The sequence below is a fragment of the Phocoena phocoena genome, chromosome 7, assembly GCF_963924675.1.
Source record: "Phocoena phocoena chromosome 7, mPhoPho1.1, whole genome shotgun sequence".
Taxonomy (NCBI): domain Eukaryota; kingdom Metazoa; phylum Chordata; class Mammalia; order Artiodactyla; family Phocoenidae; genus Phocoena; species Phocoena phocoena.
In genome coordinates this window covers 41,136,808-41,208,896 of record NC_089225.1, presented here as the reverse complement: position 1 = coordinate 41,208,896, position 72,089 = coordinate 41,136,808, and the positions used below count along the sequence as shown (strand labels likewise).

The following is a 72,089-nucleotide window of genomic DNA, read 5'->3' as shown; positions in this document are numbered from 1 at the left end:
TTGTTTGTTTATGTAAATCAAAAGGCTGCCATTAATTCTGCAAGTGGGACTGCTGAGCAACAAAGAAGGTGGTGATTGGCCAGATTCTCGCTCATGGGTTGGTGGCAAATCTGACAAATTCTATTACTTTTGTGCTATGCTCTATCTGCACACCTTCAGGAAAAGAAGCTTGTTATTATGCACTAAAGGAAATCATTTGTGTCCTTAGAGTAAGAGCTGGATTTGAAGGCAAGAGAACTTCTCAAGGATCTTCCCCAAAGCTCTCTCCAAGTCGGACTCAACTGTACATCATGACAGACGTTCCAGCGACATTCAGTCAGGTTGAGTGTAATGGGGATACACCCCCTGAAAACGGTCAACAAAAAATCACTAAAATCACGGAAAAAGCCAGTGATATGGATGGCACCCCACCATACTGCAGGGTAGAATCTAGTCTTGGAGATGAACCCACGAAAGGAAGTCAGGAGAAAAGTGAAAAATTACAAGAGAACATACTGCTCCACTCGTCCACGGAGGAGAAGATTCTAAAAGGTAAAGCATTTTGCTTTTCTATAATTTGCTTGATTTGATTTGCAAACTCACTCAGGAATCTTTGGGTGAACTGTTATGACAGGAATAAGATGCACATCCTCCCACCCTTGCCCCTGCCCAAATGCAGTCCCTTATCCTATGGGGGCTGCAGAGCATAAGGACTAAACCTCTGCCCTGCGTCAAATCCAGGCTCATTTATTTGATAGCCCTGTGACCCTAGACAGCTTTCTTGGCTTCCCGAAGCCTTGGTTTTCTCCTTAGAAGAAGGCAGAATAATAGTTCTGATATTTGTACAGTTGTTGTGAAAATTACTGTCGGTTAAATGTTAACTACTGTTATTTATTATTATATGGACAGCACCATTATTATTCAGTCAGAAGGAATTCATAAATTCAACTTTGCTTTCTAAATCTACCTGAAAGTGTCTGAATTCGTGGTACTATAAACTTATATAGACATTAAAGGAGAGGTTATCGTTATGCTTATACATAAAAGGAATCGGTGAAGAAATGAGTTTGAAGAATGAAATAGTTATTTTTAGTGACCACAAAAATCAAAGACCTCTACCTTTTTAAAGTCTTAATTGGTAATTTATTTATCTTAGACTACTTAAATGTTAAAATATTAATCTTGTGGGGGGTTTTCTTCCCAGAAAAACCAGAAGAGAATCTCTATATTGCTCATAAGGCTATCACAGATCTTTCTCTCCAAGAAACAAGTGTTGATGAAATGACATTCAGAGAAGGTAAGAGGAACTTCCATTTTGTACACAGAAATTGTCTGATGGAATGTGGAAGACAGTTTTTGCATGGGATGTTACGTGAGTGTGGTATTGAAAAAGCAATCCAGGTAATGCTTTCAAAAACTCAAAGCTGCTATAGGCAGATAAGGGAGTCTGGATTTATCTGTGGGTTCCACCTGAGAAAGCATTACACACTCTTCAAGACTGAGACTGCATGGATCGGTAAAACTGATTGGCACGCTTTGACCTGATGATATGATATCTGCGTCTTAATAAGTTAGTCTACTAAATAAACCTTTCCTTTTGATTAAATGTCTTCAGATCTATGTCAGGCGCCTTGCAAGATGTAAACATTTCAAAAATGGGTTTATCTTAAAAGTTTACCATTGGCATACTGTTTAAAATAATCTTATAAATTTATTTGATCTATAGGAAAATTCTAGGCCTCTGCTGCAAGCACAAAATGGTTACCTAATTCTTGTCAAAGAAATCTTCCAGGTGATGAAGTTAATTTTACTTGTGTTCTTTCAGGAAAATGGGAGAATAAAAAGAACATTGATTTTTAAATGACTGTATTATTTTTCAAATAAACTCAAGAGTCTAAGAGACACAAAATCTTTTAGATTTCTAAGGAGACACCTACATTCAAACAATTTCAAAATAAAGTGGAAGATAAAAATCTACCAATTAATCATTCATATCCTCTCTTGCAGCCATACACATCTTATCTCAAAATTGAAGTCAGCTTGGTAGACCTAAGTGATTTAGCTTAGTTAGGACCTTAACAAGTAAAACATTGAAGAGATTATCGGTTGAAATATTAGAACATCACACAAAATAGTAGATGCCTAGGAGGATAAGGTTGTTGGCAGTTTCCTGGGTTTGTCCCCTTTGCCTGGACACCTCTCAGACTGTCTGCTGACTACATACGGTGGTCCACTGTGTAGTCACTCAAAGAAGAATGTAGTAAGCAACAGTCACTGTCAAGCTCTTACATTATCACAGATAATTTATAAGACCTAAACCCCATGAAATGGACTAAATAACCTCTCACCCTAACCCTTCTACTGCCAATGAACAAGCGGATTCTGAGAGGCAGGGATCTCAACCTTTCAACCAGAGCCCCTTTCAAATTTCTGATCAGAAAGTCACTGGAGACAATAGTTTTCTACGATCTTTCATTTCCTTCAAATAGAGAATAAAAGCAGTCTGGATTTTTAAAGTGGATGGTCTCAGAGTGAGTTTATCCCTGCATGAATCCTTTTGTGTTCGGTGGAACATGTTCCTCCTGTAGGGTTAGAAGAACACATTTTGGTGTTTTTCATTTTCACAATGGCAAACAGCTATAAAGTCCCCAAAGAGAATACTCCTGAGTTGAAAAAAATAGGAAGATGTTAAAAATACTTAGAAAGAATTATAATTTAAAGTCAAGAAGTAATTTCATGAATGACAACTCCATGCCCAAGTCACGAATATGAGTAAAAAGATCAGTTTCTTTGGTTCTTATGGAAAAGAAGAAAACAAAACAAAGCTTAAAATTATAGCAAACATTCGAATACATATTTAGTTATGATGTAAAAAACACTGACTAGATGTCAGTGGCCTGATAGGAGCTGTGCGCTGCTAACGAGGAGAGATGAACCACCTCCACTTCTATCTCTTTGTGTAAGTTTACAATCTGATTCCTATAGTTGGGAAAACAAAACGAAAAGAGAATGAAAAATCTCTGATGGAAATGGACTTGTCAACATCTTTCAGTGAAAATAGGAAATTGTGGAAGAGAAGGGCAAAGAGGAACAGTGCCTCTCGCTTTATATAAAGACTGTTATGGTGTTGAAAGGGAATAGTGAACACAACCCTGAGTCATGTGCGCTGCAGGCTGAAGCTTCCCACAGAAGTCCTTCAGGGCTGAAAGCTCTGAGAACAACCTCTACTCTCCTATTATTAATTCATTTTTTTCATGCTCAATAAATATTATTGAGGATATGCTGATAGGATGTGTTTGAAAAGTGAAATTTGCAATGAATTAAATGAGCCTCTTAAAAGTCACTGCATGGTATCAAACAACTTAAGTTAATTAGTTATCGGTTAAGGACATATCGAAAATAATAGGCTAACCTAACACTCTGTAGATATGACCTTAACATGATTTTTAAATCTTGACTCACTAGAAATCAGTGGCAGATCTTAGGCTATAGAGTGTGTCCTTTCGTGGACTTGATGTGTCCAGTAGCCCAGCACATGACTCTTGGCCATCTGTACTCCTCCTCCATAGCTGGTACTTTAGGACATGTGAACTCTGAGAAGCATGGTGGTAAACACTGAATTTGCTACTCTGAGTGTGACCAGTCACTGGCAGTCATTATTTCATTATTTTTACTGTTGGAAGAAAGCCTTTTTTCTAACTTTCCTTGAGGAGTGTGTGTGTGTGTGTGTGTGTGTGTGTGTGTGTAGGAGCTAGGTCCAAATATTTTTTAATATATTCACATATCCACTCGTGACAGGCTAGACAGGATTTTTAAAAGTGTGTCTCAGGGAATACCAGTATCACTAGATACAGTAGTCCACAACAAAAATGTTCCATAGTCAAGTGAGGTTGGGTTGCTGGATGCTAATATCCATTAGTATTTTAAAGGCTTGGATAAATTCTGAAGAGGCTTACTTCATTGTGCTTAATGCAGTGTCTTCCAAGCTAATTTGATGGTGTAGCCTGTTTTATTGTGTAAAACATATTAATAACCCACAAAACAATATCCCATAAAATGTTTGGTGGAAAACGATTGTCCAGAAATATAATCTGGAGAATCTGTGGTATTTTGAAATCTCTACACATATCAATTGCCAATTGATTTTGCTACAGGACATCAGTGGGAGAAGATTCCTTTGAGCAGCAGTTACCAAGAACCAAGTAGACGAAAGGAAAGGATTGCTGAACAACCTTTAGGAGAGAGAGAAGATGAGGATCTGAAGAACAAAACTCAACACCAGGCAATGGAAATTGAATGGCTGGGATTTCGGAAACCAAGCCAAGCTGATGTGTTGCATTCTAAGCATGATGAGGAGCAAGCAGTTTGGGATGAAGAAATTAACAATGATGATGATGATTGCAAAGACGATGAAGATGAAGTTCGAGTGATAGAACTTAAGAAAAAAAATGAAGAGGGTTCTCAGTTAAAAGAGGAAGGCGATGCAAGTGAGGACTCCCCACTGAGCAGCCCCAGTTCCCAACCTGTCACACCTGATGAGCAGCCAACCTTCGGGAAGAAGGGTGATATTTCCAGAAATGCTTATTCAAGATACAATACGATATCCTATCGGAAAATCAGAAAGGGGAACACCAAGCAAAGAATCGATGAATTCGAGTCTATGATGCATTTATAAACTAACTGGAACTGAGAAGTTCTCATGCCCACTAAAGCAAAAGCTAATTCTCTTTTCCTGAGATGCATCTTTGTATGCCTTGAGTCATCCCCTATAAAGAAGTGGAAGCTTAATCTCTGTTTCACCGCAGAATAATGTGGAAATAACCCTAGGCAAAACTCAGTCTGGTAACCTCAAATCAAAAAGCTTTAGATTCATTCTTGGATATTTGCTTTTTAAATCCTCACTAATATAGCCTGTGTGCTAAGCGCTAAACAGTTTGACTTTAAAAGTAGCAACGCCGGGAAATGTAGTCATCAGATGAAAGAGGACTACTTGAAATGAAATGTATTTCTTTTGGTGTCTTTCTTCCTGTACACTGAGGGTGATAGAAAGTCTGGTATCAAATCTCTCTTTCTTTAAAACGTGGTTTTATAGACTCTGGCAATAAACTTTCCAAAATACTTTGCCTTTCCTATTATCTTCAGATTTTAAGTTGTTTTTCTTGGCATGTACAGAGTGAAATTCTGTATAGGCTGCCTTCCTAGGTGTTACCATTCACTGACTTTTCTCACTAGAGGGGCTGAGCAATTGTCAGTCAGGAAAATTCTGTTTACTAAATGTTGGCTTTATGTTCTCAAGATGAATTAAATCCATTGTGAGATTGCCACAGGGAGGGGCTGGAAGATTGGTGGGCAATTGACTAAAGAGTTATATCAGATAGATTATTTCTGAGACTGAAAATAAAATCTTGTCTAGCACAGTTAATGTCATTAAACATGAAAATGACAGCTTTAGCACAATTTTAAGAAAATACCCCTCTCTATTACTACACTTTCTCCTATTAAGAGTATCTCAGAATAATTTTCTTTCCTTAGAAACCTGAGACAACTCTAGTCATAACTGTACTAGTTACTATGAAAATGGAAATAATTATCTTAGAATATTTTCAAAGTAGAGTGTGAGCATGTATTTTTAGTGAGAAAGCTCTGATGGTTGTTGGGAATATATAATTTACTGGACCTCAGCCCAAATCAAGATGCTTAAAACTGTGCTTGTGAAGCTTCACTCAAACCAATGTGTCAAATAATGTATTGAATATTTATGAAAAGGGAGAGTCTATATTTATATTCTTAGATAGTTCCATAATTTTTCATTTCATGCTTCTATATATATTATCCTGAGCTTTCTGTCACCACAGATAAAGACATTTCTTCTGGCCCTAGAAATAAAAAGACAATTCCTTATTGTCTGAATGTAATACAGTCTTCATTGTACTATTCAACCCTTTGTTTATTTATTTTTCATTTTGTGAAAAACCCTGGGTTAGCCCTTCTCAGAGTTTTGCTTGTTTATGTGTAACAAATCCCACACATTCTAAAGGCACTTTCTTTAATTCTTTATTATCATGTAATGTGTTTCCATGGTATCGTATACTATTAGTGTTTATGAGACTCAATTTTGAATTTTTTCCTTTTATTCTTTCAAACAGATACTTCACAACCTGACCATATATAAGTCTGTCACGCTTAATCTATAGAATCTATACATTTCATTCTCGACAATGCAAGTTTTCAGAATAAAGACAGGGAAATCAGTTTTTTATTGACAAATTTCGGTAGAAGATTGATGCACTAGGACAATTACCTGTTTACTTAGAGCCTCTAAATCTTTTCACTTGGATAAGCTATTTTCTTTTTGGATTACTGGTGAACCCCTACTATTTTCTACTTAACTTCAAAGCACAGTATTGTGTTATCCATCATGGAACAGGACCATATTCTTAACCTACCATCAACAGAGCCTGTATTTTGAATTATTCCAGCAGAGGCAGCCAATTCCTGTGGAACTTGAGTGAGGTGGGAGGTCTGTGGTCATTTGATGTGGCCAAGCAACTAGCTCTAATTGGGCTCCAAAATACAGTACCCCTGGCCCTTTTAGTTTTGTGCTCTTACCAGATGATTAACCAGCTATGAAAGATTTTATCAACAAGACTATTTCAGGGTGTGTTCAATGAGTAAATGCTTAATGCTCATGAATGAGGCAATGTAGTTGCAGAAGAGCACTGAAACTATTATTTGGCATTAGTGCCCATCGCCCTATTCCGCCATCTTACACTAAGGCCACAGAGCTTAGTGACTGTAAGTACATAACGGTGATGGGTGGCTGTTTGATTCTTGTAGCCTAAGAAAGACAAGGGTCTGGTTCAGATCTCATGGGGGGATACTTAACATATTTGAAAAGCATATGGGACACATTAAGAACACAGATCGGTAGCTACACATGAAGGTTTACTGCTTTTGTGCTTCAAGGTTCAGGAATGGAAGAAGGACTCTGGTACCTGGTAGGAGGGAGAATTGACTTATTGTGAGAATGCTGGTATTTCTTACATGACTTTTTATTTTCCTTAGATGCTGGGTGAACAGGAAGTAATAACAGCTCTATTTCTCTGTCAATATAAAACTTAACCCTTCATATAATGCTACCTTTGAAGACACAGAATATATCAGACTCTATCTATCTACCTATTAACAGTTTAAATAAAGAACTGTGTCTGACTTGCTCTCAATAAAAGTTTGTGTCCTTGTTTTTGGTGCCTAGATTTTATTTTTTTTAATCTGCCTTTTAAAATTTAAAAGAACCCTTGCATATTAGCAGCTATTGAGACCATCAATAAATACCATTTCAGAAATCAAGAGAACACCTCATTTTAATTCATTTGCATTATTTATTTCAAAAAGGTCTTAAAATGCTTGTATATGAAATTGTAAAAAGAATTTCTGATGGATAGATATGTAATGTTCATGAGACATTTCTATTATTTTTACAGGAACTGAACTATTGTTTTAGATACATCTTAATTCCAACAACTTGAAAAAAATATATATCTTTGTAGTCATTAAGGTAGTACATTGCTGTGAACTATGCTGACACTTTTATAGTAATTGTTTCTACATATTTACATGGTGGAGTACTTTTGGCACACTTTCAAATGGAGAACAGACATTTGAGTTTTTCAAAATGATAGGAAAAACATTTAAAATAAGTACTAATAGAGAATTATGGAAAAAGATGAAACACCAGCGTATCATGAAGAAATATGTCTGGCCATATGAGAAAGGCATTATTTCTTTTAAAGCCTAAACTTTCATTTCTCTATAAAAGCAAGAGGGCTATAAAAAGCAATGTCAAAAGTTACAGCAAACATTTGTCCATATTAAAATATCAGACAGTAACATAATAAATATGAATACCAAAACGTGTACACAGCTCATGAAGAACACAAGGTAAGTAGAACATACAATTGATATAAACACAATGACACGGGTAGTAATGAGCAGTGGAAATCACCCAGATACGTGGCAAACTACAAAATCAAAGCATTTTGTAATTAACCGCCTGCTTGGATGAGTTTTGGTTATCAATTTGTAAAGTAATTGAATTTTTACTTAGAAACTTAAAATTACATATTTGATTTATTCTTTATAGTAAACTTGGTTGGTCAGAGGCAGAAAAACTGGGTACCTAAAAATGTTCAAATTTATTCCAAATTCCTTTCTACTCCATAGTTTCAATCTAGTTTTTCCACTAACAAATATTTTTAGGTAATCAATAACAAATTCACAAATTTAACCTTTGCCTTCCCTTGTTTTTATGCCCAGCTCTTATAGCTAATATGTATAAAACTAGCAACATTTGGGCAGTTGTTTGAAGGAGAAGAATTAACACATATGCATAAACCTAAACTGAATAACAAGCATCCTGATAATTTAGAGTTTGGTTACTCCTTTCGGGTCTGGAAAAAAAATACCCAGAGTGAAAGTCTGTGTGAGATACTTTTGTCCAGAAGGCCAGATGCAGATGAAGCTATGCACTTAAGAGAGACTTAAAAAAAATCCCAAAACAGTTCTTAATTTTTCTTTGTTAGTTAAAACTCTTGGTTTTACTTTCTCTCAGTTCAAAGCATAAAATATAGAAACATACCCATAGCCATATATATATGTTTTAGTTTCAACAGCTAATATAAAGACTTTGTATAGATATTTATAACCAATATCCTTGAACTGGGAAAACCTATCAGTCAATAACAAAATAGAAAATCTCAGTTTTCAAAGAAATTATTTGTTACTTATTTGATGGCAACTGTCGTCATTAGAAACTCAGCATATTAGAAGTTGCTCTATTTGCTGGAAAAAGGAGATTTTTGTGTTTTTGCAAAACAAAGATTCACATAAACTTGAAAAGAGACCCTAACTGTAGTGATAACTATTAGTTGACCCATTAGGTTGAAAACAGAGGCATTAAATCTTAGTGCGGTGGTATTTTTTTCCTTTCTTTCAGGCACGGACACCACCAACACCTGAAATTCCACCCATTAAACCTCATCAGGAGTAGATAATACTTTACATGGCTTATTCAAACCTGACCATGGAATGGCTATTTGCCAAAAATAAACATTTTTGTACATTAACTGTGGTTAGTGTTCCTTTTCTCATTTCAAGGCATCTTGGCTTGTAGCAATTGTTGAGTAAACTTATGCAAAGGTTGTTGTAAAAGCATTATGGTGACAATCTACACATTGGAATGAAAGCTACACAACTTGGTTTTTGTTTTAAATTAAAGGACTCCAGTTTTTCACTTTCCACCTCTGTTCAAATTGAGCAATTTGTCAGCTTTGATTAATGGTTGGGGGAACAAAGAGTTGGTAATATCATTCACAGAGAAGCAATCTCTCTATGTCCACTTCTCCCTCTCATACTTGTTCTAGGAAATGGAAAGGAATATGTCCTGCATGAAGTCAAGGAGATAGACCACTGCGAAGTGTATGAGGATAACTATCCTTAAGCCTACACTTCAGTTGTTTAACAGGGAGGGGCGCAGCCTCTATTTCCTGTCTGTACAACATGCAAGAGAGAGACCAAAGAGGTGTGACTCTATACCAAGGGATTTTAACTGAGCCCACCTGAGTTGTCTGTCCTACTTACAGAAGAAATAGAAAGAGGAGAAGAAGGAGGGGGAGGAGAAGAAGAAGAGAAGGAAGAGGAGAAGAATCAAAGAATCACAGCAGCATGGTTTAGTGAAAGAGGCTCATCTTTTTTTTTTTGAGCCCAATAGAATGGAATCTGGGTTTTAACTCTTACTAGTGGGACGACTTTAGACAATCCCTCTCAGCTATCCTCGTCTGCATAATGAGAATGAAACTCCCCTCACTGAGTTGTGCACAATAGTGAGATGGGGCACAAACAGTGCCTAGCACATAGTAGGTACTCAAAGGTACTTAGTCCCACTTCTTTTCTCTTTACTCCTTGTAATTTCCTTGTTTTTATCCAAGCTCTTGGGGCTTTCTTTTGAGACAGAATTTCTTTTCTGTGTTTGAATGTGAAAGTTAAAGATGGTACAACAAATCAAGATGGTACTATCTGGTGCACCTCAACTCCATTCTCTTGCATGAGAGACCCCTGAAAATCATTCTAAGCCATTCATGAAATGAAGGTTGACTGGAAAAATTGAATTCCTATACACCATAACTAGTATCTTTGCTCCTCTACAGTTCCTAAGGCAATTCTAGAGGCAAGGTGTTAATATATAAGAAAGTATTTCCAAATTAGAGTTCAAAGCTAATGATACATTGTGATCATAGCACATGGTGGTTTTTGCCCTTGTGAATGACAGTTGATTAAATGTTGGCAAGAAGAATTGAGCAAATTTGAGGCTGGTGATAAAAAACAGTTGTATCAACAACAGCTGTGTAATCCTTCAAGCGAGTAGGGTAGAATCTCTAGGTAACTGTTGAAAACAAGAAAAGAACTGTGCAAGCTGGAAGGCTCAGAAGAACTCAGATGGTTTGGTAAATTAGTTTTTGATCAAATAAGTCCTGTAAAATATTATCAACTATGTTTGTGTTCAAGGTAACAAGATGCAGAGACATTTTTTAAAGAAAAGGCAATAACTTAAGCTAATCCAGGGAAAACTCTGAAGTCCCCAAGAACAGAGCCCCCTATTGAGGAACTTGGGCTAATTAAGACCCTAATGTGTCCCAGCCAAGGGTTTATCTTTAGAAGTACCAGAAAACCTAGAGGCATTTATACTTTTATAAAGGTCTTCTGAAAACAAAAATTAGAGGGCAATGTTTAAAAGAATGTTGTTAGTAGATTTCACAACTAGTCAATACTCTTACAGTTAGGTCCATAAGATTCCTAACTACTGCTTAGTTCCTTGCTTCTAAGAGTAATTGAGCAAAAACATGGTAAAAGCTGTTTTAAAAATTCTACCCAGGGCTTCCCTGGTGGCGCAGTGGTTGAGAGTCCGCCTGCCGATGCAGGGGACGCGGGTTTGTGCCCTGGTCCGGGAAGATCCCACATGCCGCGGAGCGGCTGGGCCCGTGAGCCATGGCCGCTGGGCCTGCGCGTCCGGAGCCTGTGCTCTGCAGCGGGAGAGGCCACAGCAGTGAGAGGCCTGAGTACCGCAAAAAAAAAAAAAAATTCTACCCACGAACAAATATGTGATGTATGAAAACAGTTCTTTGTTATATTGACAATATGGATCCAAATATAGCTTCACATATTAAGTATGTCAAGGTAAAGCCAGGAAGAGCATACACTGAACAGACCACAGAAGGTTTTTTTGAGCAAAAACATTCAAATTTCTTCAGCTGGTATACCCAAAGGTAAGTGTATCGAAAACATAATTCATCTTTTTGTGAACAGAGTTGACATTTTTGGTGGAAACTCTTTTTGAATAAAAAGAGATTCTTTAGACTGGCAGAAAACCTTTCAACATTTTTCATTTACACAAAGCATTGCATGAGGCATCCAGCATATTTAGTTTGGTCAGCAACTCAATTAGTCCTTTGGCAACTGACTTGTGTTTTATCCCTCACATGGCTCTGTTTTGAAAATAATTATCTCATTTTCTACTCATTTTCTTATCTCATCTTCAATGTCAATTATTTACATAAAACATCTTAAATATGTTGCAAATATGTAAAACTATTTCCCCTTCCAGCTCTTAGTTATTGTTTTGCTTTTCTGTAATTAATTGGGAGTTAAAATTTAAACGGGAAATCAGAACTAAAGACGCCCAGCTTTACCATCAGCTCAACAGCACAGGTTTGTTTCTTTATTTTAATATTAACAAGAATATAGCATGATTGACCTCCAGAGACCCAACCCTAACAAAAAAATGTATGTATATCTTTCTTAAGAATGTTGTGGAGGAGATTTGGTTAGGCTAGTGGCCCTGTCTCTGGAGATCCAAATTCTAATCCTGATTCTCTCACTAACTGGCCTGGGATTTCTGGACAGCCCACCTTCCTTACCAAAATGAATGCAAAGGATATTAGGATTTCTAAGATATCTTCCGGTATGCCTAAGTATTGTCATACCTAAGATTATGTGCTCAATTTGGATCAAAGAAATATTGGAATTTTCCCCAAATTTATCAGTGTTATCTTGAAGCCCACATCTAGGACTTTATTCTTTTCTCCCCCCCAACCCCACCACCCCATAGAGATGCCAGATCCCCTTCCGTTTTTGGACAAGTCTCAGACAATTTTTTCTTAACTGTCTTCCTAACTGTTTTAACTCATTCTCTTCCCCTTTCTTTATGTTTTCCTCACTTTATTTCTACCTTGAAATCTTTTAGAGCCCATTTTTAGCATTCTTCATCCCTGTGAATGCTGCTGAATCTAAAGTAGTATTTTCACATAAAAGAACTTTAATATTTTTCCGTGCTCTATTTCTGCTTTACTCATTTCAACTCCTCTTATTTGGTCCCACATTAGAGTAGGTTCAATGATTAAATGTATTTTTGGTTACTGCGGTGTGCTGTGACCCAGCCTCTATTTCTCTGCATTTTTTTCTTTCTTTTTTAATATCCACATGAGTCTAGAAGTTACTAGTATGGCCATTTTTTAAAGTGCAATTTAAAAGCACAGAATGAATGGAAACAAGATCCATGTCTAGAATTGAATAAGCATGTGACTTCCTCACTTAAAGTTTTTCCACTGACTCAGATTGGGAAAAACATAATACAGTCATCTAGATCAAAACCCTGCCATCAAGGAGTATTGTATCAATACTATTTCGAACTGTTAGGTAAACATGCATGTAGTTGGGAGGGATTTCACCAAGGTGAAAGCTGTGTGTTTCTGAGGTCTTTTAGCCTAGGAACTCAAGTAATTTTCTTTCTTTCTTTTATTTTTTTTTGATGAAAAATAGCAAATAAAGGATCAGCTTCTCACTGATTATAACTACTTGTGGACCAAAAGAGCTGGTTATGATCAAACTCAGCCTTCATGAGTATCATTGTGCTTCTCCAAGTACTTCCATCTTCTTTTCCAGTTACCTGTTAGATGGCATGTGGAAACTTGAAGGCTTTGTTCCAGCACAGGGTGGAAAGTAGGCAATTCAAAAGCCCATCTAGTGCTGAAGAAGGACTCCAATCTAATGTTGGACTGTTTCCCTGAGTTAACTTTTGGTATCTCAAATATTGTGATTTTTAAAAAATCTTCCATTCAAATGTTATTAATTTTGAACTAGCATGGAGAAATAGTCACCAAGTTCATTGTCATAGTCACAGTGTCTAATAGATTTACTAGATAAAGACGTCAGTTCCTCCTCAGTCTTCATAATATGTTTCAAATTTCCACTTTTGATATGGCTTCACTGGGTCACAAGCAGCAACTTTCAGGGTCTTCTGAGAGGAATTTCCTTCTAAGCATAACAACTGGTGATAGTTTCCAAAAACAATGTGATTCACCTGGAGAGAAACATGATCTGAGAATGAGCCACAGACTGAATTTGACAATCGTGTTGTAAGAAAATGAAAACCAATAAAAAATTAGGTAATTACATTTTTGATTTTTCAGGAATTCTCCTGAACAAAATTAATAACATAAACACAGGTTTTAGGCAGTATTAAGTTTGTCTTTATCTCAAACTAAGTTCTCACATTCTCCAAGCTACAAGACTTTTAATTCTTCATGAAGCAAAAGATGAATTTTCTGATGATATGGCTGATAACTATATTATTTAAAGGAAATAATTCCAGATGGCATTTACTATATTTGATCGCTGGCTGCCTCACTGCTGGTAGTAAGAAAAAATACACACCATTATAAAAAGTGTGTTAGTTAATTTCTTAAGTCTGTGACTTCGAATGCAAATTTGGAATAAGAAGTGCTAGAAATGATGTATTTTATTTAAGAGTTTCCTATCATGATCTCTGAGAGTACATAATGCCTGATGTCCAGAAAGTCCAGACGTGATTAGAGAAAGTCATAGGTATTTCAGAGGTTCTATTATTGCTTAATATTTATTGAATGCCCTAGAAATGGTCGATAACCTACTTAGAACTTGCTCATGGGTTTATAATTTTTTCACTTACCAATCCTCTCAATTACCCATGACTGTGACAAAGGTCATTCTAATTTTATATATATATATATATTTAATTATATATATAATATATATATATATGTTGTTTTGAAATGCTTAAAAAATTTATCAAACAGGGGTGACTTCATAATAATTTATTTTAGAGATGGTCTTACAAAAACAATGTCATCCTTATAGGATTTTGGGAATATGATGCTTGAGTATGCTCAAGATTTTGTAAAAGAGATAAAATTGAGAAGATCATTCTGGATTTTCTACAATGTTCTGCTCGTGTGTTATAAAGAGGTAACTAAATAACTTGTCCCCAACAAAAAACACAATGTGGAAACCGGTATTGGAGGGGCATTCTATATCCAAATCCTAGACGCCACCTGTGAGACTTTTCCTTTTTGGTGTCCACAGTTCACAGCATTTGAGGAGGGCTGACCTAGAGGACACCTTTTAAATGCAGATTCAGAAATGTATAATTTTAATAGCTCACTAGTATCCGGGGTCAAACTCACTATCACCCTTCCGCCTTCCATGAAGCTCTCAATGCCTAATGCTTTCTAAAAGAAGAGACATGTTCCTGTTATTCATAGTCTTATTCTCCATTTCTTTTGTTTTTTAAGACTTATACATCTTGGGGGACCTAGGAGGTTTAGTATGAAAACTACCAAAATACTGAAAAGAGAAGAAAGATAATTGTCAAGATATTCATCTCCATGACATCTAGCATCATGAAAAGGGGAACCCAAGGCAGAAGGCAGCTATGTAACATGTTACAAAGTCATAGGCACAAACGAGGTAGGGGAACAGCTTTCTAATTTTTGCCAGCTTAATTAAATTACCTTATTTACAAATTGGCTTACCATTAAGGAGACCAGTGTTGGGCCTATATAAAAATCAGCGAATAAAGGCCTAAGTTCTAAGTGGGCCCAATCCAGTTTATAAGTAAGCCCTATGTAATTTAAGGACTGTCAGCTCCTAAATATTTTCTCACCAGCCTAATATCTTTTCTGATAACAGATTCACTTCTGAAGATGAGGAATGTATTCTTTTTCTCATCCGCAATCTCAATATTTCCCCCTTTCTCTCTCCCTCCCTCCCTCCCTCCCTCCCTCCTTATCTATCTATCTAATCTATCTATCTATCTATCCATCTACCTATCTCTCTCTCTCTCCCTCTCTCTCTATCGCTCCTCTTTGCCACAGGGTTAAGAAAGCAGAAGGTAAGATGTCATTTATTCAATATGTGTTTACAGATTTTCTTAACACTATGCAACGTGAAATTAGCAGCTCACACACTGGTAATTCCTAATTTTTCTGAATAACTCGATAATAACCATCATCACTAAAAAGAAAAAAATATTGTCCAGAAGGAACTGAAATATAACAGGGATGATCTATAGAAAGAAAGATTGGAGGAGGTGTTGCTTAGGTCCTAATTTTGATCCTGAGCAGGAAGAAAAATGTCATGAAGAGAACAGTCACTGGCTGTGACATCAAAAAGAATGGAGGCGCTCCAAAGAAAAAAGTGTGCTTACTTCGGGGTTCATCCCTGAGCAAAATGATGGTCTCGCATACTCAATGCATTCAGTGGATTTGGTGGCTACCTGCTAGTGAGATAGCAGAAAATTTGAGAAGGCAGGCTTGAAATTATTCCTGCTACTCCAAGATCCTACACCAAAGCTTATGACTTTGTGTCCTATTAAAATATAATTGGGGAAAACAGAAGACTTTGAGAGTGAATAGGATAGAGCACAGATGTTCTGGTAAATATTCACAACTGGACCTCTGGTAAAACACCCCCGATTTGTAGTGTGAAATAAAATTCATATTTATGGCAAGACAAGAAAAATTTAAACATAAAAATTCTTCTCTGCCCTTTGGTCTCTCCTCTCCCCCATCTATGCATTGTGTCTCCGCATTATGCATTGACCGAACCTCCCCCATCAGCAGGAATACCTGCTCAACCATAAACAACACATTCTAGCATCAACAACTCCTTAAAAGAGAACGGTCCTTCCTGATCTTGTGAAGGGTCACATGACCCACCACGATGGCACTTAAATCTGGATTGTGTAAATTGTCAATAATTCGTTATTTAATGTGCAGCCCTGTGTCTCAAAAAATTTATATGAACTGTGTCTTGACTTCTAACAGGCAGAACAGTTCTCAGAGCTTTCTGAGATGCTCTTTCCGGGTTATAATCCTCAAATTTGGCTCAAATCAAATTTTCCAATTCTTTCTTAGATCGACTGGTTAATTTTTTGTCCACAGTAGCATGGGTATAAATACTTGCATCACGGCTGGTTTCAAGTTACCAATGTGACATTGCTGAATGTGAAGTTGCCAAGAGCTGTGCACAGCCAGCTCCCCCAGGCTGGTTGGAGCTGGCTCCAGCACCCGCTCAGAGCCTAGGCCTCTGGGAACCAGAGGGCATGAGAAAGTCTCTCTACGTGGAAAGGAGGCAGGATGCGGAACCAGGTTCACACTAAGTGCAGGGCTTGTAGGAAGCACACTGTGTCTCACTTTTACCATATACTGTCCCTGTAAACTTTCCTGGTAACCAGTGAGAACCAATTCTAGTCTATACACCTTTCTTCTGGCATTATTAGTTGACTGAAGCAAATGACTTTTAGAAACAAAGATGACAATAGCAATTTAACCAAAAGAACCTGGTGACTGTTCTATTTAAAATAACTGATTTGAAAAAAATTTTGTGAAAAGAATAAAAAAAGACTCGACAATTTATCGAAAATATCTGTTTATCTCTCTGTATGAACTTTCACACTGTCTCTATTGTCCCAAACACATTTAAGGCTTCTGATTGAGAAAGCTGACAATGAGGGTTTTATGTCCCATTTAATTGAAAGCTGGATTTGTGGTAAGCAACAGGTGCAAATATTCTCTTACCAGCTCTGGATGAAAGACGGATGTTGATTTATGCAGCCATTTTAGCCCTTTGTTTCTGTTATCACAAGGGTGCAGCCTCAGGGCTCCGTTATCAGGGAAGGGAGCTAAGCACCATTCTCCTTGTTTAATAAGTCTTAACCAGGTGTAATTAAATTGTTGAAGCTGTAGGTGAAATGAATAAGAAGGTGACTTCCAATGGCACACACAAGTAGCAGCTTTGTCAAACGTTTTTGTTAGCAATGCTTAAGAATATAGGCACTCTAGTCAGATGTTCTGTGTTCCAATCCTGGTGTTGCCACTTTCAATTCTGATCATGTGGGCATATTATTTACCCTGTCTAATCTCATTTTTATCAGTTTTAAGTTGGATAGCTATAGTGTCTATCTCAAAACCTTGGGGTAATGACTCTCAAGTGTTGAGCACACAGTAAGGCCTCAATAAGTGTTAGTTGCAATAATAAAGAGTATTTAGTACAATTAGTATGTATCTGCGAATGGATGTCATTTTAGGTGTTCTGAATGCCAGACTACCTTGGTGCTTGAAGTATTGGAACAGTCAAACCACCACATAATTTAGGCCCCTGGCCATTGGGGCTACAGGGAGATCCAAGTCACAGTCCTAAATTACTTTGATGGGAATTATTATGTTTCTTTTTTTTAAGACTAGACATTTGGACTCCTAGAGGCTTTGTTCTATTATAGGAAAGGTTGAAAATCTTTCTTTGCTGGTAGCATAAGGAATCACCAGTTTGCTACTGTGTCAGCATCCCCCAGTTCACAGGAACGGCTCTTGGAGATGTCCAGTTTTGGGGAGTCGCCAACTGTATGTCTAAAATAAATACTGTTTTAGGTAATGGAACGATGTTTTTAATTTTTATAAATATTTCTCTCCAGTTTTCTTACAACCTAGTACTGTCTGCCTGGTCATTATACTCTAAATGTCTAGGTGTGTGGGAAATTTGTTGTTTTGCACCAATGTAAACATATTTTAAGAAAATAGACTGCTGGTAAAATCTACCTAAATACTTTTATCTAATGAATCATTTGTAATGTAACTGAGATTTAACTTAGATTATCAAGTATGTTATTGTGTTAGAACTCTCCATTCAAAGGGTAGTACCTGGACCAAAATTAGCATCTCCTGGGAGCTACTTAGAAACGCTGAATCTCACTCCCCACTATGGACCTATTGAATCAGAATCTGCATTGTAACAAACTCCCCAGGTGATCCGAGTACACATTAAATTTGAGAAGCACGAACATGTCATAGTACAAGGATTTATGTGGCTACTAGGGGACGCTAACTCTTACCTTGAAAAGGGACATTTAACTGGTAGAAAAGTTAATAACTAAGGAGACATTTTAAGTAAGGTGACGGATAGGGCTTGATGGTTCAATCCTAGGGTTTTATTCCTTTTGAGCTTTTTTGGATGAATGCTACAGTCACTGGCTTAATATTAAGCCTCATTAATTCTGCTAAAAATAAGTTAACTTCCTCCATGTTCCTTTACTTTTTATTACTCAAACCAACCAAAAGAAGCAGAAGCTAAAAATGAGTAACAAGACAAAAAGGAAGATGGGCGTTTGTGAAAAGCAGGGGCTCCATGATTCATACTTTTTGTCTCCTAGCATCCCTTCGAGACTTAGTGGTTATTGAGAACTTGGGTTTTCAGATAAAATACTGGTTAATCAGACACAGAAAGTCACTATAATGATGAGTCTTGAAGGATTGCATTAGTTAATATTTTACTTTCATATAATTTGGACTGCTTATGGTTTTGTTTTACAATTTACTACTTTATTTCCTCTTTGAGTTGTTAATACATGAAAATTACTTCTTTCAATTGATTTTTGACACTTTTCTCTTTCTTCCGTCTCCTCTTTCCTAATTAAGAATGAATTCCATTAGCTTCAAGTTTATGATCCATAGCTGAATTATAGCAGCTTTGAATTAAGAGGTAGAGATGGGATGTGCTTGAAAATACAAGCAATACCTCTAAGTCAAAGCAAAGGAGTAAGTCTTGGCAAGCCTAGATTCTCATCACAAAAAATTTCTCTGTCAAAGAATTTACCTGCAATTTTAGGGGGTGAGTTCAACTCTGGAATGTATGTTCCTGTGAGTCCTATTTGGTACCCAAACTGATAACTGTCCCCACAGAATGAGTTGTTAGGAAACATATGTTGGAGAGGGAGGTGCCATCACTCAGAGTTCACCTCCAGCTCTGCAGAGTCCTTGCTCTGGTCTCCCTGGCCCCACTCCCTCCCCTAAATATTGTGCTCTGAGTTTGTTGAAATTTTGCTTAGAGTTTTCCGCCATGGATCATGAATTGTGCAATTTGTATTACTCCCTTAAGATGTAGGATAACGTGAGGGGGGGGCGGGAGTGGAATCAGAGAGTAAAATTGCTCCCTTAGATTAATTATTTAAAAATATGTACCATCTCTATTTTCTTTATCATTTTGTCTTTATATGTAATGAGTTACTTTTCTCATTTTTGTTTTTATTACTATAACAGTGAAAGTTTGTGGAGCAGCAAGTGTTAGATATTCTTTTACAGGCTTCACATGTGTTATCTAATTCCATCCTCACACCAGCTTTGGAGTAGGCACTATTATCACTGCCATTTACCTAAGGGTTAAGAAATTTGCAGTTGACACGTTTTTTACAAGTGATGGAACCAGAACTGGGTCCCCGGTGGGTTGACTACAGTATCAACTACAGTTGACCTTTATTCCCTCAGTCACTGTCTTTTACATTTAGAAGTGGACCCTGTTGTCACCAACCTTATCATTACACAGAAATGTAGAAACTAATTATTGTTTCTGTAGGTGAAAATGAATTTCTCAAGTGAATGATGAATGTCATACCCTGCACCTATCAACTACACCTGCACCTACTATCAACTGTACCTACCATGAGAGAAAAAACCCAGCTCAGCGTACCTTGCTGCTCCCATCACAGTCTTCCAGAATGGCTGTGGTGTTTTTGATGGAAATACATTTACCCAAGGCCTCATTAATAAGCTAGGAAGCAAAATATAAAACATGCGTTAAGAAAAGATATTTTAAAGTACAACAAGACATTCAGAAAACACAGAACATAAAACTATAATAGGGTTAAAAGATAGTTAAGTTAATAGCATTACTTAGCACTATACAATTTTATTGGTTGCTGTTTCTAACAGAGACATAATGTAATCTTGCTAAAGTACAGCTTCAATCTGTCAATTTAGGCCTGTGATTCAGCCACAGAGCCAACAGAGGCTCTTAATTAACCCTTGCCTGGAATGCTGAATAGGAAAGGAGAAAAAGGTGGCATGAAAAGTAGTTATTTTCTTGTCTCAAGTTTGTCTGATGCATATATTAAAAGTCAATGCACATACTTGCAATTTAATCAAACCAGTGGTTATGGGCTCTGTTCCCTGGCTGACCCCTCCAAGCTATTCGACTGCTTAGGTACTGAATCATAGATAAATTGAGTCCTTCAAAAACAGCAGATTCCAGCTGACTCCTGGTCAGAATCTTCCTAATGACTCAGGCAAGCTACAATTCATTACAGGAAAGTCACGCAAGTTAATACAGAGCAAAGCTTAAAGGCATTTTCTGGCAGGCCCCCAGGTTTTTAATGGATTTCTAAGGTCCAGTATGGAGGCAGCTTTCTATAAGTCACCATTTAATGTGGAAAAATATTGATTCCCATGCTCCCTTTGACATTCTGGGCAGGTCTAACGAGATGGTGGGTTAATAGCACAATTTGGGGGCTTCCCTGGTGGCGCAGTGGTTGGGAGTACGCCTGCCGATGCAGGGGACACGGGTTCGTGTCCCGGTCCGGGAAGATCCCACATGCCGCGGAGCGGCTGGGCCCGTGAGCCGTGGCCGCTGAGCCTGCGCGTCCGGAGCCTGTGCTCCGCAACGGGAGAAGCCACAACAGTGAGAGGCCCGCGTACCGCAAAAAAAAAAAAAAAAGGAAGAAAGAAAAAAAAGCACAATTTGGACTTAGATATCTAGAAGAGCTGTGGAGAGCTAAGTGTCTACACGGGGAAGCCCCTTGTGCTGGGTAGTGGGGAGGTCTTTGTTGCCAGGGACTCCATTTGTGTCCTTTCTGTTCCAGGGCGCCTAACAAAGAGCTCTAACCCTGGAGCGCTGTAGGACGCAGGCTATGTAGCTCACAGAGTTGCCAGACTTCATAACGCAGTGTTCAGTGGGTTGGTTCTCACTTTTACATGCATAACTTTTCTTGCGAGAAAGTTAAGGGGCATCTTTAGGGTCCAGAAAGTGCAGGAAAAAAATGTAAAAACAAGAGGGAAAATTGCAAATGCTGGCAAGCAGGGGACCAATAGTGAGCATGGATAAGCCAGAGTTGGAATTGAGGTCGTCCGCACATGATGGGAAGCTAAAAAGTTAGACCCTCAGTGGAATGGTGTACTGGGAAAAAACAATTTACCCATTAGCACAGGGGGACAAAGGGGAAGCTAGGTTCTCCCATGGGAATCTGAAACCTTACATCAACCTTCATTTTGGTTTGAGATGCCCACTTACACCACTAGCATTGGCTAGGAACACTGATAGAACCCTCAAAGCACAAAAATAAACATCAAAATCTACCAGTTTTGTTACCTCTGGGGTGACTGGCAAGCAAACCATTTCTAGAAGAACAGAATCTCCATCAGAAATCCTCAAAGGAAGCTCTATTCACAATTTAAATTGTGACTAGACAATGACAAGTTTGGGAGGAGACAACCCATCATTAGTAAGTGGGAGCAGTCAGAACCTACAGAAGGAATCCACCACCATGAACTTCAGAGAAAGGGTTAAAAAATAGAAGTACACAGAGATAGAATACTCCTGGAGTTGAAAGAAAGGAAATGCTGTCCCAATTGCTCTCTGGATCTTAACAGAAATAAATATAAACTCCTGTACTTGTAGATTATGCAGAAAATATCTTATCTTCAAATGAATTTGGAAAACTCTGGCTTCAGTACAGTTGAACAGGTTGCCTTACTCCAGAACTTCTCAGAACCTTCGGTACTGAGTGCAGGTTAATGTTTAGCTCGCGGCTCTGAAAGGCAATGTGGTACGAGAGTTTGCCAAATACATTTGACCACGGAATCCTATTTCTGACTGCACAACTAATAACTGCTCAGAACAGTGTTTGGGAACGCCTGGTTTAATTGATTTCTTTGTATTTATTTCTCACAATCCCTTCTTCCAAGCACTGAAAGGCTTAGAAAGAGAGAAAACTTTTCTATCCCTTGCCTCCCCTCTCCCACTTCATATGAAGATCTGTTTCCCTTCCCTTCTTCTGGAAATTACTGGAGAAACTGCTTTCCTTCATATAGGAATGGTCTATGAAGTGCTAAGGAATTGTTATTCTTTATCTCATTATGAATAGTTTTGAAAACTGGTTTTTAACTTTTGATTTTTTAAAAATTATATCCATGCTTTTATTGTAAACCATGTCAATCTTTTTTTTTAAATTAGGAAGTACACAAATTTTAAATTATCCATTTTGAATTATTTCATTTCCAATTTAGGAGGTGGGAGTTCCCTATGGTTTATCTCAGAGTTGTTAAACACTAGGCTAGAAGCTGTTTGCTGAGTTTTATCCAATATAAATACGAATTATTGGTGAGATTCTTTTACTTTATTATTTTCAAATATTTTTGGTTCAGTGAGAAAAGATTTGTTCTTATTTTTAAAAAGTCAAACTTTCCTCAGTGTGTAGGTTTAAAGAAGGGAAAAATATGGAGCAAGTAAAAAAAAAGCTGTGGATTTTATTTTCTTGGAACTTTACACGATTATCTATCCAAAATAATGGTCTAGTTAATCTTACTCTGAATTGCCTGGAGAAAGGTTTTTTGTTTGTTTGTTTGTTTGTTTTAATAGTAATAATACTCCCTACTGGTTGCTTCAGAAGGGAGCAAATGTCATTTTATTAAAATTTGTCTAAGGAAGGCAGCAAATAGGGAGGAAAATAGAAAGAATTTGTTAAAATCATTTAAAAAATATTTTCCACATTTTGTTGTATTAAAGCTCAGGCATCAGCAGAAGGCTGTTTCATTAGGAGAGCTCTTCAAAACTTTCATGGGAACTATGATACAAGCTAGCCTCAAAGAGGAGCAAAAGATAGTTTTTTAGTTCCCTCTGGTGGTTAAAGTTCAGTAATGCTCTTGCTGAGATTCTGTGTTGTTAGCACAGGAAAAAATTACTACGGTGATAATTTCTTTTTATTTTATCCTGCTCAGGAAACAGAGTCTTAAAAATGTAAATTTATTTTACAAGCATATTATTTGAACAGTGTATTGACCCAGGTTATTCTTCCTAATGAGTTATCTAAGATAAAATATCAGGTTGAACCATCTGAAGTAGCGACTATTGCATTTTGACCTACAAAGGTGGCAATTATGTCGTACACAAACAGGTTACGTATACTTATTTGTTAGTTGAATTTTATAAAAGCAGAACAAATTCTCAGACTGGTTTCCTCTCTTTCTCACTTTTCTGGGATCTCCTTTACATCATCAAGGGGAATGGCTTTACTAAGTGTCTTTGTTATCAGGAGATTTCCTAGGCAGAGAAAGACTGGGTTTGTACAATCCATTTTCTAGGGAGAACTGAAAAAATATGACCTAAAAAGAGATTAAAAATTACTGGAGAAGACCTCTAGGTCAAGGCTTGACTAACCATCTCTAAACCCAGTCTATGGTAAGTGTTCTCATATCTTGTCATCTTCTTCAAATTAAGCCTTGCTCCTAGAATGGTTTTGAAATGGCTTTTTTTTTTTTTTGCATTACGCGGGCCTCTCCCGTTGCGGAACACAGGCTCCGGACACGCAGGCTCAGCGGCTACGGCTCACGGGCCCAGCAGCTCCGCGGCACGTGGGATCTTCCCGGACCGGAGCACGAACCCGTGTCCCCTGCAGCAGCAGGCGGACTCTCAACCACTGCGCCACCAGGGAAGCCCTGAAATGGCTTTTTGTTTGTTTGTTTTCTCTCTGATTTTTTTTAGAGTTTCTCTCCTTCCTTGACTTTTCTTAGCTTTGTACTCTATCCAACCTATCAAGTTTGGCTTCTTTCCTTTTGGTATGTTACCTTGTGCCCGGAATTTTCCCTGCTATTGTCTGACAATTTCTGTTATTTTCAATCCCTCTTTGAAATCTCTAAAATTCTAATTAAATGACGTCATGCCATTGCTTAACCCTACTCAGCAACTTCCAATTACATTCTGAAGAAAGAGAGAGAGAAAGAGAAAATCCTTACTCTGCCCGCAAGGACCTGTGTGATGCATCTCCTTCCTCTCTCTTCACCTTCATCTGGTGCCATCCTTCCCTGCTTCACACCCTGATAACAACATCCATCTTCTTTCCAGTTCTTGAAATCCTCAAACTTTCACCCGTCTTAGAGTTTTTGCACAAAGGGCATCCTCTGCCCTCAGCTCTCTTCTTTACAGCTTGGCCAGCACTTGGTCTTTCAGGCCTGGCCTTCAATGTCTCCACAGAGTTTAGTATTCTAAGAATAATTCATGACCTGTGGCCAGTTCCCTAAATAAAAGCTATTATATTTTTTATTTACAGTTTACTTGCTTATTTGTTTATTATCTTTCTATCCTACCCAACTTTAAGCTCCACAGAGAAGGGATCAAGTCTACTTCATTCATCACCCTACAATCCAGTTCTGAAATACTGCCTCGTTTCTTGACACTCAGTACGTGTTCGCTGAATTAATCAATGAGCATGGCCGCCTGGAAGCCTTCCTCAAGTTTACCCAATGTATGTAGTCCTCAACCACGCTTGGTCTCCTCTGCACTCATATTTGCTGTTTATTTATAATGTAATCATTCATTCTTCCCCATGCATTTTCAAAAGGGTTTTTGCATTGTCTTTTGACGAAGTCAGATTTTAAATTGCTGCTTGAACTTACCACGCCACTTGCCCTCACTATGGGAGCCTTCAAGTCTGGAAAAACATTCTCCAAGTACCACTTGAAGCTTTTGCATTTTAGTTTCTTTCGAAGTTCCCGTTGCTGGGTGAGGTTTCCGACATCTAACCCTTGGTCTGTAAGGTGATCCCCATGGCCGTAGAAGAGCTCCTTGTACTCATCAAGCCAGACCTCAGCCACCCTCACCAAGTTCCTCTCCACTGTCTTCATCCGGTCTTTGGGGAAGGAATATGGATTGTCATTTCGGAATATGTGGCCCACTCGGGAACAGGGAATGATCTCAATTTCGCCACCACACATCCACACCTGGAACAATTTGATGATACACACCAATTATCCAGTGATTGCCCACAAATCGTGGGCAATTAATGACAAGAAGCCACCCGGTAACTTTTTCCCCCTGTTGAAGTACTACTCTTCACTTCTGAAATCCTTTTCAACAGAAAATCAAACTCAACAGGTTTATTTAGTTTTGTATATTGCTGTGGGCCATTTTAGGGTTATTAAAATATATACTTTCTCTTTTCCTATCCTGTATAAATCTTGTTTTTTTCCTAAAAAAATCCTAACAGAATCCCAATGTATGAAATATGTAACATGAGTTCCTGCTTTAGTCAGATCAAGGAAAGGAATATATATTTCCTTTTTTTTTCAATGTCCCCTTCTCACATCTTGGAATGAGCTGTATGACTTGTGGCCACAACTGAAGACAAATCTTCCTGATCAAGAGCTCAAAGTAATACCCCTGTTACTCTATACACCCCTCTCCATAGGAAAGCAGGTGCTTTGGGTGCTCTCCACTATGGCTGCTGCCACCGCTTTCTCAGGTATGAACCAATGGTTATATAAATATCCAGAGTTATATGAGACGTCCTAAGATGCTGTACTATCGCCTGTTGGTGGCCTTCCCTAGTGGCTCTTTTTATCCTTCTGTCACTTGTGTTCTCCAAGATGGCCCGTTACTAAATAATTCCATTATTTCTAATATATTAGAAAAACCTATGAGAGTCATTTTGTGTCAAGTATGCATCCCACAGCATTTACACTGAATGGCAGACAGTTATTTCCCCCACATTCAGATGCAGAAACCATGTTGTGAAATATGAGGGAACTCCAATAAATTTCATGAGAGTTATTGATTCTTCCAAATTCAATCTGGAATATGAAGACATTAATCCAGAGACCTTAATATTTCTGTGAAGTTTCCTCCCAGAGATAGTAACATATCTGATTGTATTAGTAAAATGAAACTGTTTAAAAATGATAAACTCTTAATTGTAAAGAGAATTTGTGAAACACTTGGTGATACCTTGAAAGAGAGCTCCATATTTTCTCCACCCCAAACGTCGAGCCCAGGATCATATGTTCCAAGTTCAAAAAAGTAATTTTTATCAATAGAAAATAATCCACCTGCCATGACGGGGCATCTACAAAAAGAAAAGTTGTTTTTTTAATCTCGCATGTCATGGGAGCTCAACTTTTAGAGTGGGTTCCCTACTAGGAGGCATTTTAGAATATTTACCAAGTATGAGGAGGTCTTGAAAGAAGTCACACATAGCATCTAAGTGACAAATTCCCTGGTTTATGTGACAGAACTTGATTAGGGTCAGCGAAGATGGGGCCTGGAACTAGGATTCTTACTTGTCCTTTATGCCCTGACACAATTCTCCAGAGATGTTATTTTTAATAACAGTTATTTAGTGCTGTTTAGGGAAGACCCGGCAGGCACTGCTGTAAGTGTTATATATGTATTAACTCAGGCCTCACAAAAATCCTGTATGTAACACTAAGAAACTACAACTCAGAAAAGGTAACAAAGTTTCCTAAGGTCACAGACTGGTAGGCTGTACATCTGGGGTTCAAATTTGGGTGGTCTGGCTTGACTCTATGATTTCTCCCCCGCTATACTGCCTCAACTGTACACAAACTTTACTGACAGCTTGTTATGTGGCAAACACTTTTTAAAGCACTTTATATATAGTATTATCTCATTTAATTCTCAAAACAATCCAAGAGGTAGCTACTTCTGTTAGTCTTAAAGTAAAAATGAGGAAACAGAGACTCAAAGAGGTTAAGAAACTTTTTAAAAGTCACCACTAGTACCTAGTAGAGTTCAGATTTAAACCCAAAGGGTCTGACTCCAGAGCCTTCACTGCTGTTATTGGTCATGGGGAACAGAAACTACATTTGAGTCAGCAGTCAGACAAGGCAGTCATCACTTCCCATGGTGGTCACCAAGGGCTCCCCCTGCTCTGCCTGAGACTGGCTGAGTGCTCAAACTGCAGGTCTAGACTTTGGGGGAAGTGTTAGGAAGCTCCCACCACTTTGGCTTCAGGTCTAACCTGTGTTCTTCAATCCAGTTTCTCCAGCAATAAAGCCCCAATTATAATTCGCATCCAGCTTCTGTGTCTATTTCTCAATTTATTCACAGAATTTTGCACCCTTCCCATAGAAAGTACAGGATTAGACTCAAAAAGAATTAGAATGATATCTCTATTACTATTATTTACTCTTAATTTTTACTCATGTTGACTTTAATATTATGTGTGATTATATAGCATTTATGCAGCACATTTAAGTGGCTTATATTTCTTAGTTTGCAAATCCCAGAGAACAGGAGTAGTGTTTGTGAATTTCCCTGGTTCAGGGCTGGATAGGGTGCAATAGCCCACTGAAAAGGTGAGTTTTTGTTGTGGGAAACTAACGTCTCAGGAAAACATTCTTTGCTTTTGGTCATTTATTGGCTAGAACTGTAATTCTTGGTGTTCTATAGACTGACAGCATATACTTGTTTTGTGGAATTGCTTCCTATGCCTTTATTAAAAAGATATATGACTCCTTCCCAATCTTAAGTTTCACACACTTACCTTATTATATCAGTTTCTTTGATTTTGTTTTTTGCAACAACGTCTGGAGGAATTGTTCTCCAACCAAAGTTCATTGGCCACACAAAGATGCCTCTCTGAAAGTTGTCCACTGTCATGTAACTAGTCCAGGAAAAAAAACCAAAGTGCTACCTGAGATCATACACATACACTTAACCAACCCGACATCACGTCTTGTGCAAGTGAATGAAACAAGTGCCTACGCAGATGATTTTAGATCATCACAAACTTTTTAACAACGTTTCAATAAAATGTTTGAGTATAATTTGCATCAGTGACTAACTGGCTAGATTGCTCACTTTTAACTTACACTTCTCTTTTAATAATGTTCTAGCCATTTTTGAGGAAAAAAAACCCACTTAAGAATATATATGTGTATGTGTACATATACATATGTATACATACAGATACCACAGAAAGAAAAACTAATCTTAAGGAAAATAAATATTTGGGGGTTCAGCTGAATAGAAAGAGGAAAGATCTGGACGATGAGTATTAGTATTTATTAGCATTAAGGGTTAAGAATTTGTGATAATCAAATAAACAATTGGATTGATCAGCTTTCATCTCAAGATATCTATCATGTATTTCCATTTATTTAAACAGATAAATCGTGTATTACTTAGATTTGCAAAAATGTACATATTAGGAGTATGAGCAGTACTTTCTGCTGCTGGTTAAAACTCACTTAAGTATCTTGTGGAATATGACAATATTACCTCATATCCTTATCATTGATGACTTCAATTACTGGACAGGCTACTTTCTTTCTACTTAAATAAACTCTTTCCAGAAGAGGTTCCAACCAACCAACGTTACATTCCACATGAGAATCTAAGAATGTCAACACGTCACCTACAGAGCCAGAAAAAGAACAATTATTTGAAAATGCAATACACTGAATGTGTGTACGTCACGTTCAAAAGTCCTGGGGACTGATCCAGAAATGTGGTTGTAAAGGCAGCAGTCTTTTCTTCTCACTGAATTTCTTCCTTGTCTCTCTAATTTCATTCCATAATGACATAAAAGAAATTTTGTTTCTAGCAGTCGCTTGGAGCAAGCATTATTTATGTTTGGAAAAAATTGATCAGCCACTTGGAATGCGGAGCCAAGGCTCTGAAGGGAATATTTAGTATTAAAGTTAGTTGCTTTTGTCCCTTCTAAGGAGGGTGGGTCCCATTAACTCTGGGGTAGAGGACTGGGACTTTGTTTTGCAGAAGACGAGGAAGAGTTTGAGATTCCAAGTTTGGCCTTAGGAATGACGAAGAGGAAAAATCGCTCCACATTATAGGAGTGAAAAGGATTTAAAGTGGGGGAACTAGTAAGACTAGGAGGTAGTTTTAAAAGGCTTACGGAGGGGGGAATGGGGAGTTGTTTAATGGGTATAGAGTTTTAGTTTCATGAGATGAAAAGAGCGCTGGAGATTGGGTGCCCAACAGCGTGAATGTACTTCACAGTGAACTGTATATTTGAAAAATTGTCTGTCCTTGTTGAGCACAGACCCCCACTTAGGTGACCAACTTAGGATACTGCTGCTAGCACCAATTAGTCATGGAGCATTGTGCTTAGAGTTCCTTGATGAATGTGGACCTGCTGCCCATTTAATTTTACAGAATGATTTATAAGTGATGGTGAGGAAATCACGTGTCTTCCCTGCAGCAGAAACAAGTTGTAGAAATTTACACAAAGACTGTTGCTCTTCAGGAGACCTGAGAGTTGGCCAGAAGTTAGATGTCACTTGTTCTCCACATACTAAAAGTTAGCCAGAGAGTTACACTTTTGCCTTATTATTTTGTAGAAGACTCTTTCAGACTCTCAGAGAGCCTGATATTACTCTGAGACCAGATGTGGCTAACTCGACTTCTGTTTCTGCATGTCCTTGGATATCTGATCTCAACCTTGCCTGTGGCTTCTCTTCCCTCCTCTCTGAATCCTAAAGGGTAAGTCTTTAGGAAGCAGTAGCTGTCAAGGCCTGTCAGATTCTGGATTCAGAGTCTTACCTTTGATCTCTCTTTGTTTGGTCAGGCATTCTAGAGAAGATTTCTACACTGGTATCTTTGCTGATCTCTGATTATAGAGACTCTTCAAATCCACCGCAGGCTGCTGCCTATGCTCTACTTGTGAGGTCAGGGGAATGCCTGGGAGAGTTTGGGAGGACTCACTAGGCTGGCCAGCCCTGCTCAGTGCCATCCTTGAATGGTCCCTGAATTACATCCTTGACTAAATCTGGTACAGGACCTCCTGAGTTCCCTTAAACTCTCCACAGGGTTCAGGTGCATTTCAGGGCAGTTGGATTTATCTTTAGATGAGGCTGTTATTAACCCCATCAAACAGACATTTCTGCTTCTTTCCAAACTCAGACATCAGCCCTCCACTAATGCTGCTCAAAGTATGGGCCATAGACACTGCCATCTATAGGGAGATAGGGACAGAAATTGAGAACAAATGTTTTGAAATTTTATAGCAGTTTGCCAGAGTAATTGGTTAATTTATTGTCTATTTCATATACATGTGTGCTATATATACATACACATGTATATAATTATGTATATATCTATATGTGTGTATGGATGTATGTATACATAATTGTGTATATAGCTATTTTTTCCCCATTTCTCTTTTTAGGTAATTCATTTTTATTATCATTTATAAAGGTGTCCACAAAAAATGGAAATGAAAAGAAGTCCTTCTGTGATAGTTTGGGAAGTCACTCTGCCGCATAGTGGCAAGCAATTAAGATGCACCTCGCTGAAGTTTTTCAGAGTTGTGCCCCCTTAGTGAGTCATTAAAACAATTTACTGGGATTGGCCAGAATCTAAAAAAAATAAATAAAATAGAAAAGAAGATATTAGAATCCGTCATGCATTTCTTAACATGAGTCACGGTCAAAAGAGTTTGAAAGTTACTAAACTAAGTCTGAGCTAATGTGTTCAAGGGTGTTAATGAATGACTGAGAAACAAATGTACACTTTTACATTTGGATTTACTAAATTCAAAAAAAATCATTTTATGGTGTAACTATAAGTTATTGAGAAGGCCGATGGCAATAACTTTGATCAAGTTCATCGCACCCCTTCTGAAGGTGGCCCCTCATGCTGTCTAACAATTTGGGCTGTTCTGGAGATCATTACCAGCAGGCCTTGTGCTCCAGGCAGGCAGAGAGACAGTTTTTATAAGCAGCACGGTTTTGGTCCTGTGTTCATCAGCTTTCTCTATATGGATGTCTAATTTTCATCTCAAACTGAGATGGACAAAATCAGAGCTCAGTGGCAATCCCAAACCTGTTCCTCTGGTCATAGCCCCACCATCCACCAACTTGTTCAGATTCCAATCCTAGGGGTTTTTTTGACTCCTCATATTAACACTCTCTTCACATCTTACCTGATGGCAAGTCCTGCAGGCTCTGTGTCCACAGTAATTCTAAATCTGACCACTTCCTCTATCTGCTCTGGTACATTTCTGGTACCTGGACAACTACAGTAGCCTCCTAACTGGTCTCCCTACGTCCTCTCTGACTTCCCTAATACCTATTCTCTACAAAATGGCCAGAATGAGCTTTTAAAATGTAAGTCAGACAATTTTATTCTCCTTTTTAATGTTCTTCATTGACTTCACATTATACCAAGAATATCGCCTGCATTTCTTAAGTGACTCAGAAAACTTTACAGAAGACAGCCTTTGCCTTTCTCCCGCAATGCATCTCTTACCACTCCCTCCATGGTCAGCACCCATCAGCCATAATAAACTTCTTTCTTTAATTTGAATATACAGAGCTTGTTTCTGCATTGAGACATTTGCATTTTTTGTTCCTTTTGCCTGGGAATGTTCATCACACAGATCTCAGCTCAAAAGTTATCCACTTGGACTATTTCTTGACTATTTTATTTTTGTATCATTTGTGGATAATGACTTTCCAAAGGAAATCAAATGGAGAATTTCATTAAATTTTTCCAAATGCAGTCCATAATTAAGAATCTTAGCTGTCACCACAATGCCCGTTTTGGTGTGATGTGCTTGTTGTCAATTTAAAACTTCCATTACAGAGAGAAGAAATTTGTTAGCAAACCAATGGGATAAGAAAAGTTCCAAATCTGGGGTCTAGTTGCAAGACAGTGAAACTCTGGTGAGCAGATAATTCGGCTTCAGACAATGCTTGAATCCAAGCTGGTGGAGGTCTGCAATGCTATGGCTTATAGGGGCAGAGTGGTGGCTAAATGTCTAGAAGCAACAAAATGTAGTAGAAACAAGTGTAGGTTCTAAAGCCAAGGTTTCTGGGTTCTAATCCTGGCTCTACCACTTATTAGCTGGGAGAACTTGTCATAACTTCAGTGTGCCTCCTTATTCTCATCTATAAAATGAGGGAAATGATTGTATCTACTTCATAGAGTTATTGTAAGGATTAAATCAATTAATATAGAAAGTGTGCAGAATGGTACCTAGTACATAAGGTCAACTATTATTATGGGGTACAAGTGCATCCAGAGAGGATGTGAAAATGAACCAAAATGTTTGATGCTATTTTTAGAATACTTATGGAGAGAAAAGATATACCTTCTCCCCCATTCACCCACTAATACCCACACACTAAAAAGAGGTGAGGAAAAGAAGGCATGTTACTCTTTGGGAAGAGAGGGCAATTGGAAGAGCAGACAAAAGTCAGGGGAGAGATTATTAATTCTGAAGTTCTCAAAACCGATGGGGTCAGGTCAAAAAGTCACAGGCTTAAAGGGGCACCTTGTGGTCAAATTTGGGATGATTTGAGCACACACACACAAATATGAATACTAATACTAATGCTGATAATATACACATTGACTTTTTCAAGGCATAAATCCATAGTGAAGTGGGCATAACAGGGGGTTAGAAAGGAGGAAGAGAAAGAGGGAGAGAGGGGAGAGAGAGGCAAAGAGAAAAAGAAAAAGGGAGATGTCTTCTTTACAAGTTGAATGCCAGCTCTAAAAGAAGAAGGAATGAGAGGTTTAGAAAAACAGTTTTGCAGTCCTCAGTGTAATAATTGATTCAAGCAATGATCATCAATGGCTGCTAGATTATTGGATAAAATGTTGTGAGGGCAGACTTAGAGAATGAACTTATAGTTACCAGAGGGGGAAGGGGGGGGGGAGGGATAGACTGGGAGTTTGGAATTGACACGTACACATAAACTTAAAACACCTTTCCATAAGAAATTTTAAAATATAAGAAAGAATGTTAGCAGTGAAAAAAAAATGTTGTGAGGAAACAGAATACTCACATGGATCAAAGTATCACCCACAAATTACTTCCTACTCTGAGGAAAACTCTAGCTGTCAACATCTTAACCAAGTGCTTAAAATTAGTATCACCAACACTGGGACGACCTGGCATCGTGTCTCTTGATTTGAAGCGATAAGAAGTTCACAATTCCCATCACCTATGTAATAGAATTCTATATGGTATTCATGGAAAACATCCTGCGAGATAACAGTGAGAACATTTCCGAACATGGTCAATTGCACGAAGTAAATGGCCTGTACTCTTCAAAAAAAAAAACAACTCAAGGGTAAGTAAGCAATGTATGTGGACTTGTCTATTTTAGACTGAGACTAGGAAGACCAAGTAACCAAATGCAGTGCATGACACTGAATTAGATTTCTAATTTCAAAAGTGAGAAGCAGTTATTAAAAAATGGGGGAGCAATGAGGAAATTTGAAAAGATCATTTATTAGGTGATATTTAGATGATGAAAGTCGTGCTAATGTAAGAGAATGTCTCTATTCTTCAGAGATGTCTACTGAGGTACTTAGAGATATGGTGTCATGATGTCTGTAAATTCCTTTTCAAAAGTTCAGAAGAAGAGTGTACGTATGTATGTGTCTGTGTATGTGTGTGACGAAGCACGTAAAACTTTGTGGCATGAAATGATGGATATACGAGTGTTCACTGTATTATTATTTCAAATTTTCTGTATATTTGGGAAACAAACTAAAATAAAAATGTAACCAAAACAAAAAATTAGAAGCTTCTTACCTGTTGCGTTCTGTGCCCCTGCCAGCCTGGCTCTTATTAAGCCATGTCTCTCTTTGAGGTGAAGAATCCGAACTTTTGGAAACTGAGACATGTATTTATCCAAGTTATCTTTCAGGTAGTCTATATCAGGGCAAGGATAGACAAGGAAACACTTTAATTAATGAGATCTGGACAATACCAGAAGTGCCTCTTCACTATCAAATTCCCAAAACTATAACATTTACTATAGTCACTAAACTTTATTCTTTGAGCCATGATGTCATTTTCTTGGATGGATTTTTCTCTGGGTTCAGTACTCTAAGCTCTCCGTTTTCCCAAAACCCGAATCCGTCTTTTCAGTGTAGCCAAGTTACGGAGAGGAGGGCTCGCCTTTTCTGAGGACTTGTCAGGACAGGTACAAATTTACCTTGAAATAAATAAAGCTCAGGTTTCTGCACAACCTTTTCCCCTGCTAAGGCCCCTTCTAAGACCTAGGGGAGAGTCTAAGTATTGTATGCAAACTGGAAAACTTGCAACAGAAATATATTGTAACTGCAATTGGCTAAGACCACTGTCACTTCCTACTATGACACCCCCTCTGTCACACCTCTGCTCTCTTGTTCTTTTTGGGGGTTTTGTGGGGTATATTTATGTAGCTTGCAGTTACTTCTATGTACAATTAAGTTATTGACATATCCCAGGTAGGAATGTCTTCTAGGAATACTTCTGCTGGTCACTTTTCTACTAATTGTGAATTCTTTTTCTTAAAGAGGACCCCATAGAAGCTTTGGATCCCACAAAATCCGAATAGGCCATTCCTAAAGGGACTATTCTCTGCTTGGTAACTCGATGCTATTTCTGTTTATGCTATCGAGGCCACTTCTTAAAATTTTCAACCAGTTTTCCTTAGGTATCTCCCTGCTCCTGGAGCTCAGTGTGACCCTGGTAGGTACTCTGAGGCTGAGGGAAATGGCTCCTGCCCTTGGGGTCATGACCAGGGCTAAGCTGCTCTATTAAGATTGTTGTCTCTTTGCTGCTTTCTAAAATTTTCTGAAGTGGGTTGCATTTTGGGAATTTGTAATGTGGTCTAGGACCTCTGGCGGTCATGGGACTATTTACATACACAGTTTTTTTGACAGTCCAAAGGGAGAGATTCTTCACTGTAATAAACACGAAAGTAAAGACAGTGGTGGATTCTGCCTTTGAACTCTGTTGGCACCTCATTTTTCTTGTCCCTTTGGCAATTTGTCTTCTCAACACTTAGCTGAACATATAATAGGCTTGGCTCTGGAAGAAGAGAACATAGGCCCTCCATTTCATTGTTTACTATAACTCTAGCTATTATCAGTAGGAAAGGCATCCCGTTAATTATGGAGTTTTTGCTTGTTAGATTCCATAAAAAGTTATTTATGCAATTGTAGAGAACACCTTATGGTCTCTGGAACTTCAAGGAGCTGTAGTTAGAAAATCACTTCTACCTGGCAGAGAAGTCATAGCTAAAGGGAAGTCTGCGGTGGCTAGTTGATAGGCCCTGGATAGTTGAGCTGAATTTCTGTTACCCATAGACGTTTGGACTTAGGCCTCTAAGGCACAACATGAGAAAATGATTTGGCATTTGTAAAATGTTTATGCTTTATCGAATTATCCTGTAATTTCCATCCAAACTGCTATTGCCTCATATCAAAGTTTGATTTTCCAGGGGGTAGTTTTCTTACCTTTGGTGCTGAAGTCATCCACCAGTAGAATCTCCTTGATGAGGTGCAGAGGAGAGCGGTTGAGGACACTATGAACAGACCTCAGGAGAGTGGACCACACCTCATCCACAAAGCACATGATGACACTGGTGGTGGGGAGGTTATTGTGTACGAGTTGCTCTGCACACCTGGGCCATAACAAAAGCAGAGCACAAAAGATGTGCCAACAAGATCCACAAGGTGGTTTTAAAAGTCACAGAGTGCAATTGTGTGTAAATACACACACACTCACACCATCTATCCATCTATCTATCTATCTATCCATCCATCCTTCCATCATCTATTTATATCTTTATCTTTATATCTATCTATCCATAAGATGATTTTCTCATGTGCTTTTGTTGGGGAGAGTTATAAACAAAACAAAAGAGCAGAGGAAGGATACCAAATGACAATTGTTGCTATAAGAGGCCTAGACATGCCAGACATGAGAATGGCCTGTGGAGGCATTACCCTGCAGTGGAAAGGACATAGGCTTTGCAGGCAGTTAAGACACTACTTTGAGGCCCACAGCCAATATTTCTCAGATATTTGTCTATTGATACTTTACTTAATCTCTCTGTGCCTCGGTTTCCTCATCTGTAAAGTGAGGGAATGGTTCTTACTGAAGAGAGGTTTACAGTTTAGTGAGAATGCATACTAGCACAGTTTCTGGGCACAGGAATTCACCAAATGGTAGCTATTGCTATCCTAATTAGGTTATATACCACAAGAGAACATGCCTATTCTCTTATTTAATGTTACTTAATTAACATTAATTCAGCTAATGCTACCAAGTAGCTTATGAGTGCCTTCCCAGTTGGCCTTCAGCCAAATGCCAAAGAAAATATTCTTTCCCACTGCATGTATTTATGGATACAGATGATATGTATTCTATACTAATTCAACTCTTAAATAGCTAGCTTCTCTATCTATTTAAGGGGTTTTGCTGAGACCCTCTGTGCTACAGGGTAGCCACAGCTGAAATAATTTTGCTGGCATGGAAGTGAGACAATGGCTACAGTGGGAGTTGGTATTCAGGTGGGTTGTAATTGGTCTTGGGACTTCTCCATGCCCTGAAGTGCATCGTGCCTCACTGCTGACATTCTCCCATCTCCCACCTGAGTAACTCTTCACAGGATGGAACCCAGTGGAACCTCACAAAGAGTATTTGGCATATTTCTAACGCAGCTACTCTTAGTAATGTGATAATTAAATTACAATGATCATAAATAAATATTATCAGCCTTCTGCATTTTTTCATTTTAAACCTCAGACTAACAGCATCTCTTCCCCTTTTTATAGAAGAATAATTGAAATCATGGGGAGTCTAGTCCATGATTATACTGTTAGTAAATGGCAGAGCGGGGACTCCAGCTCTGGTCCAGTTTGGCTCCAGAAATAACTATTCAGGAAATATTAAGTCCACAAGAATAAAAGCGGCTGGCTGTAGATGTGGCATTTTGTGGGAGCAGGTACTTCTGCCAGACAACATAACTACACTGTGCTTAGTCTGAAAATAAGAAATAGATAAGAGTAAAAGCCATAGAAAAAAACACATTAGAATGGCACTTTGCAGTTGGTAAAATACTATTATGTACATAGTTAAATTCAATCTTTATAACAAATACTTGAAATATACACTATTATACACTTCTTCAAATAGAGCAAACTGGAGCTTAAGAAGTCAAATGAATGACCAAATGTAACACCCTTCACTGGAAAGAATGTATGTGAGAATGTGAACAAATAGTTTAATCCATATCTAGGTCATCAGAGAAAATGAGGTGAAAAGGAAAGTGGTAGAGGATTTTGAAGGTACTGGGGAAGTAGGGTTAAATATTCCATCTTGGGCTCTAAGTTGGGAAAGAGGAAGTAAAGCTAAGAGGAGTTTATTGGCCTGAGTGAAAGGAAGAGTATAGAAAACATCAGTGACCTCCTGTGACTCTCTCATCTCTAATTTTATAGTGTAAATGAATGGGAAACGCACATGTCACACATAAATATTCTTTACGACATTTGGTCCTGAAAAAAATAAATCAATTCTAAAAAGGAAGTATATATAAGTCCATGCCACTCTCTCTACTAAATGTAAAATAGCTAGCTAGTGGGAAGCAGCCGCATAGCACACGGAGATCAGCTCGGTGCTTTGTGACCACCTAGAGGGGTGGGATAGGGAGGGTGGGAGGGAGACGCAAGAGGGGCTATGGGGATATATATATATATATATATATATATATATATATATATATATGTATAGCTGATTCACTTTGTTATAAAGCAGAAACTAACACACCATTGTAAATCAATTATCCTCCAATAAAGATGTTTAAAAAATAAAATAAAAAGGAAGGGTCAGCTGCACGAATTCTGCCTGAGCCATCTGAATCAGCAGGCCTTAGCTGTGAAGTCCTAGAGCTGCTTTATTATTAAAATTAGGTCGACTTTAGAAACATCTAGTTACAAATGAAAATACATTGGGGAGAGTTAACTAAGCAGGCTAACTCATGTTATATAACAAGGAAGATGAATCTTCTCATCTTATAAAACAGTCGATTTTTTGGGCCTCTTTTAGAAGAAAGTTCTAAATGGTAAAGTGAGCCAGTCTGAAATTGGAGGTTGAAAGAATGCTCAGGGATTTGAGAGGTTTGGGGAAGGCACCTCCCTGCACCAAATACCTGCTCCTTCTTTCCTCCTTTCCTCTCCATTATCTGTTGTGATGCCTTAATTTCCCCATCAGGAGTCTATATAGGTAGATCAGGAAGGATTCCACTAGATCCAATGTAGATTTCTATCCCAGGAAATAGTACCTCTGCCAGTTATGGACAAATATATATTTTAGATGCGTTTGAGGAATCACATTGAAGATGACCCTGTGGAAGATTATGCTATACAGATCATACTGGTGCCTGGAAAAGGGGGTGGCATTAAAAGATGGGGAAGAGGGGCACAGAAGGACATGTGAGAGGTTTCAAATACAAAGTTTCATAGCGTGTCTTGGTTTGGGTGGCTGAGATGCCAGGCTACTCTATCATTTATAGGTAGCTGGTTTCCTGCATTACTAAACAGGTTAAACATGTTTCCAGGTGTATAGAAAACCCAGCATGCTTGTTTTGTTCAAAGGCACAGTGGGTCAGACAGGAAAGACTTTCAGCCTTATTAGCTCTTGCATCATTCTCACACACGGACTGTCATCTACTTCCCATAGGTGGTGAAACTGTTTCAAGTCATCCTACATGGACCCGACTGAAGGAAATTTCCTCTCGTCCAGTTTGCCCATTGGAAACCTTTCTGCCATACTGGAGGGAGGAGTTGCAGCTCAAGTCAAGTCTAAGTTAAATGCAAGATATTTCTGAGTTTGTAATCTTTTTTGAGGTTAATAATTCATATTTGTATTGTATATGCCCAGTCATCACACAAGTGAGGTATTTAGAGTCTACAGGCCTTGTGCTATACTTTAAAATTAACCCAACCTGTAACCTGTATGTTTGGGGGAAGTCTAGGCTGAGATTACTGTAGTCTGTCCAGGTACTAAAATTAAGGGGGATTCTAACGTGGGGGGCTCCACTGTCCTGCACAAAGTGGGTCCACTACTGTGTGGGAGAGAAACACTCTGGACTTGAGGAAGATGACTAAATACTGAGATCTTTCTGATACTTATTGGCTGCACGCCTATGGGCAAGTCACGTAACTTTTCAGAACCTCAGTTTCCTCGCTGTTAGGATGAAGATTACAACGCCTTCATCACCGAATGTCTGTAAAGATTTGATGAGATGATGGAGATAAAAATATTTCTGTAAGTTCCATGGTAAAAAACCCGTGCAAGGTCCTATGATTATGCAAAAGCACATGCACCCATTTTGACTGCATGCACTGCCCTTTTCCCAGGCCGTCCTTTAATCCAAATCTATCAAGGGCTCATCATTTACCAAGAGACTCAGAAAGTGATGCGTTTTGCCTTCTTGGCTTGTATGTGCTGAAGGCTCAGCCACTAACCTGATTGGTATGTAGCCTATCGAATAAAGAAGGTTTTAAATCAGACGATTGAGGAAATGATAATATTCCCTCATGTCTATGAATTTTTCATTCTTATTCCAAAACAGTCAAAATGGACTATGTGGGTCAAGTCTCAGCGTTCACAGGTTTGAACAGAAGGTCGAGGAGAATATTTTCTCAGCTTCTATTTGCAATTCAACTACTGCCTCAGTGTGAGCCTTCAGGGGCCTTTCCTCTCCAAGCTCTGGTATCTTTGGGAGAATCAGAAAGAGAATAGAACATCTAGCTGAGGAGCTCTGTCCAGAATTATATTCTTTTCTGCAAGACCTTAGAATTATTGAAGCTTCTTTTCCTCTCACTGATAAGAGGGTATAGTGATATAAAATTTTTACTTTTATGTTTTGTTCTTTCTAGGGTAGACTAACCCTGACATTTAGTCAGAATTGCCTGACTACTAAGTTAGAAGTTTTCAGTCACACTCAGCACCCATACTCCAAAGGCTGAAGCTGTGTTTCCTGAGGTAACTGCCTACCCATCAAAGCTACTGGACTCGGGCTTACAAATATAAGCCACCAGCATCAATATTCACCAGTTCAACAATAGTCTATTTTGAGCAGGCAGCTGTCAGAGTGAGGTAAGGGATGGGAGGGAGAAGAGCAGGAGGTGGGGGCTTCCCTGGTGGCACAGTGGTTAAGAATCCGCCTGCCAATGCAGGGGACACGGGTTCAAGCCCTGGTCCGGGAAGACCCCACATGCCGTGGAGCAACGAAGCCAGTGTGCCACAACTACTGAGCCTGTGCTCTAGAGCCCGTGAGCCACAACTCCTGAGCCCACGCGCCTAGAGCCCGTGCTCCGCAACTAGAGAAGCCACAGCAATAAGCCCGTGCACCGCAATGAAGAGCAGCCCCCGCTCACCGCAACTAGAGAAAGCCCGCGAGCAGCAATGAAGACCCAATGCAGCCAAAAATGAACAAATAAAAATAATAAATGAAATTTAAAAAAAGAAAAAGAGCAGGAGGTGGTGTGATGTGGCAGAGATAGTTCTGGGTGGAGGTTAGGGCACCTTTCAGGTAGTTCTGTCTCTCCTGGGGTCTGTGACCTTGGACAAGTCACTTCCTTCCTCAGACTTCTCTGTAACGCAGGGGAGAGTATTAGAGTTCTCCTGAAGCTTCATCTAGTATTGACTTTCGGTGAGGCTCTATGTAATTTTAGCCTCATAAGTGCTTCCCTCTGGGTCATGAGAGCCAGAGCAAAGGTAAATTAAAGTGTTGTTTTGGGCTTTAAATCTTTGGACATTTTCTCTCTGGTCCTTAGAAGCACCTTAACAAGGTCCTGCGTGATCTGGACTCTGCTTACTTCTATGGTCTCATTTCTACCCTCCCTGCTCTCCCCAACCCTATGTCAGATTTCCCTCAGTTTCTCAATGGATTATTCTTTTTACCCCCTTCCCCATGTCTCTAACTCCCTCCCCCTTCAGGTTTCAGATGAAACACTTCTGCGCTCCCTCAGGCCAGGCTCAGCCTTTCTCTTCCTTGTCCCAGTAGTTTACTCTGCTTCCGAAGAATGTTTTCATGTGTTTGCCTTGAAGGCAGGACCCATGCTCAGATGTTAGATTGCAGGGTAGGCAGGCACTCAGAGATATTTGTCCACTGCTGAGCTGTGGTTGTTGGGCAGTTTTATAGAGTCACCTTTGCTTAGTGCTGTATAGAAAATGATTTCTTGTAAATTTTCTCCCTGACAAGGTACCTGACGTGCAAAACTAATTCCCCTCGTATACCTCTGACCCTATCCCCCTCCCTGCAGCTACCCGCCCCGAGTATAAGGAAGAGAGATGTTTTAATTTCTGCTAAAGTCATATGATTATAAGGAAACAAAAGAAAGAGGAGCTGTATCCTATGGAAAGAGCACTAGAATTAGAAGTCAGAAAATTTTCTTGCTGGGACAGCAGACCTATCAGTGAATCTTCTAGAGCCTCACTTTTCTCATCTGTAAATCACATGAGAGATAGTATGTCTTTCATAGTGCTGTTGTGAGGATTGTTTAGAATAAAAAACTCCACACGCATATAAAATCTACACACACACACACAATCACTGCCTGCAACATAAATAAGCACCTTTTTGGTGAGGCTCAGCAAGGGACAGATCCCCTTTATTCAGAGAGGCTTGGCAAACCCAGGAGAGGTAGAGGTGTGGTTGGTCACTATAAGGGCAGAGCAGGTGGGGTGGGGAGAGAGCCAACCTGGTGTAGTTGAATCATTGCCGAGTGAAGAAAAATCAGAAGACTGAGGGTTGGATCCCAACCCTACCATTCATGAGCTGTGAGTCCCTGGGCAAGTTACCTTTCCCTGTGCTCTTTTCCTCATCTGTAGCACTTTATCAATCTGGCATGGCTTGTGAGGATCAAACACGATGACGTACACGGAGAATGGAAGGTCCCAGCTGCCCAGCTCGTGACAGGCAGTGAGCAAACAGGCGTGGAATGAAATGAACTGCCACCAACTGCATTGCCTGCCGCAATCTGAAACCTCAGCTTCCTCTCTAAGTCTCAGCTTCTCTGCAGGTGAAGCTGGGACAGCGACAGTACCTGCCTTGAAGAATAACTTTAAGGAACAAACGAGAAGGCAAGTCGTAAAGGCCTTTTTAAATACTGTACTCAAGTTTCTCTGCACTGACCCTTCTCACACATACCCGTACACCAACGTTTTAGAAGTGGGGCCAGTTTAGAAGATATTTTAGTTTCGAATAATATAGATTTTTTTTAAACATAGAGGAGACTCTAAAAAGCTCCCTTTATTCTGAAAGCAAACAACAAAACAGAGCTTCTAAACAGACTGCTATTTTTCCCCCATTTTCTGAACCTTGAGCAAAAAAACGTTCCCTTCTTGAGAGGCTCTGCTCTGAATGGGTCACCCAGGACAGCCCAACAGGGAGTTATTTTCTGGGACAAGAGTACTCAGGGCAGTATCACCATAAGAATTTGATAAATAATTTTATGATGGTTAAACTGGGCCCTGGATGAGGTGTGTAAAAAAGAAGTGTACACAGGTTCAAATTTCTACATTCACTAATTCCTCTCTCGCATAAATATTTCTAGGTCTCTGGCGGTATTTAGATGACAAAGTCACAGATTTGCTTTAACATTTCTCAGTCTTACATTAATTAGGCACTGTTTTCTTCTCTTTGAATCAGTGGCAGAAGTGTGTTTTATATCCTCTGGTCACCTCTCTCCTTATCATTCCCCTAGCTGTGGGGAGAGTGTGATAAGTAAAAATGTCAAAAGCTCTATGGTCATCTTTTGGCCACATTTAACCTTTGTCTTGTTATGGTCTAGCCTGCACCCTTTAAACAAAGTTTGCTTTATATTTCCAGCTTCCTGATACAACTTTTTAGTGAAATAGCACACTGTGCTCTAACACACACGGACACACTAAGGTACATATACACATACACACACCCAATTCAAAAGCAACATTGCTTTGTGTACACTCATGGAAGAGAAAACAGGAAATAACCCTTTTAAATCCATCTTGTGGGATTTATTTTTTCCCCTGCCCTTGTTCGCTTTCTCAGGGAGGTCTCAGAGCTTTTCCAGTCAATTTTAGATAATGTTCTCCTACCACTATTAGTCACAAAAGCTGTCTCATTTCACCAATTAAAATACTAATCTTATGTAAAACTAAGGACACTGAACTTCATAGAACAGTAAAGTTTCTCTTTTCTCTCAGCCTGATGCACACATCTAGAAGCATGAAGTTTGGAAGGCTATGTGGTCAGTTTACTTTCAGTAATTCATTAGTTGTGGTTTTGGACCTCACTAGGATTGGGAGAGTAGGGGAGAGGTGGAAATTTAGGTTCTATAAAGGTTTTTCTTTCCCCTCAGTAAATTGGACTGGTTTGTGGCAAATGCATGGTGCTATCTTTTGCTTTCCATATGTGCCAAAAGAAAACTCTCTTTAGCTGTGTAGGAAGGAATCAAATCATTGGTTGACAGTCCCAGCTCTGGGCTAAGAGAATAGGCCCATTCTAGTTGCTTTATTGAGGGGCTTGCCAGAGTACTGTAGGAAAAGCAAAGCATTAAAATAAACAATTGGTTAACATCGTGATGACACAGCAGTGCTAGAAGCATGCTGTAATTCTTACTGTCCTCTAAAAAACTAAATATTGGCAGCAAACATGCCTTTGAGTCATTTTTCTCTAAATGCAGATTCAGGAAGTGCACTCTTAAAATAAGTTCATTTTTGGAGTTACATCTTCACTCTAGCTGCAGGCCACAGGACAGACTTCTCTAAGTAGAATTGCTCTGCATTTCCAGTAGATAGGACCATGTTTTACCAAAGCCTGTGAGTATGTATTGATTATTGCTGGCTAAAACAAACTTCAATAATTAATAGTAAGCACTGCAAGGATTAGCTTTTTATAAAGAAAGGGTTAAATATAGAAATTTGAAATAACCGTCAAAACAGTATTTTATCTGAAGCATATTTTATAGGCAAAAATTCTAAGCAAAATGAAATTGTATTTTATTTACTGGCATAAAACATTCTCATAAATAAGATAAGGAGATTTTCAACCATTGAAAGTCAAAACATTAAAATGACAAACCAAGCAACAACAAAAATATGAATTAATGAATGAACATGAATTAATGAATAGACAATAGTGTTAGAATAGGATGTATTTACCTTAAACGAGACACCAACATATTCCATATATTCAAAATGAAAAATTAGGAAGTCATTATTAATTTGTAAAATGACTTCTTGCAAGCCTAATTTGAATAGTTATCTATCATTTATTTTTTAAAAAATAGTATCAGTATTCAAAAATCATTTCAGAGAATCTTATCTTTAAAACCATATTGTGTAAACTTGAGTCCACAGCACTGTGCTCAGTGCTAAATGGATACAAAATAAAGTAAAAGACAGAGTTTCCTTCCTAAGCTTAGAATTTTACTGAGAAGTTGAAACAGATTCTCAAGGCCACGGTTAGTGACGGGCACACAGCAAGGAGTGTTTCAGTAACCAGGAGAGTGCATTAATGGTCATTGGAATTTAGATGTCACAATCAAATCATGGTCTAGATGGAAGTAAGATACAATTAGATTTTGAGCAATGTCAGGTTAAGATGTTCTAGGAGAAATGGTGACGACTGTGAAAGGTGAGGATGGGGGGAAGCCGTGGGAAGGGACCAGTTAAGAAAAATATCAGTGGATGGTAACAAACGTGATGAGTAGAGAAAGATAATAAGACTAACTATCCTTATGCTGAAGGCCCACATTAGAGAGTATGTCACATGCAGCAAGAGATAGCCACACAGCAAGGGTCAGAAATCAGGGTGGCACTGAAAAGGACAGTGAGAATAATGCTAATGGCAGAAAGGAGTTTTTGTGCTTTTGGAAAAGGCCAGGACTATATCTCAACATCTCAGAAATGGTTCTTTGGGACTCAGGAGAAAAGGAGAGAAGAGCAGTTTTGGAAAAGAGAGTCTGATTTTAGAACGAGAGCAAGTGAAGTTGTCCTGGGAACGCTGCTTCTCTCTCCTCCTTCTCAATGTCAACCTCGTCCTAGCATATCGGTTAAATCATCATCCTTAAGAACTATTAACTACTTATTATCTTTACCGAGGGGACCTAAATTTAAACAAACATACTAGCAAATCTATGGTTTTCATCCTTGTTTTGGTTCAATGTATATTCAATAGCCAGTTATGATGATACGTCAGTTATACTGTGTTAATCAATCCATAACGTGGATTTGGGGGAAATGAAAGAAGCAGTAAGGGAGATATTTCCCAGAACTCTTAAAATTTAAAGGTTCCAGTGGGTTGCTACCATAGTTAATTTTAAGGCCAGTCCTTCGGCATTCTAATAGATTCTTTCTCTCTCCATTTTTCTTTCTTTCTTTCTTTCTCTCTTTCTTTCTTTCTCTTTCTTTTTTTTTTCTTTCTTTCTTTCTTTCTTTCTTTCTTTCTTTCTTTCTCTCTCTTTCTTTTACCCTCTCTCTCTCACATGCACGTGTACACACACACACACACACACACACACACACACATTCTTATTATATTCTATAACAATTTCCCCCATGCTAACTTTTAAAATTTATTATCTCAAAAAATCTTATTGTGTGTTTTCTTACAAGCATCTCATATACCTTTTAAGCAAAGCTGAAAAAAATAAAATCAAAGTAAGAGAACTTTAAATCATGCCAACCTGATGAATCAAATGTTTTTCATTTGTATTTTCTTCCAAACTTTATCCGTATGAATACATAATTTGCACATACTTGTAGTCAGAGTGATTGGGTAAAAGAAAAGAAAAATAATTTATTCTCTTTCCTGTAAGAATGGCCCAAAAGGGGTTCTGTACACGGGATCCCTGCTGGCTTAAAACTGTCACCTCCATCCTGTTGGAAGAGTAGAGCATCAGGTAGGCACCTTGCCAAGAGCACCTATATTTAGCCAAGGTGGGTTGTGTGATAAGAGGGAGGGGCCTGGCCACATGCTGTCTGACTCATCCTCTCAAGCACACGTGTCACTCACTTTCTTCTACTGTCGGGACAGCCTCCTTCAGAAGACAAAGCCTGACTATGACTTCCCTGGGCAGCAACCCTTAATTTCCACAGACCAAATTTCAGAAACGAACAAGCACTGGGAGCTACTGAACCTTCAATAAATCATATGGACGCTAACATCATTATTACTTGCTTTTGGCCCTCACACAATTGTCCTTTCTCTGGTTTGGAAGTGCAGTCTGGGCTTCTGTGCAGTGTCTGATTTTTCTCCAAGCTCCATAGCAGTCTGCCAGGCCACAGAAGGGATGTTAAAATAAAGCTACTCTCCTACTTCATTCTCTGGTGTTTTGTGTTCAAAGTTGGCATGTATAGTATATGGCCATATAGTATATACTATATAGGATATGTATAGTAATATGCCATACACAATATGGCATATATAGTATATGCCCTATACTGGCATATTTGGATGTGCCATACATAGTGTATATGTGTAGTAATATAGTGATATATCATAAATATATGTGATATATGATATACAGGATTTCAGATCAGAGCTGGTACAGCATAATTTTTGGGATCATTTTGGTAGTCATTAGTAAGATATGGGCGATCAACAGCACAACATAATTTTGAGCATGGATTTTAATAATTTCTCTATAATTGCTAGCTCTATGACCGCAGACAATATAATTTCCCAGGGCCTCAGTTTCTTCATCTTTACTTTGGGTATATTTGTGTTCTCCTCAAGGTTGTGAGTTTCACCAGGGTGAGGAACATGAATGGCAGAGTGCTTGGCCTAAGCAGGTGATTAGCGCATGGCCAATAGCCATCTGCCAATGGCTAAGAGCTGAAAATGGCTAACATCCCAATGAAGAGGACCCTCTCACCAATATGAATACAGGCACATCTATATCTGCCTTCCTCTTAGTAACATTGAATACCTAGATCACAGAGAAGGGTTGTTTTCCTTTTTTTTTTTTTTTTTATTGAAGCCAAACGAGGGCATTCTTTACAGACCACATGTGCTAAATCTGAATCTTGGTATTCCCTAATTCCACCTTCTCGGCAAACATTGTTTGGCTCAGGAATTGCATATCAAGGCATACATGGAGTTGTATTATCAATTAATGGGTAGTGAACATATGGCTATGAGGTACCCTCACTTATGAGTGGGCCAAAAAGAGCCAGAAACCAAATATATTTGAATCAGATTAAATATTTGTGATCTACTTTCTGGTTAAAGGAATATAACTGTTTAGAAACTGGTTTATGAAGGCTCACTGGGCACCTTCAGAGCTGTGCTGTCTTGGAAGACAGAAGTAATTTCTGAGCGCCCTTACTTGTTGATTTGAACGCATAATATCTGCTGCCTCCTTTGCAGAGCCCTTGTGAAATTCATGTGATTTGTGTGCAGTTGCTTCATAAATGGTGAAACTCTAGAAATATAAAATATTATATTCTTGTATGTCCTGTGGGTGTTTGCTACTTATTGGCTGATTGACTTTTTCCAAAATTATTATTCCTGTATCACTGAACTCCTGAACTATCTACCATTCTCATCTATAAAGGATATTAAATTCTAAGGAGTAAGTCACTTCTTCACTTATGGCGATCATTACTCATGATTAGGCAGAATTCTGCTGGCTAAGACATGATTCCAGAGAGGCATAGAAGGCTCCTTCTCTGTGCTCCTTTCCCAAATATACTCCTGACAAACTTGCTAATAATAAAAAATTCTGAAATTGAGAATTCACTTCATTGTCACTGTTTTAACGGAATTACATTTTAAGCTCTACCATTCATATACACCTTATTAGGAACTGAGCTCCCCTAACCATTTTGATAGGTGTTCAGTACAGAAAAGGGAACAGGACATGAGCTAATAGGGATGAGGGCCAAAGTCCCAGAGAAATAAATGTATAAAGAGAGTGCAATGGGTATGCTGATATCGGAATTTTTCTCTGTGTGGATGGTAGACTATTTGAACTGTGCCTAATGATTATTGTTGCTCTAATTCTCTAGGTGACCAAAAATCACACAGAACTATCTAGAAATAAGTCTTCTCTATGTAAGACCCAAAATACTTGGGGCTGAGGAAAGAGAAGAAAAATGGATCTTACCCAGAAGGTCTTGTGTCTTCAATGGCTCTGTCTACTGGGATCAAATCACTGAGGTAGACGTTGAAATTTCCTTCTTTCCATCTTCTTTCTACCTCCTTCTCCTTTCCATGGGGAACAACTACCGGACGTCCAAACTGACCTGGAGCTTTGGGGTTCCTTGGAGAAAGTGTCACATCAATTCTTAACACACGGTGCATTCCACCATCTTCAGGCGAACGAGCTTTTCTGTGACTTTGGTTGAGTTGTGCAGGCTGGGTTTTGGCAGTTAAGTTGATTCTTGCTGGCCCCAGCCCACCAGCTAAGGCTTGATTGGTTTGAGACACTGCTGCTCTCTGGAGAGCAAGAGAAGAGAAAGATGCCTCCCTGCTCTTCCTGGCAACGTGTTCCTCTTGGCTTTTGCGCAGTACCGTAGGAAATATAGTTTTGGTTTTGGAATTGGGGACCTCTTTGGTGTCTGTCTTTAGCCCCTCCTCCTTGGTTATAATCACAACATGGCTTTCAGACAAATTGAGTTTCTTCCCATCAACCACTTTGGCTCCATCAACCTTTGGCAAGCCTCCCAACTGTGTCTCATTAATAGATTGCTTCTTTAAGCGACTTGAATCGGCAATGAACTTGGAAAAGGGAAGGTTCTTATTGGCTTTGTGTTTATTTGCATTTAGTTCTTTGCTCTGAGTCTCAGTTTTATTTAAGGCTATGGCTTCCCTGGGTTTTGGCACTGGTGGGCTGGCAGGGTAGGTTCTTTCATTTGCTACTGCCTGGAATTGCTGCTTTGATCTGTCAATATTAAGATGGATGGTCACATTTGGGTTCCTCTCAGCTGCTTGTTTTGATGTTTCACTGCTGAGACTAAGACTCTTCAGGCCCTCCTGGTTTATACCAACAGGTCCTGTGTGTACAGATATTTTGTCCAGTGGAGTTCCCCTTGCTGCTGTGAACGGGGTTTTCTCAGCCCCCTGGGCTGTCTTTTGCTTTGGCGTCACGTGCGAGGAAACTTCAGGTCTGACGTCTCGCCCCTCTGTCTTCCGCTTGGTAAAAGTCACTGGGGGGGTCTGCAGATATGCAGGACGCCACAGAGGTGCAACCTTGCCCCTTCCGGGGGCATTCTGCACTTTTCTTTCCTTCTGGGCTTGGTCCAAATCATCCTCAACCTTGAGCTTACTCTTTTCCATCTTTCTAAAGTTCTCTTTGCCCCATACGCCCTTCCCGTGTCCCTTCGAGGGGAGCTTCATCTCTTTCACGCTGTCGTCAAGGCTCTTCCCCAGGTATGGCTGAACTCTGAACCCTATCCTCTCCCTCCGGATGATGTCTTCCTTCTGGACTCGAGTGTTGATCTCACTGAATGAGAGGCGGAGAGCTGCCATGTCAAAGAGCAGCCAGATGACAGAAGCTACAAATATAAATGCCAGGACTCGCCCACTTCCTCGGAAAAACTTTCGGATCTTGTTCATGGTACAAAAGCTTCCCTCGCAGCCTGCCCTCCCTCTGAGCCTGCTTACCTTGAGGGGAGAGGGAGCTCACGTAGTAGCAATAGCAGCAGCAGCAGCAGCAAAGTTGCCAGAAAGCAGCCCCCTCCCCTGAACAGAGCAGGAAGCAGCAGTCCAAAGGGAGAGCTCAGCTCCTACCGCTTGTCAGTCTCTGCCTGCGTGGCATTTCACAGCAGAGCATCCGTGCCTGCTTGGCTGGCCCCTGGCTAAGCCCTGCTAAACATTGCCCTTTGGTCACCCTGGGAGCGGTCGATTCCAGCCACCAGACAGGTCAACAGATCACTCGCCTCGTCTCCATGAGCCCATGTCCACCTTCCTACAAACCCAAGAAAAGGTGGGGTCTGGGCTGCGCCTTCTCTCCTCGCAGTTCTCCGTCTGCACGCTGTAACTCAACACCACTTCTCAGAAGGAAAACATTTCAAGCCATTACCCAGAAAACGTCATTCAGCTCTCACCTTCCGTGTTATGTGAGAGTGTGTGTGTTTTCAGGGCAATTAAAGAAAACTGTCTAACTTGGAGGGCATGTGTTCCTGGTTTGTAACCCCACCTACCCCATTCCTGCTTATTAACCCTGTTGTACCCAGGTCTCCAAGTGATGTGCCCCAGGAATTCATCAGTGAACTTAATGTTTCAACTTGGAGAGGTAACAGCTTACAGAAGGGGCTGAGCATAACTTCAATACCAAAGGTGGGTGTTTGATTATTCAGAAGTCTTCTTGGGCAGGGGCGGTGGGTATCAAAATCTTGGTTTGTAAGTCAACTTTTTGTTTTAAATGAGTCCCTCTATTTTTATTATTAGATTCAGTGGACATAAACTTAATTTGTCATATTGCTGTAAAAGTTTCTAAACCCTTACTCTTGGTTTGGATACTTGTCCCAGATGTAACAACAGCTTGCAGAGTGAACCAGAACTTGGACCAGACTCTGAGTGGCACTGGTAGACTGGTAGGACACTGGTTCCGACAGCTTTGTGATGGTAGAATCACACTGAAGAAATCCTCCCAAATTCTGATTAATTGATGGAGGGGGGAAGGGGCAAAGATGACCATTGGTCTGCATTGTATTTTTAGAAGCTTCCCAGGTCTTTCTAATGTACAGCCAAAGTTGAGAAACACCGTTCTAGAATAAAATGCCTCCCCATTATTTTTTGGGTTTTGGACCACTGCGCACAACTCTTGTGAAATTTTCCCCCAGACAGAGTAAAACCTAATAAAAAGTATACATTCCCAGAACAACTGAATCAGAATCTGCATTTTTATAAATTTAATTTTTATTTTATATTGGAGTACAGTTGATTTACAATGTTGTGTTAGTTTCAGGTGTTAGAGCAAAGTGATTCAGTTATACACGCACATGTATCCATTCTTTTTCAAGAATCTGCATTTTAACCTCACCTGCTATAAACATTGTCCCTAAAGTTTGAGAAGCACAGCCCAGGAGCACTGTTCTCTGAGGGGCTCTGAGTGATCTGCAGGCAGTGATGTCCCTTATTTCTCCAGTGTTAGGAAGGGTATAGCATCCCCGCTTTGAGATAAACTTAGGCTCCCAAAGACTTGGGAAGGGAAGAAGGGAAGATTCTGAATAGTTTATACTTATGCATTGCCTTCCACAACATTTTAACTTTAAGTTTGTACTTTACCCCATGGGAGGGAACCCAGATAAGTGCAGCGATGGTAACATGTTTCTTAAATCTCTGATTCTCCTTTTTATTCCGTGCCTGCTCACTCCAGTTTGGAATATCCACATGGATGGCAGCACTGGTGACTCAGCTGTTTCCTCCATGCACCCCTGCCCTCCATTTGTCCATCCTTCCGATATTTGCTGAGTCTGTCCCATTGCTCAGGCCCTGTGCTGGGTGTTGAAAGATATTGAGTAAAAAGGACGTAGTTCTTGTCTTTGAGATCTCACAGTCTATTGGTGGACACAGACAGGTAGGCACATATACAATACACAGTAAGTAATATGAGAGAACCGTATCCTGGATTCTTTGGGAATGATTTTTGGAGAAGCTATCCTTAGACTTGAGGGATGAACAAGAACATATTTATCTCTGCTCATACTGTGGTCAGAGAAGGGAAGTATTAGTTGGATGGTGAAAGGCAGATAAATTAGCAAGAACATAGAAGTGAAGAGAGAGTATAGTACTATGGGAAGCACACATTTCTGAGAACCAGCATGATTGCAAACTCAGGCATGTGTGTGTGTGTGTGTGTGTGTACCCCATATGCCCCAAACTGTTTGCTAAGCTCTTTCCATCGAGTATCTCATTCGATCTTGACAACAATCTAATGGTGACAAACGCATGGTGAAAAAGCACCTCTAAAGGCCTCTTCCCAGCCTTTTCCACATCTTTTTCCTGGTTAGTCTATGAGAATCTGTAAGGATGACAAAAGTTGGTCATAAGCAGCTCTACAGACTCAATGCTATGGATCTTCAGAAAATCAGTAACAATCTCTACTGGTGGTCCCCACCAGCTATGTATTTCTCCTCTTTTTTTTCCTCTTAGCTGGGTTTCCATGATGTTCAGAGCAATGAAAAAATATGGATAAAAAAGAATAGAAAACAAAGAAATTAAGAAATTTTACCTTTAATAGCAGTCAATACACACATTATTCAACAGTTGACCTTTCGTACAGATACATGATGCTGCTTTTTGGTTTAGTTTCCCTATTACTAGCAGAAAACTAAATATATAGGTGGGTTGGCTGTTTAAGGTACTTCTGGCTGTCATCCCAAATGGTAGACTTACCTGGTCAAATTCCTCAAGAATCTGCACATACTTAGTTGGAGTGGGTATCATTCTAAAAAACTAGGGCTATGAAGTGGTCCTTAGGAGGCTTTTGGAGGGGTTTTTCTAATTCATTTTGACTTCATTTTCACACTTGTGTAGTAAAAAATTTAAAATATATTTTTAGTTTCTTCTTCTGTAAAAGAGGTATATTAGTAGGAGGACCTGTCCTTAAACTCTACATGGTTGATGTCAGGATTATTATGTTAATAGCTACCATTTATTGAGAATTTACTGAGTGCCTGACACTGGATTCTCCTAGATTAAATCATGAACTGTTTAGCAGGACAGCTTTGTATATAGTTAGAGTGAAATCTGTGTTCCTTTGTTCTGCTTCCAAGGTGACTATCTCTGAATCACGCTCATTGATAATCAGTAGGAGTTCAATAAACATTTTTTAAAATTTCTATTCTCCAATTTCCCCAGCCAGAATGCAGAATATTAGAAGTACTGGTTCCAGTTCCCTGGCTTTGTGTCTAAAGTAACTCTCTCAGAATATTTGACTGTTTTTTTTTTTTGACTATGTAGAGTATATTCTGAGTAACTAATACCTATTTTCTTTTATAATATGTACTCAGTTGCTTACCCTTAATTATAAAAGATATAAAAGGAAAATATATTTAAACATATATTCTTTAGAGAATAATGAGAATCTACAGATGCATCACTGAATTTGAATGTGGATTTTAAATTTGGAGATTCCAATTAAAGACAATATGGGATGAGGATATTATTCATTTAGGAAATTTGAATGAGAAAATCAAGTAAATACGAAATATCATTTTGCTTTTGTATTTTAATATGATCATTTTTTCCTTCAAAATTCTTTTTTTGTTTGTTTTTGAGAAAAAGAGAAATTGTATGCAGAAGATAACACTGTCCTGTGAACAAAATTCACAAAAAAAGAGAGAAAGTTGAAAATCATAATTTAAAGGCTGGAGTTTTTATAAAGTCCATAGGTACCATAAATATAAAAATGATAATTTTACTCCAGTTTAACTGGTTCTTCGAAGTGAAGATGGATGAATACAATTTCTGGCAGTCATTTAAGCTTTTGGTGTATGTATCCTTTTCTATAAAATTTAGAAGCTGGTTAAGAAACAGCCTCACTATCTAATGGCCAGAGAATGAGGACTGCTGTGATCTTCCCTCCAACATTTGTCCTTGAAAATTTTTCCCATATTAGTGGTGGTAAATCATAATCCATTAAGCCTGAGTTTGAAGAAAGCAAGACCTCTACCGTTGAAAGATAATACACTGTGCTTAGACCTCAGGTTTCATTGATTTTTTAAAAATTAATTTTTACCGGAGTATAGTTGCTTTACAACATTGTCTTCATTTCTACTGTGCAGGCAAGTGAATCAGCTATATGTGTAGATACATCCCCTCTTCTTTGGATTTCCTTCCCATTTAGGTCACCACAGAGCACCGAGTAGATTTCCCTGAGCTATGCAGTATGTTCTCATTAGTTATCTATCTTATACATAATATCAGTAGTGTGTATATGTGAATCCCAATCTCCCAATTTCACCCCACCCCACTTCTCCCCCCTCGGTGTCCATACATTTGTTCTCTACATTTGTGTGTCTATTTCTGTTTTGTGAAGAGTGGAGCCAAGCCAGCATCTGTGCTTTTTAGGTCCCTGGACAATTTAATTGTTTTAATATTTTATTTTGATTAAGAAAAATTTAATAAATTTAAAATAAAACGGGGACTTCCCTGATGGTCCAGTGGTTAAGCATCCGCCTTCCCAATGCAGGGGATGTTGGTTCGATCTCTGGTTGGGGAACTAAGATCCCACATGCCGCAGGGCAACTAAGCCCGTGTGCCACAACTACTGAGCCTGCACACTCTAGAGCCCATGCACCACAACTAGAGAGCCTTCATACTCAACGCACTGCAACTAGAGAGAAACCAACGCACTGCAATGAAGATCCCACGTGCCACAACTAAGAACCGACACAGCCAAATAAATAAGTAAGTAAATAAATAAATATTTTAAAATTATTTAAAAATTAAAAATAAAATAAAACATTAACTGAGCATCCACCTTGGGAAAAGAACTGAGCTAGTTATCAGAAGGAAAAAACTGCCTTAAGGGACAGGTTGTCAATGAGCCCGAGACTTTTAACTCAAATACTAAATTAACAGAGCCATTGGTATTGGTTAATTATAAATTTGGAAAAAAAGGTAAAATAGCTCAGGGTGACTCTGATTAAGGCTTTACTAATTCAGAAAGAAAAGGTAGGAAGAACAATGACAGTTTGGAAGAAAAGAGAAATTCAGATTTAAACATGCTGTGTTTGAAATATATGTGGAATACATAAACATGTATATATTGAGCAAATATTTGAGTACCAACCATGTACTAGCCTCTGGGAAAACAAAGAAGCTGAAGCTCACAGTTTAATGTAGTTGTTTTCAACTTTTTGTGCATCAAAAATCTTAAGGGGAGGGACTGTTAAAATATAGATTCTCATGTTCTTCCCTCAGTAATTCTGAGGTTGGATACAGGATCTGGGAATCTAGATTTTTAACTAGAATATCAGATGATTCTGATATAGGTGGACCAAGACCCACACTTTGAGGTTCATTGGTTCAGTGGCAGAGGCAAAATATTAATATAAAAATGGGAAAAGTGAGTGAAACAAGCAACTAACCTAAGAAGGAAGAAAAATAAGTCCTGACAAGAAGACAAGTTTAGTGTTTCAGTCTCTTACCATTCCAGGTTGGAGAAGGATGGGAGTAGCCATTAGTATAGCCTGCAATTTTCTAAGAAATCAGGTCCCTGGCTCTCTGGTCCTAAGAAGGACCTGCAGTCCTGTCAGTGGGTCTCAGCAGGGCAATGTGGAATTTATGATTTGTGTTGTGTTGCTTCAGGCTGTCTGGGAGAGCAGACTTTTGTAATTTTGATTACCACTTATACATTAATTGCATGTTTTCTTGTTTAAAGTCTGACTGTCACTAGATTTTAGGTTCCAGGAAAGCAAAGACTGCATTTCTTTTTTTTTTTTTTTTTTTTTTTTTGCAGTACGCAGGTTGTGGCCTCTCCCGTTGCGGAGCACGGGCTCCGGACGCGCAGGCTCAACAGCCATGGCTCACGGACCCAGCTGCTCCGCGGCACGTGGGATCTTCCCAGACCGTGGCACGAACCCATGTCCCCTGCATCGGCAGGCGGACTCTCAACCACTGCGCCACCAGGGAAGCCCTGCATTTCTTTTATTCACCACTATATCCTTAGAGCCTAGTACTCAATCAATACTACTTTTCCCAATGTTCTGGGCACCAAGAATACAACAGTGACTAAACCAGAGAAGTTCCATCGTCTTGTAGTTCATACATAACGAAATAAAGAGACAAAAATGTGTAACTTTAGGTAGTCATGTGTGCTAGAAAGAGAATGAAAGGAAATAGAGAAAGAAAAGTGGGAATATAAATCAGGGAAGCCTCTTTAAAGAGGTAACATCTGAGAAGAAACTTGAATAGAGTAAGGGAGTAAGCCATGAGAAAATCTGGGGGAAGAGATTCCAGATGGTAAGAACAGAAAAATCAAGATGTGACATTGGAAACAAGCCTGGCATTTTGGAGATGGGTAAGAATGTGAGTGTAGCTGGAGTAGAATGAGTGAGAAGGAGAGTGGGAAGAGATGAAGAGGTAGGCAGGCTCCAGATTTCGTAGCTCATTTATTGTATATATGATTCAATTAGTTGAAAGAGTGGGCTAACGCTCATAGCATTACCTATATTAACTCAAGTAATCTTTACTTAAAATCAACTTCGTGAATTAGGTGCTAAGATCTCCATTCTACAGGTAAGAAAACTGGGGCACAGTGAAGTTAAGTAGCCTGTCAAAGGTCACACAGCCAGCCAAGCAGTGGTGGGTTCAGGATATAAACCCAGGCCGGCTGGATCCTATACATCAGTGTTTCTCAATCTCTTTCTCATTATCAGATCTCACTCCCTGAGAGAAAAATTAAATTAAAACTCTCCCTAAAGTGAGAGAATTTAAATACTGAGAAATAATAGTTTGTCAAGTAGAGTTAAGCTTTGGAGGACCAGAAACCATTGTAATATTTTAGAATGTTTTTGCCCCCTAAGAATCCATTTTTGCCCCCTTGAGGGTGACATCACTTCATTGAGAAAAATGCATATACTACACTATAATATCTCTCATAAAAACATAATTTTGTAATAAAATTTTCTTATAAGTAAATGAATATTTTTATAAATAAATTATATCTCTCTTATAAATAAATGCTTTTATTGTATAAGTTTCTTACAAACAGGGAAATAAAAGGGATAATTCAGTAGCTTGATGAGACTGCCTTTTACTTGCAGATGGATTAGACCTGAATGCTTTAGAAGACTCAGGCATAGGGGAGGTAAGATTGAAGATAAAGAGTGGATAAAGCCTTATCAGATTAAAGTGACCTCCCAGAGGAGACAGGAAATAAGTTTAAGAACACAGGTGGATTATTTAATTCATTTTAGAAACAACTAGGGGCATGTTTCATTTTGAAATTGTACCTGTTCCAGGGCAGGTAAGGATGAGTGGAGATGGAAGGAAAGAAAGTTCAGGGAGTTTGTGCTCGATGGCTTCTGATTATTTTACATAAGCACGAGGCAGAAAGTGAAGAGTTGGGAGTGGGTGGGTAGGCGGTCGAGGCACGTGCTAAAGGTTGGAATCAGTTGCTATGAAGAGAAGGAAGAGCTGCCAACTCAGAACAGGAGCAAGGACTGTCAGAGAGCTTTGAGCCCTGAGCCCCCAGGAGCCCTACGTGCTCCGCTGAGGCCACCTCTGCCACATTCCAGGTGCCACACCAGTGATGCCCTCAGAACATGTCCTGCCTCTTTGTCTTCTTCTTATCTGTCCCACCCTGGAACCATTCTGCTTTCTCTATGACCTCCATTTTAACAAAGAGAAGAGAAAGGCGAGGAGAGAAGGGGTAGAGAAAGAAGAGTCGTGGGAGGGGCAGATGGTAGGCACAATGGAGGGCCCTTGAGGGCATTTTCATGTGCTGTGAAGAAGTAGGATGAAATGAAAGCCTTGAAGAAGGGCTAAATGCTGCTTCATATCTCCCCCCTCCACCACCACCTCCAACTCAATTACTGCCCCCAGGAGCAAGATCAAAATAACCTTCTGTGGGATGAAAGGATGACAATGACTTTGGATCCAATTACGTTATCATAACCTGGAAACAACCCTTGCATTTGAGGTCTGCTAAAGTACTGAACCGTGAAACTCAAATCACAATGTGAGATATGAAAGCGATTTGAACTCAGGGCCCTTTGGACATTTTCCTGGATATCAAAGAAGGATTTTCTTTCCTGCTTTCTGAAGATAAGGTAGAAAATGGACAAGTGATGAACTAACCAGAAACGGTGGAAGAAATACTTAATTGGAAATGAAATTAAGAGAGGAAAAGACAAATGGGTTTAGATTGATGTCATGCTTACAGTTATCACAGGATATGAATTTTGTTTACATGATCAAATATCTTCAGAGCTACTCAGCTCCTCTGATGTACAATTCTAAGTGGTTTCCTTACTCTTAGAAACTGAGGGTTAACTAACTATTCAAGCCTGGGCACGTAGGAGACAGGAGCATGCAGGCATCCACTCATGATTGAACTAAGGAAAGTAAATATAACCCCAAAGTCCCCACCTTATTTCCATAGGGATGAAATAAGCCGGGAAATAAGATGAACTCTCCTCATGGACTTGGACTGGATGGGAGCCATGCAAAAAGAAACACTTGAGAGAAAAGGAAAGATGAGCAATGTGTATATTTTACATGTGTGCACACATATGTGTCTACATATTTATATGCAAACACACAAACTCCATGTGCGGTTTATGCTTGTGTGTACATATTCATATTTATACACATATGTATGTACAGAGTTCACAGAGCACTCCCAAACAAATACACACCAGATGTGCTGATTTTGAGCTCTCCAAGGAAAAGATTACTATGGAGAAGGAAACGAAACAGGGCTTTTGAGGACATTGGTCATCCTACCAGGTGTACTGATATTTGGAGGGCATATTCTATGTTTTGCGTATGTTTATTTTGGGTTAGAGGAGACTCAGGACAACATAATAACTGCTTCATAATTTTGGAGAGATGTCATGTGGAAGAAGGATTTAACCATTCCATATGGTTCCAGAGGGTAGAAATGAGGCCGAGGCGTAGCAGATTTCTGTTTTAAATGAGAACAACTTTCTAACAATTAGTACTACACAAAAGAGACATGTATTCCTTCTAAAAGTAGATAATGATCTGCCTACTCTTGGAAATGACATGTGGCAGAGGCTGCGTGGCCATCTGTCACAGAAGTTGTAGGGGGCATTCTTCCATTTGGTGAGGGTTTGCACTATCGTTATTTGCTGGGCCATCTCCATTCTGAAATTCAGTGGTTCTAAAATGCATAAAGACATTTTAAGGGAAGTCAAGTCATATATGGTTTTGGTTTTATGACTGCCTTTATTTTATTCAGTGACTTATGAGCAGCTAACTCCTATCTCAATAAGTACTAGACATAACAATTTCTTCTGTCTCCTGTTTGATTTCTGTTTTCCCCTACTTCTTTTCGTCACCTTTAATTTTTGCATTTTCTATTCTCTTTTCCTTGTCTTTTCTTCAACCTGCCTGTGTCCTCTAGATGTAAGAGATGGAGGGAAGGCAATGTTCATTGAGACAGTAATATGAGGAAGAAAGTGTTTAACTCGGTTAACATTTTTTTTTTTCTCTGAAGGGAAAATCCTGGCTGTGTGATTACGTGAATATGTGTATGTATACTACAGTGTCTCTGTGTGTCTGTGTGTGTATAGACCTTCAGTGAAATGTGGTATTGCCTGGAGAAAAGGCTTATAGTATTTTTAACATAGAGGATTCCTCTCCCAAGTGGATGTTTGGAAGAGCTGGGGATTGGGAACCACTTTTGATTGTCACAATACCTGGGGGCTGTTACTGACACAGAATGGGAGGAGGGAAAGAATGCAGAATGTCTTACACTGTGTGGGACACTCCCATCCAATCAAGGATTATGCCATTCCAGATGACAGTAGAGCCCCATTGAGGTATACGAAGTGAAGGCTTTGGAGACAGACTATCTAGGTTGCCCTCTTTAGCTCTGTGATCCTGGACAGGTACTTTAATCTCTCTGGATTTTTGTTTCCTCATCTGCACTCTGGAGGGTAATAAGAGTACCTCCTCACAGTGTTGTTGTGAAGATCAAATGAATTAACAAGTCAAGTGCTTAGAGGAGAACAGATGCTAAAACACACGCAACAAGTGTCAGCTCTGATTTTGATTTTTCTGAAATGGGTAGGAATCGGCTATTTGGATTCATCTTACATGTTGAGTGTATGAGAGTTTCTATATGCTTTCACCAGGCTTTAGGGAACTAAAACATAATGAACCAATACTTACAAAAGCGTGACCTATGGACCCTCTGAAGTTGTGAAGCTGCTGTGACATCACAATGGACATATGTGAAGTGAGCCTTGACAAGATGACATCAGTCTGCTTTTCCTTCTCCGCCTTGCACATATGCAAATATGTCCCCAACCATTTCCCTAACACACACACACAGCGTTATATTTAATAAAATATAAAAATTCATTTAAAGTTCTAGGAGTCTTTGACAAAATTCAACACCCATTTATGATAAAAACTCTCCAGAAAGTAGGCACAGAGGGAACCTACTTCAACATAATAAAGGCCATGTATGACAAACCCACAGCCAACATCATTCTCAATGGTGAAAAACTGAAACCATTTCCTCTAAGATCAGGAACAAGACAAGGTTGCCCACTCTCACCACTATTATTTAAAATAGTTTTGGAAGTTTTAGCCACAGTAATCAGAGAAGAAAAAGAAATAAAAGTAATCCAAATAAAAAAAGAAGAAGTAAAACTGTCACTGTTTGCAGATGACATGATACTATACATAGAGAATCCTAAAGATGCTACCAGAAAACTATTAGAGCTAATCAATGAATTTGGTAAAGTAGCAGGGTACAAAATTAATGTACAGAAATCTCTGGCATTCCTATACACTAATGATGAAAAATCTGAAAGAGAAATTAAGGAAACACTCCCATTTACTACTGCAACAAAAAGAATAAAATACCTAGGAACAAATACCTAGATCTTTTGTCTCCTCTACCTAAGGAGACAAAAGACCTGTATGCAGAAAACTATAAGACACTGATGAAAGAAATTAAAGACGACACAAACAGATGGAGAGATATACCATGTTCTTGGAATGGAAGAATCAGCATTGTGAAAATGACTATACTACCCAAAGCGATCTACAGATTGAATGCCATCCCTATCGAACTACCAATGGCATTTTTCACAGAACTAGAACAAAAAGTTTCACAATTTGTATGGAAATACAAAAGACTCCGAATAGCCAAAGCAATCTTGAAAAAGAAAAACGGAGCTGGAGGAATCGGGCTCCCTGACTTCAGACTGTACTACACAGCTACAGTAATCAAGACAGTATGGTGCTGGCACAAAAATAGAAATATAGATCAATTGTACAGGATAGAAAGCCCAGAGATAAACCCACGCACATATGGTCACCTTATCTTTGATAAAGGAGGCAAGAATATACAGTGGAGAAAAGACAGCCTCTTCAATAAGTAGTGCTGGGAAAACTGGACAGCTACATGTAAAAGAATGAAATTAGAACAATCCCTAACACTGTATACAAAAATAAACTAAAAATGGATTAAAGACCTAAATGTAAGGCCAGACACTATAAAGCTCTTAGAGGAAAACATAGGCAGAACACTCTCTGACATAAATCACAGATCCTTTTTGACCCACCTCCTAGAGAAGTGGAAATAAAACCAAAAATAAACAAATGGGACCTAATGAAACCTAAAAGCTTCTGCACAGCAAAGGAAAACACACACAAAGAAAAGTTCTAGGGGTCTTGTCCCTATGTATTTGCTCAATAAGTGGATACAAAAAATACATTTACAGTATGCAGGGACTATGGAATTTTGGAAAAAATTTTTTTTAATTCCTATGCTTGAAAAGGTTGTGATTCATACAACAGACCATTCTTAATCTTGCACCAATACTGAAGGTTATTTATTTATTTATTTTAATTTTTTTTTTTTCTTTTTGCAGTACACGGGCCTATCACTGCCGTGGCCTCTCCCGTTGCGAAGCACAGGTTCCGGATACGCAGGCTCAGTGGCCATGGCTCATGGGCCCAGCCACTCCGCGGCATGTAGGATCTTCCCGGACCGGGGCACGAACCCGTGTCCCCTGCATTGGAAGGCGGACTCTCAACCACTGCACCACCAGGGAAGCCCCTGAAAGTTATTTTATATTTTGAAAGACTGACTCAGAAGGTGTTTCAAGATTTGACTAATCCCAAGGTTGTAATCATGGACTTTAATGATAATTCTGTGAAAAGCCAGTTTTAGAAGGTCCATTTGATTAAGCGGAATCTGTTAAAACATTGTAATGCCATAAAAATTGTTTTTAGAAACAAGTCCCAGAGGTTAATTTGATTACTTTTCATTTCTAATTTATATTATGAAGACAGAGTCAGAGTCTTTATAGTAGTGTGTCCTTTGGTACGATGAACAATATTTTCAATTTAGTTTGTCCCGTCTGTTTACAATGATTTTGTCCCATCCCTTTCCCACTTTGGCTCATTTGCAAGGAAACACAAGTATGTATGATAGTATATGGACTGAGCAATATGATTCCCCCATGATATGACTAGTGTATTTTTCAATGAATATATATTGAGAAGTGTTCAACCTTTTCCTGCTTTTCATGGATACATTTGTTGATCAACCTCTGACACATGGAAACTGCATGTGCTGGGTGCCACAAATTCCATGGAGAAGATGAAGACATTTTATAGTTTGCTAAAACATGTATACTCACCCATTTTTCACTATTTGTTAGGAGGATTAAATAACTTCATACAAGTCAAGTGCTCAGAAAATCACAAATAAAACACCTTCAGCTAGTGTCAGCTACGATTTCGATTTTTCTGAAAAGGCTGGGAATGAGCTATTTGGATTCACCTTGTATGTTGAGTATATGAGAATTTCGGTATGATTTAACCAGTTTTTTGGGAACTAGTACATGATGAATCCATACTCAATAAATTCCATGGAGACGGAGATATAATTTATTAAAATAGGAGAACATCACATACCACTCTGGTGCAAGATCTTGATAGTGCAGGAGGCTGTGCACGTGTGTGGCAGAGAGTATATGGGAACTCTCTGTACTTCCCCTCATTTTTATTTATTTATTTTTTTTGTAGAAATGAAACTGCCCTAAAAAGTAAAGTCTAGGGCTTCCCTGGTGGCGCAGAGGTTGAGAGTCCGCCTGCTGATGCAGGGGACGCGGGTTCGTGCCCCGGTCTGGGAAGATCCCACATGCCGCGGAGCAGCTGGGCCTGTGAGCCATGGCCGCTGAGCCTGCGCGTCCGGAGCCTGTGCTCCGCAACGGGAGAGGCCACAACAGTGAGAGGCCCGCGTACCGCAAAAAAAAAAAAAAAAAAAAAAAAAAGTAAAGTCTATTAAGTGTTTAAGAAATACTATTGGGATTAAGATTGGGATCTAAAATAATAATAATAATGTTTGAGTAATTCAGGGTCCATAAAACCAAAATTTTAAATTATTTCTTTTCTCTCGTGTATACCTCAATCCCCAACTCTACTGGGGGTAGGGGCAGTTACCAGAATTTGATTTTATGAGCAATTTCATTCACTGAATTGTATCTTTCTGCCTCTGAGGAAGCACAGCCTGGAAAGAAAAGCCAACAAGCAGTCAAATTCACGGCTGTATGACTGGGATACTCAGGGTATTGCTGGTTTGTCTGAAGTGCTTCTGGTTCACTGGTTTATATGGCCATAATCTGGGTATCATTTGCACTACTTTCTTTTGTCTTTACTGTTCTGTTTGCTTGTGCTTTTGTGTATCAAAGTTTTAATTACATTAAAATATGCATACTCACCCATCATTCATTTTTTAGTAAAGAAAATCATTGACTAGAGAACCATGAGTACAAAAAGAAGTTCTTTATAGGGAGACGGGCTGGCATAGTAAAGAGCAGAGTCTCAGCTCCACCATTCCTTGTGATGTGACTGAGGCACCCCAGTATCCTCAGTGAACTTCAGTTTCCTCATGTGCAAGCTGTGGGTTTTAATGCTCATTTGTTAGTGCTGTTGTGAGAACTGGATACGAGGAGGGTAAAAAATACCTAGCTCTGCATCTGGCACATAGTAGATACTCATTAAATGCTAGGGTAGCAATTAATGGCAGTTAATATTCTTTGTTGAAATTTTTAATAAATAAGTTTTGCTAAAGTATTGTCATTTGTTTTCAATCATGACACTATAAAGTAGTGCCTGCAGCAGTAACAACAACAGCAACAAAAATGATTGAAGAGTAGGTCCAATAATTTGCTATATAGTAAGTAGGCAGTAGCCTATAGTCCCCAGACAATGTTGGCCACAGACATTAAGGACAAGATACAAGAATACTATCCCACATGACTGAAATGTACCCAAAACTCCTTAGTGTGCATGAAATTAGCATGTACTTTAAAGTTTCTAAGAGGTAATCCATATTAGACTGTAATTTGGATATGGGCAACCAATGAGCTTTAGGTGTATGCATATGTGTATATATACATGCATCTTAATGTATAATCAGTAGAAGCCAGATGAAACTGTAACAAAAATAAATGATAAAACAGGACAAGATGAATTTATCAATATTCATTCTACAAATGTTATGTTATAGGTAGTGTGTTATGTGCTAGGAGTGAGGATTGGGAAACTTATAACACTGTCCTCAAAATCAAGTTTCTTAGGCCAAAACCCCAGCATTTTTAACACAGATAAATGATAAATGCTGCAGCTAATAGATATCCACAGAAGAATCTGGTTAGTTTGGAAATATCAGCAGAAATAACTTTAAGGATAAGTAATAAAGATTGAATAACAACTATCAAGAATGTCAAGGGGATTAGCTAATTCCAATCTGAAGGAACAGTGTGTACAAAGGCACAGAGACTTGAGAGCGTGTGGCATATGTAGTAGGTTAGGAAAAATTCAGGAAAGAAGCCTAGAGAGGTAAGCAGGGACCAGATCATGACATTGTTTATGAATACCAAAAAGTGTAAGGAGAGACCCAACAATCAGCAGTAGCAGGGAGAAATTTCACAGTTGCCCTTGTAGCTTAGTGAGCTGAACTCTTGAGGGCCCTGCATCACTTGGGTTTTTATCACAAGTTCTCTTTTGCAGGTTCTCTTTTCCCTGTCCTGGCTCTGCTTCCCCAGGGAACCCCGCACACGGTGGTCACACTGATGCTACAGAGCATCTTTGTGTCTTATGTGGAGCACAAACTTCTTAGAAGTGAAGTTTTTGGTAGAAGGAAAGAGGAGATTGTAATAAAATCGTGTAACGTGGTAAAAAAAAAAAGGAATCTGTTACAAGAACCAGAGCCTTTTCTGCAAAATCATTCTAGTGCCTCCCCACCTGCTAAACTGTGTCCCTGCTTTGCTAGCTAGCTTGCTTTTCCCATCTGCTTCATTCATTTCAGAATTAAGAGCCCTTAATGATGTCTTCCTATGTCTTAAGACTTTCCCCCTATGATTTCTCATTTAAAACAGTTCTTGAGGGATTGGGTCCCACATGCTGGATTTCTCCCATCTGTCAACCTTCTGACAACTCCCAAACAAAATTGTCCTGTATACCTTAGTGCCTAATTTGATCATCTGACCAGTTAATGGTTTATTGTGGCTCAATAGTTTGGCCTTCCCCAAGAAGAGTGTTATCATGTTTAATGACTTCACCTTTATACTCCCACTGCCTCACCTCTCTTCCCTACATCCAATTTATGTACTTTGGCAATATTTTATGTATATTTGTAAATCATTTATAATAAAACTTATTTTTAGCAGTTTTAGGTTCACAGCAAAATTGAGAGGAAGTTACAAAGATTTCCTATATAGGCTCACACATGCATGACCTCCCCCATTATCAACACCTCCCATCCAAGTGGTATGTTTACTACAAATGATGAACCTACATTGACACACCATAACCGCTCAAAGCCCATGGTTTACATTACAGTTCACTCTTAGTGTTGTATATCTCATGAGTTTGGACAGATGTATAATGATATGTATCCACCACTGTGGTATCATATAGGGTATATTCACTGCCCTAAAGGTCTTCTGTGCTCTGATTATTCATCCTTTTTCCCATCCAACCGCTGGCAACCGCTGATCTTTGTAGTGTCTCCATAGTTTTGCCTTTTCCAGACTGTCATATAACTGGAATAGTACACTACATAGACTTTCAGATTGGCTTCTTTCACTTAGTAATAAGCATTTAAAGTTCTTCCATCTCTTTTCATGGACTGATAGCTCTTTTTTTTTTTAGTGCCAAATAACATTCCATTGTCTGAATGTACAACAGTTGATTTTTCTACTCACCTACTGAAGTACATCTTGGTTGCTTCCAAGTTTGGGCAATTATAAATACAGCTGCTCTAATCACCGGTGTGAAGGTTTTTCTGTGGATGTATATCATTTTCAAATTTTTGCTTATTTTTTTGAAACAAGACCATTGAAATAAATAAAGAATGGGGGAAAAAACAATACCTTTACTTTCAAAGGGTCCTTTAATGTTTAAACCTAACTTAGCCCTCCATGAGTGGAATGGCGTATAGCAGGCTGACCTCAGTGACATTTCGAGCAGAAGGTCTTTGGCCTCTTCTTAAATCACTCAGCCCAAGGAGGTCACAGATTTTGCTACATCAAGGAATTTCCTTACTAAAATTTAATGGTTCTGATTCTTGAGTTTCAGAGCTTGCTATAAATTTTAGTGCTCTACTTAAAAGAATTATGAGTCACAATTGCACTGGGCAAATCAGCAATCCCTACTGCAGTCTGCCAATGTTCCAATATGTCTACAGCAGCAACTATAATTACTGAACTCTTGACTTTGTCACTGTTCAAACTCTTTTTCCTGTCGGATGTAGCATTTACTGTCTTGACCATGATTACATATATCCTCACCAGGCAAAGTTAGGGGCAACACATAGCATGACGCTGTCAGGCACCGCTAATTCATTCTTTGGGAAGCTGTGTGATACTCCAGCTTTGCACAGTATCTAAGTACAATATTTATCTGCCTTTGGCTTGACTCTTACTCTATCTTCCTTAACCTGTGCTTTTCACTATCTCCTTATACACCCTATTCAGCTCAATGTTCTGTCTGGCAAACCACAATAACCTTCTCCATATTAGCTAGAATAAAACGAGATCTTCTTGTTCTTGACTTAAGGCCAGTCTCAGCACTGAGTTCCAGGGGTTGAGTTGGGTGGGGGGAGAGTGCTGTGACTATTTGTGCTTTGATAATTTTGTCTGATTACATGCTTTCACTTTTAGCAAAAGTAAATTTTACATGTTGATTAAAAGTTACCTGCATTACTTTTAGTCTTTTGAAGACAGTGACCCTCCTTGCAGTCAGACAAGTTATACACAGACATTTATACAGACAGTTTATCAGCATAACCAACCACCAAAGACCATAAGCCCTCCAAACTGAGAAAATTGGTCTCCCCTTGTCCTCTTTGGGTTCCCTGAAATATTGGGTCACCATTTTGATTTCCTGTCAGTCATTAGCTGGAGGAGCTTCTTGGTCATACAGAATAATTTGTCATATTCTGCTGTTGTCAACACTTGAAGAGCCTCTCAACACTTAAATTAAAAACTCCTTATCTTTGGGTGTTGAAAATATTCATGCTATTTTAAAGTTGGAGTAGTATGGACTTGGCTAATCAATTTATCCATATAGAGGTGACTATTTTCTCAAGGGAGGACATGCTGTTCAAATAGTCAGGAATATGTGTGTATTTGTAGAGGAGTTCTGCTTACAGTGGGAACGTTTGGTCAGGCTAACAGAAATCATTTTCATGGTTCAGGCTGAGAACACAAAGTTTAAAAGTATAGAGTGTTGTCTTGGGGACTCCTTGTGAGAAAGTATGAATGACCAGCTATCCAACGAGCTGTGTTAAATAACAGACTTCATTTTTTCCAAAAAAACTCCCTCTACCTTCTTCCACCTCTTTCAAAAATGATAACTTTTTAAAGTAAAAAACAGTGACATAATAACTAGTTGCTATTGGAAATTTAATTTAGAGATCTGTTTATAACTGGCAGAAATATGCATTTTCCCCTCTCTTTTCTTTTTAAAAAGAGCTTCTTATTTCATTTTAATATAGAACTAGCTACTTTATTTACTATCAGAATATTCCAGATGTTGTACTGCATAGAGTTTTAAGCCTCTAGTCCTTGTTGCACCACTCAAAAAGAGAAGAATTTTACAGCAGGAGAACGTTTTATGATCCTCAGGTATCTGGAGAAACTTCCTTCCTTTTCCTCTTTTTCCATTTATTCATCTATAATATCCATCTGCCTGGTATGGTGCTAAATGCTTGGGATATCAAAATTGAATACGTTTTTGTCCCAGCTATCCAGAAGTTCTCTAATAGAGGGGTAATATCCACCAGTCTATCTTCCAGGTTACTTATGTGTTCTTCTGAATCATCTAATTTGCTGTTGATTCCCTCTAGTGTATTTTTCATTTCAGTTATTGTATTCTTCAGCTCGGATTCATTCTTTCTTATAGTTGAAGTTCTTGTGTTTCTCTGGTATTCTGCCGAGTTTGGTGAGCTTCCTTATGACTATTGTTTTAAACTCTTTTCTAGGTAAATTACTTATGTTCACTTCATTAGGGTTTTTTCTGGAGTTTTATCTTGTTCTTTCATTTGGAATCAATTCCTTTGTCATCTCATTTTGCTTGACTTTCTGTGTTAGTTTCTATGAACAAGGCAAAAGAGTTACCTCTGCCGGTCTTGGAGGCATGGCTTTGTTCAGGAACATCTCTATGTGCCTGTATGTGCCTGGTGGGTTTGGTGGTATGGCTGGAACTGGTGTGGGCACAGACCAAGGCTTTTACTGCAGTGTTCCAGGGGCCACCGCCTTGGTGGGAGTGCTAGAGCCTGAGCCCATCATGGGCTGGGACCTTTTTGGGGGTGTTCTGAGGACTGTAGTCTTGCTGGGAGGGCTGAGGCTGGAGCTGGGTAAAGGCTGGGGTCGTGCTGGGGTGGTCTCGGGAGGTCAGCTAGAACGTCAGGTGCTTTTTCAATCTGCTACCTCTGTGCCACTACTCAGTCACTGATTTTTTGCGTGAGCCCTTTAGGTTGGGAGTCTTGGTTTCCTATAACCCTCTGGCTCTCTGGGTTGTAAGCTCTGTTGGTTCTCAAAGCCAGTTATGGGGCCTCGTCTTCCTGGTGCCAGACCCCAGGGCTGGGGTGTCCAGTATGGGACTAGAACTCCTTGCTGCTTAAGAAGTGCTCTGAGTTTGTGATATTCTTTCTACCTGTGGGTCTCCTGTGTGGGGTGTGAATACTGACTAGGCTGTATCTCTGCCCCTCCTACCCATCTTAATGTGTTTTTCCCTTAACATTCTTAATTAGGAAATTAGTCAGAATGATAACCGTAAAACCCTCACAGATTTGGAATTTAAGGAGCATACTTCCAAGTAGCCTATGAGTCAAAGAAAAAATCAAAATGAAAAATAGAAAATGAATAAATAAATGCTTGCAAAAATACTATACCCCAAAACTTGTGAGATTTATATAGGTACATATACAAATAATTATATATCAGAAAAGAAGAATGGCTGAAAATCAACAAGGCAAGCATTAATCTCAAAAACTTAGTTAAATAGAGCAAATTAAATCCAATGAAAGTAGAAGGCAGTAAATAATAAAAGTATAAAATAATGTAATAAAACCCAGTCATAATATAGGGATCAACAAAGACAAAAGTTAGTTTTTTGCAAAGACCAAGATAGATAAATATTTGGTAAGAATGATGAAGAAAAAAAGTAAAAAGACACAGATAATCAATATAAAAAATGGAAAAGATGACATTATAATGTATTTTTCAGGATTTAAACTATTAAAAGAGGATATTATAAACTATATAGTAATAAATTTAAATTTTGATAAATTCCCCCAAATATAAAACTGACCAAAATTAATGCAAAAAGAGAATAATTTGACTATTAAAGACATTGAATCCTAAATTTAAAAGATAAACAAACTCAGACTAACAAACAAAATCCAATATGCCACAAAAAGTACTCCCAAGCCACTTGTCATTTTTGATGAATTTTATCACAGTTTAAAAAGAAATACACCAGTTTGGATCAATTCTGCCAGAGAATAAAGAAGGAATATTCCTCAACCTGTTTTATGTGGCAAGTATAACCTTGACCTTGAAACCTCAGAAGGACATTATAAGAAGGAAAAGTTACAAGCCAATCTTACTCATGAGCATAGATATAAAAACCCTAAACAAAGTATCAGTAAACCCAATATAGCAATATCCAAAAAGGATACATCATGATTAAGTTATGTTTATTCTATGAATGTAAAATTGGCTTTGCATTAAAAAAAAATCAGTGCATTTCACAAGTTAACAAAGGAGAACAATCATGTAGCCATCTCAATAGATGGAGATAAAGCTTATGATAGAATTCGATTCTTATTTATGATCAAAAGTCTTAACAAACTATGAATAGAAGGAGACTATTGATTTGATAAAGGGTATCTAGAAGAAAAAAAATCCAGAAATGTCATCCTTAACCAGGAATGCTAAATGATTTCCTTTTGATTTGAGGAATGAAAAAATGTAGCTGAATATTCACTTTTTTTCAATGTTTTCTTGAAAGGCCCTGCCAATGCAGTAAGTCAAGAAAATGGAGCTCTGAGAACTGGGAAGAAAGAAATACAATTCTCGTTGTATTTCAGGTCATATGATTGCATACATACAAAATTCTGAGGCATCTATAAAAAAGTTATTAGAATTTCTAAGTTAATTTAGCAAGATTGCTGTGTAAGAGGTCAATTGAAAAAATAGTGATTGCATTCATATATACTACACACTATATATACTTTAGCAGTTAAAATAAACTTTAAAAATAAGTGTTTGCTAACTCTCCTAGCCAAATGCAAAATTTTAGACAGACCCAGGAGTGGAATTTGTTTTTTTTTTTAATTGAAATATAGTTGATTTACAAAGTTGTGTTAGTTTCAGGGGTGCAACAAAGTGATTCAATTATATACATACATATATGTGTGTATATATATATATATATTATTTTTTAGATTCTTTTCCATTATAAGTTATTACAAGAGAAGTGGAATTAGTTTTAATCCAACTGAATCTGTGGGAGGATTTTATAAATGTCTTTAAAACTTTCTGATATTTGGGTGTTATAGACTTTTTTTTTTCCAGAAAAATCCTACAGGTATTTGAAAAATAACTTCATATAAAAGAAATTATTTGAAGAATGAAACTTTTTTTTCTTTTTTTAATTTGGGTATATCAATATCTGTGTAACTTCTTCCAAGATAGCAGTGACCGGCAAACTCTCATGCTAGAGTCGCCATCATCAATAGTTCAATGGGATTTTGTTATGCTGCATTTCCTCCCTGCTTTCTTCCCCAGTGTCAGCATCTCCTCGTGAGCAGCCTCTCTCTTTCCAAGCCCTTCCTGTGGTGAACCCAAATGTTGTTTTTCAGATGGGTGTAATTCAACCCACTAAAATACATCCTTGCCAATGGGATTCATGCTATGAACTCCAACCCCCTCTGCTAGTGACATACGCACATTCTCAGTCTGCGTCATGAAGATATGTAGGCAGATGTAGGTGGTACCTAACAGATGCAAACATTTTATTTTGTTGAATTTTGCCTTTGTCATTTGGACAAGATGTTAGAAAAGCAATCATTCCTTAGTTACAAGGGATTCCGGGAGAGAGTTCACTGTTGAAGCTATCCCCCAGCCCTGTCCTGCCTGGTGTGTCCTGCCTTGTCTCGAGAGTGGAAAGAAACCATAGGAGCCCAGCTCATGTTTGTCCACACACGCCCTGTTATGTTGCTACCACTGGGCCACACTTACCTACCACACATACTAACTAGCACAAAGGGCAGAAAGGCAAGAAATGCCCAACTGAAATCTGGACCTATTAACACAGCATTTGCTTCCCCTTTTATATTCATTTACAATGTGGTTGACATTATTTGCCTCTAACATTGAAATATTTTGAAACTGACTTCTAGGACTCAGAAAATATAAGGATGTCTTAATTACCTAACAATCCTCTATAGGTTTAATATACATATGAGAAATATGAGAAAAGAAAATGAGAATATGATTATAATAAAAGATTTCTTTAAAAAAATATCCCTTCTCTTACCAGGAAGAAGAGCAAGAAACTCCATACACTTGGGGTTTGGAAAGATGCTGGGTTCACTTAAATCCTGAGTTAAACCAAAACAAAAACTCCAAGTATGTGATCTATATTATTCCCTCTTAATTTTTCCAAGTTGTTAAACCTAAGGTGAATTTCAAGATTAGAGATTTTTTTCTGTCGGATATTCCAGGTATTGTTTTCAAAAGGTCATTTCTAGTAGTTTAAATAAACTTAAAAGACTTTGAAAACAAGAAAATGTGACTTGGTATAACAAAACAAAATCATTTTAGAAATCAAAATTGTGACATTTAAGGAGGATCTAAACTTGGCAGAATTGTGTCTAGAAAGGAACAGTAGATTTTAAAAGTATTGGAGAGCATGTAG

At 38.7% G+C, this 72,089-nt stretch overlaps 2 protein-coding genes across 3 annotated transcripts; one reads left to right on the top strand and one right to left on the bottom strand.

The window, feature by feature from the left end:
• Positions 1-266: 266 nt before the first annotated feature.
• On the top strand, positions 267-4,654 carry ERMN (ermin). Of its 2 annotated transcripts, none has more exons than XM_065881111.1 (3): positions 267-531; positions 1,184-1,276; positions 4,134-4,654. In XM_065881111.1, the coding sequence occupies exons 1-3, from the start codon at positions 291-293 to the stop codon at positions 4,652-4,654; spliced, it is 855 nt and encodes a 284-aa protein (XP_065737183.1). In that variant the 5' UTR covers positions 267-290. The 2 variants fall into 2 exon arrangements, with proteins under 2 accessions (XP_065737183.1, XP_065737182.1); XM_065881110.1 differs by having other exon boundaries at positions 291-531; positions 1,244-1,276.
• Positions 4,655-13,252: 8,598 nt separating this feature from the next.
• GALNT5 (polypeptide N-acetylgalactosaminyltransferase 5) lies at positions 13,253-49,547 on the bottom strand. Its single transcript, XM_065880875.1, has 10 exons — positions 48,097-49,547; positions 35,449-35,615; positions 33,755-33,874; positions 28,468-28,603; positions 27,731-27,850; positions 26,173-26,290; positions 24,846-25,169; positions 19,870-19,950; positions 16,929-17,090; positions 13,253-13,393 (listed from the first exon to the last, which is right to left on the bottom strand). Exons 1-10 carry the CDS (start codon positions 49,545-49,547, stop codon positions 13,253-13,255), a joined length of 2,820 nt encoding a protein of 939 aa, XP_065736947.1.
• Between the last annotated feature and the right edge of the window lie 22,542 nt (positions 49,548-72,089).

Bases quoted from the DNA above. Each gene is read 5' to 3' on its own strand.
- ERMN (XM_065881111.1), top strand. From the start codon at position 291: ATGACAGACGTTCCAGCGACATTCAGTCAGGTTGAGTGTAATGGGGAT. The intron at 532-1,183 runs GTAAAGCATTTT...TTTTCTTCCCAG, and splicing joins GGAGGAGAAGATTCTAAAAG to AAAAACCAGAAGAGAATCTC. The intron at 1,277-4,133 runs GTAAGAGGAACT...ATTTTGCTACAG, and splicing joins TGAAATGACATTCAGAGAAG to GACATCAGTGGGAGAAGATT.
- GALNT5 (XM_065880875.1), bottom strand. From the start codon at position 49,547: ATGAACAAGATCCGAAAGTTTTTCCGAGGAAGTGGGCGAGTCCTGGCA. The intron at 28,604-33,754 runs GTAAGAAGCTTC...CTGGCTCTGTAG, and splicing joins AGGGGCACAGAACGCAACAG to GTGACGTGTTGACATTCTTA. The intron at 13,394-16,928 runs GTAAGAGAATAT...GTTTCTCTCCAG, and splicing joins CCGTCTTTCATCCAGAGCTG to GTGAATCACATTGTTTTTGG.